This window comes from Thermobia domestica, chromosome 13, assembly GCF_964235325.1.
Source record: "Thermobia domestica chromosome 13, izTheDome1.hap1.1, whole genome shotgun sequence".
Classification (NCBI taxonomy): Eukaryota; Metazoa; Arthropoda; class Insecta; order Zygentoma; family Lepismatidae; genus Thermobia; species Thermobia domestica.
Window position 1 is genome coordinate 164,831,476 of NC_137466.1, and position 72,089 is coordinate 164,903,564.

Below are 72,089 nucleotides of genomic sequence, written 5' to 3' on the forward strand. Positions count from 1 at the left end.
TCGGATTCAATATTGAAATACCAGAATATGAATGAACCGATCAAATTTGGTTTTAATCCATTTGCTTTTACGGAAGTTACTGTATCCATTACTTACAAGAAATAGATTCTACTATTATAGAAATAAATGGATATCATGAGATCTTCCCAATAGGTATTTTAAAAATCCCACACAAGCTTAAAAATGATAAGGGGGTCACTAGCAGGAAAATTTGATAAAATGGGGGTCATGGTAGGAATTAGGTTGGGAACCGCTGCTCCAAATCGTTTGACTACAGTTCACCACCATCACTAAGCTCACTTTTTTCAAAAGTTTTAGAATATTCGGTTATTTTACAAAGGAGATTAAAGCTTTTCAGGTTGTCCTTCGAGGAGGATGGGTGGCAGATACAATTCTCCACCGATAAAAGTAGATTTTCATTTTTCTCATTAGAATTACTGTACTATTGATTAAAACACATAAATATCTTTCAACTTCATGGGGGCAATTTCCCTCATGCCCATTAAATTGCGTCCCTCAGATAAGTTGTAACATTTGATAAAAAGCATATCATTCTAAAAGTTGTAAAAAATATATAACAGAAAAGAGCAAAATAAATAAATATGTAAGATTTTTTTTTGTAATTCTACAAAAGAATGCAAGATGGCCAGATAATGAACATTTCAACATTTTTGAACGTGATTATATTAGAACTTCGAAAGTTGTTGAAAATAAACGAACATCAAGGCAAGAATCATCTCAGCCGGAATGTGTGTATGGTGCTCTCCTAATCTGAAATGTTGTGCTCTTCTAATAGTAACTTGCTGGCTACACTTCTTCCATCCCCATCTCCAAAAATGTTATTCACCACAAGTTTACAAAACCTGGGGACAAACCATGACCCCTTGCAACACGATACAACGATATTGTATATCTATGCGATAAATTACTTCCATTTTCTTGAAGTTATTTTGGGCAACGGCGCTTAAAAGTGCACAATTTGTTGATAAGAAGAAGAAGAAGAAGAAGAAGAAAGGTGGAATATGTTGTTGATTTTTATATTGATAATCAAATAATGTGAGTTGTTAAAAAGAAGATAGATATTTTGTTTGGTCGCTATGACAACAGAATAATAATTTTCTTGAAGGTTTTTGAGAATAAAAGATTTGAACGTGTTGACATATTTTAAAACTTTACACGAACTGTGGGCTGAATGTAACAAGAAGTTAATCGTTACAACGGCAGGTATTGAACTACTGAGTCTATTCTTCCTACAGTTAATACAAATGATAAAGGCCATTCTGATTAAGTATTCTATTAGGGTTTGGTACACTGGCTTTCAATCTTCTGTAATGATCTCATTCAGAGCTAGGCTTTCCTTGAAACAGTTGAAATGTAGCAAACGAAGACTCAGTCTGAGAGAGCAGGATGAGTTTATTCGTCACGTCTTCAGTGGCTGAATTCCCAATAATACATCCCTTGAGGTTTCTTCTAACAAGACGGCTTTTCCCTAACGTTCTCAAGGACAAAGCATTTGTCGAAGTTTGTCGAAATATGCCAGAAAAAAAAACTTTTACAGATTTTATCACTCAAAACTGTGGACATTATATGGAGTAAAGTTCGTGTAACTATTTTACACACTCTTCGAAATGTTAAAATCAAAGTGGAAATTCTACAGGGTGGTCCAAAATTCATTAACGAGATATACAATATTGCATATTATTCATATTTAATTATGCTAATAAAATTATTTGATGTCTCATAAGTAGAAATATGAAGATTGTTTCCAAACTTCTTTGTGAGCTTTAGACATTGTGTGAACTAAATTTCCGGGAGCTTCGAAATGGAAAAATTTGCTACTTTGCAACGAATGAAACTTGTTGAACTTTATTTTGATGACATGTCGTCGACTATTTACACAAAGACCGTATTATCACCACTTAAAAGTCAGAAATGTTCTGTCAGAATTTACAATTCGTTTTCTGATTCAACGTTACGGCTATCAGGGTGTGGTGACGCTAGTAAAGAACACAATCTGGATGCAGGAAACAAAGGTACAGATGCTAGAGAATATCGAAAGCACCAGTGGCCACAACACCTAGTTAGAATTCTGCAACTTACTAAGAACAAGTTGGTAATCTGTGGCAGTTCTATTCAACCTTTTTTCTCGAGTACCCCTAGACACAGTTCGGCATCCAGTTGTGTAAACCTGAAGTTGTTTAAAAGAAATTAAATCGAAATAAACTTATTAAAATTAATATACATGTTCTGTTATTTAAAAAAGGGGGCAAATAGAGACCCAATAAAAGGACAATCAGTATGCCAATCAAAAGACTATTTACAGGAGGATAAAGTGCACATCCGAAAAAATTAAATGGGAAATTTCAACATTTTCTTCAGCTATGATCATTCAATAAACGTTGAAAATATGCTTATTTTAGAATTACGTACGCCCAGGAACATCTTCGCTTACTCCCGGTTGAATAGCACTGATCTATGGCATGCGCAACGGCACGATCCCTACACAGCAACATCTAATAAACGATAATTTTCTCAATGCATATGCCCACAACAGTGACTCAAAATATACTCATTCCATCGTTACAAATATGACAACCATTCATCGCAACCATAGTTACTTCAACTTAGGCAACGCCTCAAGAAAAAGAGCAGATATCCATCATTTCATCTTATAATTGAAATAGACTTTTGAAGTTTTAAAGTGGGGATTGAAGAGTAAATAAAAAAATCAAAATTAAGTGTTAATGGTAATACACATAAAAGTATGTACCAGTTTTATGTTGATTTTGACAAGGTTGCCATCTTCGAAGAAAGCTTAAATCACCACACTGTGTAAGGTACACTGGTGGATTTTATAGAGGTGTTGCTTATATTACTTGGGATGAATTTATGCCAATAAACATAGCCCCATAAATCTCTCATAATTCTTCCTTAATAAATTTACCACATCATGTGGTTCGGATTCCACCTTAACCAGTATTTCCCGTCTCATATAGCCTCGTTGCTGAAAGGGACGTTAAACTCAAAATCAACTCAACTCCAAATTTACCACAAGCTGGCTGCAAATCAGACTTCAGTCAGAAATTCTATAAAAGAATGAAATCTGTTAGCTTAAAAAAACACCCTGTACATAGAACTTCTTGTTTTTGCTTATTTTCTCTCTCTGCCTTACTAAAGTTTGAAATTGAGTACATTTATTAATAATTTATTTTCCCTGAATTAAACGATTTTAAACAAATATTTCTACGAGCACAAATATCTCCTTGATCTGTTCCACGGTTGGCTTCCTCAAAGTTGAGTGCTCCGCCACTGCAATTAACCTAAATCACTTTTTACAGTGGTATGCTTAAAATGTACTCATTTCAATTTGACCTAATTAAACTTCGTGTGAAATAAAAAAAAAATGTAGGTTACCAGAAAGTAGGCAAATTAAACCTGAAAGAGAACAAGAAGAATTTCAAGGTTCTGAACATCATGTCTGCATATATTTTTTTTCAATCTGATTGAATCATAATTTGACTCTTCGTGATGATGTCAGATGCAAGAACACAGCTTTTATAACTCTTTCCCCAGTGAAGGTTCCTGTTAATCTAACACAACCAGCAACTGTGTAATTAAATTTTGAGATTAGCTGACTGCTAAAGAGAGAAGTGGAGGAGGAGATCAACCAAAGTGGTTTTTGTTTGTGTGTGTGGGAGTAGATTAATCAAAATCCTTCTTAAATCAAAAACGGTTAAATGAGACAACTTGTTCAACAAAATGTATTATAGCAAATCTCGAAGAATCTCGGAAAATATGATAATATACACAGTACAAGAACCTCAATAAGGAAAAGACCCTGTAACCGCCCGCAGAAAGCTGAAGCGAAACAAAAAAGATTTTTAATTGAAAATGTATATATGTCTTTCTCTTTGCTTCGCTTTTATAGTTGTGATGGATTGAGATAATACTTAGTGTGCGAAATCCTGGAGGGTAATTCCTCCACTTAAAATTTTTGGAGTAATCTCTCACTCCGACTAATAAGTTACTGAGAGTGAATATTGTCAGAGGTTTGAAAAGTAATTGCAGCAATTCATTAATTACAGCAATTATATTTAATTTATAATTAAGGGGTGAACCAGTGGTTAGCGGTATCTCAAATCTAATAATTGTGGATGTTCAACGAACAATTTTTTGTCCAAGCATTCCAGTGCGAACACGTTTATTTTTACACGTCTGCCTCCTCCTCCCAACCTCGACTGTTATGACTTTGCCACCCAGTTAGGATTACCAATCTTTACAGTCTCACGATATTTTGCGAATATTCTATCCAACAGGTTCCTATTGGCTGTATTGTTTAATGAATAACAATGCTTTTAACTTCACAACTTGACGTGTGGCGCGAATTTTATTTCATAGAATTGCAGTTGGAAATATGTACATCACTCTTCAGTCACAATTGTTATATTACGAGTGTGTTATTATATTTTTCAGTAACTATTTCCTACTATTAATAGAAGTTTGTGAAAAGAATAGTAAATTAATATATGCATTTGTGAAATAGGATGATACACGGAATGTCTTTAATTCTATTAAAGGTTTATGTGGATTTTTTAAAGCTTCAAATTCGGTAAATTCCGCACAGTATGGAAAAGGTTTGCATCCTAAGGCAGATGGTTACTACAAAAATAACGAACGAAGTTAGAAAAGAATAGTGCATTTCTTTAGTCCTTGAGTGAGAAGTTTGAAAAAGAGAATTAAATCTTTCGTGCGTGTTGTATTACGTGGAATAGAAACATGGAAGCAACGAGAAGTTCAAAATGTGGGGAGGTGGAAGAACAAAGAAGATTAGCTCAGTTGAGAGGTAAGGAAAAGTGTAAAGAAAGTATTGTAAAAGTGTGTGAGAGATTAAATAAAATTACAGGTAAGTTGAAAGAACAAAGAAACAGATTAATTCGACGTTCATGAAAAAAGAAGCATCAAATACGAAGGCATTAGGGATGAATGCGATACAAGAGTTAATTTTATTTTATTTTTTTATATTTGAGTTCAACGTTGTTCCACTATTATGCGCGTAGGGTGATAGCGACAATAAATGAAATGAAGGAATAGAGAAAGTGAGAGGAACCCCGAGAAAACCCTCCACATGATGTTTGGCCTCACAAAACTCATTTCTACGTAAGCTGGTATTGAACCAGGGACTCCACGAACTAGACATATTAGAAGAGTTGGGGCTGTCTCGTGCCGAAAATGTGTCGTGAAAATGATATTTCGTCTTGAAATATTTATCTTTTCTTGCTGTACTATGCTGTGAAGCTGCAACAACAGTTAATTGCTTCAATTGTCACTTCTTACTAACGAATATTGGGATAGTACTTCGCATGACAAGAGAGAAAGTATGTGGGGATCTGAGCAGTACAGCGCTTGAGTAATTAATTGGGGATGAATGAAATGAAATGCGTGTTTTCTAATAGAAAATATCACAGAGACGCAAAAGTTAGGGAAGGAAAGGATTTTACTATACTTCAGCCATTTCGATGTGATGAGTCTCTTTAAATTTCGGGTGAAGCCTTATCCTCCAATCTGTTGAGTGTTTCCGTCTGGTATCGATCCCGGACCTCACGTTCGAGTGAAGGACCTCTCGACCTCAGGGCAACAGCTCCCAAATGTCCTGGCCTCTTCGGAGTGACACCTCTGTCATGCAATGGATGGTGAGGGCCCCGGCGTGCCAACCCTCTCCCAATTGCTGTTAAGACGACTCTTCTGAATAGCGGTCCAAAGTGTGTTTCTGACCGCTTCTGTCACACTTTTCTTCGAGAGTCCCGTGTCCCCTGGTTTTGTTCTAGTTCCCTGCTCTCGCTTCTTCCTGGTGCTCTGCACGTGGGTGATTAGCTCATCAAAATTATCTTGGTCAATAGGGAAGTTTGTTAATTGCTGAAACGGCGTGGCTGAGTTTGTTTTGACGAAGTTACAGAAACTAGGAAGAGAATGGTAAGCATGAATTTGTGAGGTGAGGTGATTTTGAGTTTTACGTCCCGCTCAGCACCGAGGCTATATGAGACGTGGACCTACTGATTAACGTGGAATCCGAACCACATGAGGTTCCGCCGGGAATCGAACCCGGGTCTCCCACGCCAAAGGCGCATACGCTAACCGCTTAGCCACGAAGGAGCTCAAGCATGAATTTGTATTGGGATGAGGTGACAACATAGGGAAGTATCTTCTTTATTATTTAATAATTACAATTTCTTGTTTGAAGAATAACAACAACATACAGGGAGAATTCAAAATAAGCGCTAAGCCTGATATACTCTACGCTATATCAATTGGAAGAGCTCTGTCTCGTATCGATTCTCGACACGAAAATTGTGTCTCATCTCATTTCGTGAGCGACTCTACCTACCATGGTGGAAGGAAAACGAGGAATAAGGAGGAGAAGATTGAAATTGGCGAATAGTGGTTAAAAGCATAGGAACTTTTCCTAGAAACTATTATAGTGCCAATCCGCTGTAATGTTTGATATGGTGACTGACGTACGACTGTCCAGAACTTCTGAGCATAAGGTTGCGTAACTTGTAAATATGGCACACCTAAGTCTTCGTGAAGTTGGATAGTATATGGCACGTATGGTCACCTTAAATATGTGTCAACTTACCAACTGTAATATTTTGCATTGTGGAAGCTTTGTTTTGTTATAGACTTAAATTTGATTTAAACAACTCGCTAAGTGAAACAATATGTCTTACTTATTGTACAAATTATTAACATGTTAATATTTTTTCAATCAACGTATTATTTTGGTCAGCGAGTTTGTTAAATCAAATTTGTAAGGGTTCTGGGGAGGGGTCTCGAATCCGGTGGAGCTGTCATTTGGATGCATCCCTGAGTAAATAGTATGTAAACTCTAGTGAATAGTATAGGCACGGAAACTCTAAATTGCTGGATAACATATGGCACAGAAATTGTAAATTTGTGGATATTATCTAGGTACACCCAGCCAGAAAAGCATCCCCCCCTAACTGCTCCCAATTTACATTACTACTATTCTTCCTCATCGTAACTTCTAATTTCCAAAGAAGAAGAGCCGGCAGCATTTACGTCGATCCCAAGAGTTTCAGTATTCGCGCGCTACCCTAGCCAGCTGCTTGAAGTTGGTCATGTAAAATGTACAGAACAATTTGAGCAAGAGAACAGAACCTAACCAACCCTGCGGGGCTTCTAACCCGTTCCTCCTCCTCCTCCTACTACTATTACCATTATTATTATTATTATTATTATTATTATTATTATTATTATTATTATTATTATTATTATTATTATTATTATTATTACTTTTAATATGGATCCATATTGTAAAACTGCAAGCTTATTTTAATGAAAAAAGTTATGAAAATTTAAAAAAATCCTTGGGCAAGGTTTGAACCTACGCCAAAAACTATTTTCATTACTAAAACATTGCCCTAGAACACTCAGCCACGAGGGCCGACAGCAGTTGCCCTTAATTTCCGTTGTATGTATGTCATGACTCTTGATGTCCTATCTGTATCAGCTAATAAAATCAGAGGATATCTGAAATTCTCGAATCTTCCGCACACCAAGGTCTGCGGGTTCGTTAGTTACGCCTTTGGACCCGTTCCATACACGACAAATTAATTAAGGGGACAATATTGACAAATCTGACAATAATATACGAATATATATTATTTCTAGTGCCCCTAATAGTAGACATTTTTTTTTACTGAAATGACCCGCGACTCATTATTGTTTCATTTAACTTTACGTGCTGTTCTGTTTATGTAGTGTAGTGAGCCTGTTTGATGCTTCACTTATAATTTCATTTTCATATTGTATATAGAGTAAGACAAGTTTGTCTTAAAATGGTAACCCTTCGAACGGCGGGGAGCTTCCCTGAGGCCCCCCTGCCCTCACAAGTTACGGCCCTGCGTCGTGGCAATCATTTTTTCTTAATTGGAAGGTATTGTTTACGTAATTGATTTTGTAATTCTGTAATTCCTTTATTATTATTATTATTATTTTTATTATTATTATTATTATTATTATTATTATTATTATTATTATTATTATTATTATTATTATTATTATTATTATTATTATTGCAAAGTCGAGACCTGGCTACATATATTATATGAATTTTCTGATTGGATTTCAAGTCTTTTTGTTGAATAATCAACACACTCCACTTTAGGGGGTTTGGAGAAGGGAAATATTATCCTTTTGCTTTTCATTTGCTTACTTGCACGCTACACCAAGCCTGGATACTACATTTCACCTTTCTATATCTACGGGAAGTACTCTAAAGGTTGTGATTATCATAAGAGAATAAGTGATGAGATCAATGAACTTTGCGTATTAAACCACATTTAAAGTATCATGTTGTCAGAAAAGTCATGACGTATTTCGGTAAAATATGACAAATGATGGTTTATGGATATACTAGAGTTATTCGGATCATGCAATAGTTTGTCAAGAATAGCTAAGATGTTGAGCGCTTTGTGTAGTAATATTGCTCTTTGTTTGGTTTGGTTTTACACATTTGATCAGAGATGGTGTGGGTCAATGAAAACTTGACCCACCACCAACCGCGACCCACTCTGACCCATGATCCACCACCCACTTTGGCCCACTCTGACCCACTCCGACTAACCACCCACCATGAACCACTGACCCACCAAAACACATCGTCATCAACTCTGACACACGATCCACGTCCTCTTTTCTACCGACTAAAGAATTTATACTTGTAATAAAACCAGGTTGTCAAATTCTAACTAATCGGAGTTTGAATTTCTACGGTCAATCCCTCAAGCACCGCTCTTACAATAATGATGGATCTGACCTTCATGATATAAAATGGTAAAGTGTTTGTCATGGACAAAATTACGATGAATTTCAATTAAATTATCATGGTCTAATTATCTCCTTGTTGAATTATGGATACTTTTCAGTGAACTGATATTTGAGTATCTTGTTTATATTTTTCCATTAAATGACTTTAACTAGGTATTAGTTTGGGTGGAAATTTAAATGGCGCGGTAGGTGAGTGGTTAGCGCATTAAACTTCTATTTGGTGGATCCGGGTTCGAGTCCCGGCCAGGCTGAAACTTTCTCAGTGTTTCTGTTTCAATTTCAATGCATATTCATTGTGACAAGCAAGATCTTCTCTTCCCTAGAAATAAAAAAGATGTTGGAATGAGAAGAATTGGAGAACGTCTCTCAATGGAGGCAATCATTTACAAAGTTGTTTCCAGCAGTTTTTCTAGATTTGATATTTTCAGCTACTTTCAAGCATTTTCTGAGGCATATGTGATCAGTGTTTTTATTTCTTTGAAAATACAGTATATAATGAAAAAATACTTTACATACACAGCAATATTGAGATTAACATATGATGTTCATTGGACAACGCGCTCTGAACCAGAGAGATTGATCTCAGAATGGAGAAATGTTTAGTGCGTCATCTACTCACAATTTGACTTCCATACAGACTTGACTCAGTGCTACCAACTGCTGTCAGTGCCGAGAAAAGTTACGTGTAAGTTGGGTTGCATCTGTTTAGGCGTTCTCACAACTGCAAAAGACCTGGACTCCAAGTGTTGGAATTAGAGCACTAAGGGGGGAGATACTTTTGTGGCTGGTTGTACATGGTATAGAAATCTAAATTTGCCTTAATACTTATAATGATAACGGTACTATTAGAACATCATTTCTATCTATCTTACTCAGAAGTAAAAGTGGATCTGAAAAGGTGGGGGGACGGTAGGTAGCAGCATGACGCCACTCCGTTCCCCTCTCTATCTTTGCTGATTGTAAATTTTTAGGAAGTGGGGGGCTGCCGTACATATTTTTTCGAGGTGGGGAGACGGCGTTCCTCCTCACTTTTACCCCCCTGATCTTACTTCAAAATCGTTTTAAAAAATGTTAATGAAAATGCAGAAGATATTCAACTATTACCCTTTCGCCTTTCTTCATTGGTTAAATATACAATAATGTCTGGTTGAAGAGAACTGCAGAAGACGAAATGCTGTTTCTCAGAAATTCTCCACATTTTCCTCTTAGCTAGCCTCTATTTTGGAGTCTGAGCATGTGCCAGGGATTCCACAGAAATCAACAGCGGTGAATTCTTATGTCAATCCTTCCTCGCTGATGGACTTGACAAGACAAAGCACGAAAAGTGTTCATGTTTTTTCCATCAGAATTTCTTCTTTTATCAACGTCAAATGTCTCTTGTTTCCTTTTAATTTGAAATTCCTCGTACTTGTATTATTCTCAGCACAAGATTATTTTTTCTTTTTATTTCTTGAAAACTACTAGGAAGCTATTTTTAATAAATATTTTCAAGTCACAGATATTATTGTAATTCATTTTGAGTAACAGAGACATGGTTGCGTTCCAAATTGTGGTAATATTATCTTATACATTGAATTTTTTTTCTCACTCTGCTCTTCCGAGGTCGATCTTTTAGATCACCTAGTTATGAATCTTCTAGTTTTATGACCCGATGTGATGTAATTTTGAGTATAGCTTCTCTTTTACCAGGGAGGCTATATGAGATGTGGATATACTGATTAACGTGGAAAACGAACCACATGAGCTCCTGCCGGGAATTGAAACCGAGCCTTTCAAGCCAAACGCGCGTACTCTAACCGCTTAGCCACAAGGGAACTCTAGTTTTTATCTTTCAATTTATCCGACATTAGCAGTAGCGATGTTAAAATTTGAATAATTAATATGATTTAAATATTCAAATGTTGGATTCTTTGAATACCCGTTTTCCAAAAATTTTCAAATAACGAATAATCTTTCAAATAACTGTTGGAATTCGAATAACTGCAGAAAAAATATTCGAATTAGTCTATTACTAAAAAAAATTTTGACGGTACCAGCTTGCAGCATAATTACTGCATGTAATTGAATCAATTTGGACTTCCACGTAATCTTTAACAATATTGAAGATACATGAATTCTAATATCGTGATATTTTAGTCGCATTTTTTAAATAAATTATCCTCAAGAATTTTCAAAGTAAATAAAATAAATTAAATAAAAAAATAAAGTATAGACCAACAACAACAACAAAATGAAAATCATAAAACTATAGAGTTTCTCGCTCTTAGATTGGAACACAGAGTAAATGGAGCGCGCTATTGCCACATTTCTTCCGCCGTATGTTTTCTTCTGAAGAGAGAACAAGAAAGACAAAAAGAGTTACAGAGTCGGTAAATAAGGCTTTCCTTAAATTCATATATTTTGAACCCTTTTGTCATTTCATTCAGTCAAATTCACTTGGAACGGTTAATTGGGAGGGTATGAAACAACAGTCTAATAGTTGTGTTTTCTTTTATGACGGTTTATAAATCGATGCAATAAAATTTCGATAAAAGCAGTATGAAATCGAAAGAACATATGAAACGAATAGAAACCATATGACTGAAATAAATGACAAACTAAACAGTTTCACATAGAAATTTCCTGTAACAATTGTGTGGCAAACTAAGGTATAGCAAATGGGTAAAATACTTCTACTGAAGTTGGATAAGAGTGAAAACTGGAGTAGTGTGATAGCGATATGTGACGAGAAAATATGACGTACGAAAACGCTCATTCGTCTGTATTGCAAAAACACAAATTATCTGCAAATCCAATTCCGTTGGTCAAACAAAAGTTACATCGTAAAGTATACTGTGAAGGCGACTGCTCCCCACTTCCAATGGTTTAGATCCAATTTTATCCGTGGAACAACAGTATGATATTTTAACAAGTACCAGGATTTCTAAATGAACCATCGCACTATAATAGAAATTATAAATGCATTTGTGAATATTAACGAAAGATCTGTAAATATAAGATAAAAGGAGAAAAGACGCATCCTAAATACCTTTTAATCGCTTTTACTGCTTCCACTTAAACACTTTCGGCACAATTTGACGCTCTCTCCCACACATCCTACCAATTAAACGTCTTTTCCGCACTTCACTCTAAATGACGAATAATACATTAAATCCAATATTGTACACGATACATCATATATTTTAAATATTTCAACAGTCTACAAATGTAATGGTGAATAGGAACTGAATCGCCCTGGTTTCTATATTCACTTCTGACACCTCAGACATACAATGTCAATTTGGAAACAGAAGAAGAATGAAAAGATACTCTATTATATGTGTTGTAAACAAACGCACAAGTTGACTTTAAATCACGTTTAGTGATAGCCAACAAGGTAGTTGGGCGTAAAAACAAAACCATACAGAATAATCAAACCCTCCGAAAATATATTTTGTATCTTTCATGCTTCCTGAAGAAACATGGGGGCAAAGAACAAAGAGCCTTTTCATTCTACTTTGTGAGCTCATGAAGTTATTTGTTATGAACGCTTTTTTTCATTTTCATCTTCGTATCCACAGTAAATAAGAAAAGTGGAATTACAAACGGAACCAACTTTTATTGTCAAAATTGTCAGCATTCGAAGGGATATTAGAGACCACGTGCGAACGGTAAATGTATCCATTATAAAAGCTAATAACTTTTTATTACCAGTAAGTGAGGAGTTTTATTATTAACATATATTGGCTTGCTTTTTCCTCTTCCATATATATTGATCTTCTAAAGAAACAGTTGGTTTTCTTTTGAGAGCCAACTGCATCTTTGTGATTTATGCTATTGCTGTCTGAATTACTATTCTGATTCAAGTGACCACTGTACTTACTGTTCACTCGCAATTGACATTTGTCTTTCTTGGAAGAAAGGAAATAAGAACTATACGTCTGAATGTTAGTCTTATATATACAGATGGTGATCAGAAAAATGGAAACACCTGTAGTTGGCAACACGTCAGATGTATGGGTTGGCAGTGGAGTCGTGGCCCCCGCAGCGCCGGACCGCTGGTGGTGGTGTGTTAGGTCGGTCTCTATACTTCGTCAGGCGCAGTGGAACAGCAGTGTCCAGTGGCTGCAGCAGACGGAGGTAGTGTAAAATGGGAAACCTCTCAAATTTTCAGAGGACAAATTGTTGGTGCGCGGTTATGTGAAGTGAGTGTGACGGCAGTGGCTACTGTGTTAGGTGTGTCGCGTGGGACAGTATCGAAGGTGATGACGGCCTACAGAACACAGCGGAAAACCACATCGGGGAAGCGGAACAGTGGGCGTAAGAAAATCATGAGTAACAGGTCACGCCGGGTATTGTCACGCAGAACCGTCGTGCCACTGTGGAGCAAGTGACGGAGAAACTCAATCAGCACCTCCCCCACCCTGTTTCGACAATCACAGTCCGCCGCGAATTACATGACATGAACTTACGGGGTCGTGTTGCACGGGCCAAACCGCTCATCAGAGACCATAACGCTTTCGCACGCCGCAAATGGTGCCGCGACCATGCAACTTGGACCGTTGAGGACTGGAAACGTGTGATATGGTCGGATGAGTCATCCTTCACCCTATTCCCAACCACTGGCCGTGTTTATATGTGTAGAACGCCCAAAGAAGCTTATGATCTGCAGTGTCTCCGCCCAACTGTGAAACATGGTGGCGGCTCGGTGATGCTATGGGCCGCCATATCATGGTTTTCATTGGTTCCTGTGGTCACACTTAGCGGACGAATCACTGCCAACGATTATGTCGCAATTTTAGGAGACCACTTGCATCCTATGATCCGGATGTTGTTCCCGGACAATGACGTCATCTTCCAGGATGATAATGCACCTATTCACACAGCTGGCAGAACATCGGGATGAAGTTCAACACCTCCCTTGGCCCGCCCAATCCCCAGATCTCAACATAATTGAACATCTGTGGTCCGTCTTGGAAACACGACTCCGGCGACGATTTCCACCTCCATCCTCTCTTACAGAACTGGCCGATGCCCTGCACGAGGAATGGTGTAAAATTCCACTTGCTACCATTCACGACCTCTATGCCTCCATCCCACGTCGCATCAAGGCTGTTCTGAAGGCGAAAGGTGGCCCGGCACCATATTAATCTGGTAAGTTGCAATTTCGTTCAGGTGTTTCCATTTTTCTGATCACCATCTGTATATATCAATGAAACGAGCGAAGTAAGTAAAACGCAAGATTGAGTGGAGTTTACGAAATGTTTCCAGGTCCAGGGTTCGATTTTGCGACTATGCTTCTGCTAAGCAGTAGATTCGTGCTCGCATAGCATCAACAATGAATACTCATCGGTATAGTAAGACACTCTACATCAGTAACTTTAAAACAAACATTATAAGGAAAGTAACATTGGCAAGATTTGTCACTGCCTTTCTTCTGGTCAGATGCGTGCGCTTTGATAAGATGACTCAAGTCATAAAACCCAAATAAAGAAATAAATTCGACCTGCAATTTCTTTTAAAAAATAACTTCAATCATTTCTCAACATTTTTCTCGCTTTACATCTTCATCTAACTTGACTTTTTAGATATTGCATTGCAATAGTATACGCAGTTTCTCTTACATTTTATTTTCTATTTTAAAATTCGAAAAGTTTTTTTTGAATGCAAACTTTTACAACATTGACACCAAATATAGTGTTAATAGTTGTATAAATTTCAACTTTGTATCTCTTATAGTTCCGAACTTATGGCGTGATATATTTAACGTGTCGTTAGAATTTGCCATTAGTAAGATTTCACTTTTTGAATTTATTTCAGTACTTGAAAATTCTTCTTGATATGAGAAGAACAGATTATTTGATAGAGAATACAAAGTTCTACAATAATCTATCTATATCTAGTAAAAAAAAAAAAAAAAAAAACTATTTCTAAAATTCAGGCTAAGTTTGGCAACAATGGGCATAAGAAAAAGCATTGCCATTTACTCCTGTACTACCATCTAAGGGTGAGACGCTCTAAAGAATAGAGCTTATTTCTTAAGTTAAATACATACATGTATTAAAAGTTTTAAATATACAGTGTGTACGTAAAGTTGCGCAACTCAAAGTTTGATAGCGTATATCTTTTGATCTAAGAATGATAAAGACCTGAGACTTGAAACAAATGTAAGCATGTTCTATGTAGATATTTTCGAGATCATGACAAATGCTGGAACTTGTAAAGTTTTTGTATATCAACGAAAGAAATTACTGTAAGTGTAAAATAAAAAATGTGCAGAATGAAGACAATGTTGATTCTGTAAGGAAATCAGTTGCAGAAAACTGATTTCCTGCGAGTGAATTCCTGTGTATATGTACAGTATGGATCAACGTTTATCCATTGGTGCAAAAATGTGACAAGCTTGATGCAATGTTGCCATGCAAAAAGACAATTTAATGCAAGTCCGTAAAGTGGGTGCTTTTTATCAGAAACGCGGTCCCTGGCAACACTGTTGTCGTAAAATTACTGCAACAGGTGTGTTTTAGGTTAATTAATGACAAACAATGAGAATTTGCACATAATTGATAACTTTAGTTTTTATGTCAGCTGCCAGGTGTGTATTTTTTTTATTGCAAATGTTTAAATAAAATCTCAAGCTATCAATTATATGTAACTTTTCATTGCTTATCATTAATTATCCTAAAATACACCTGTTGCAGTAATTTTACGACAACACTGTTACCAGGGGCCGCGTGTCTGGCAAAAAAAAAAAAAAAAAAAAAAAAACATTTTACGGACTTGCATTAAATTGTCTTTTTGCATGGCAACACTGCATCAACTTTGTCGCATTTTCGCACCAATTGATGAATGTTGATCCATACTGTACATATACACAGGGATTTACCAGCAGTAAATCAGTTTTCTGCAACTGAATAATAATTTTCTTCATTTTGTACATTTTTTATTTTACACTTTCGGTACTTTCTTTCGTCGCTATATAAAAATGTTACAAATTCCAACATTGGTCATGATCTCGGAAATATTTACATAGTGCACCTTACATTTGTTTCAAGTATCATGTTTTTATCGTTCTGGATTCTAAAGATATACACAATCAAACTTTGGGATGCGCAACTTTACGGACACACTGTACAAAGTTGAATGAAATTTGGTGGCAATTCTCATGTAATTCTTACTTGACTCTTTTGGAAGAGCAAGTATCTGTTACATTGTTTCAATCAAATCGCCCCCTATGCATACAACCTTCTGTCACACCTCTTTAAGTCATCGTATATCTTCTATGGTATACCATCTTTGTCGACGTTTCGCAGGAACCTTCTGTATATTGGCTTCTCATATGTCGCGAAGTGAATCTTTTACCTTGGCAAAAATATTGTAATCATAGGACTCATATCCAGGGAGTATGAATGATATCCAAATATCATCTGTAGGGTCTAGCAACTTAACGCAGATCTTGCACAACGTAAAATAGTCGTATTTGATATTGCGATGTAAGATGATGGGCGTCAATGTCAGCAAATGCGGCCCCTTGCTCCTGAGTGCAAGACAGAGGTGACGTTACAAGAAATTAGAGTAGGCTACATCGACCTTCTGTACCCCTCACGAATACATGGTGCAGGATTTCCTCATTGATGACATTTGTCACAATGAAGATCACTGTCTTGAGCACCAACATCATTGTCTTTGGATGAGGAGATCCAGGATGCTTCCACTCATTGGATTACCTCTTCAAGCATGGCACATACGAGCAAGACCTATTTCGTCCACAATGGCGATCATTCCAAGAATGTTGTCATCTTCCCTCTAATGCAGTGCAGCCAGTCCTGTTCAATTGAAACCCATTTCAGTTACGCACTTTGATGACATTTATGGCACTGCAACTTTGTGGAATCCAAGAATATTGTGCAGAACATGCAAGGTTATTTTTGCGGCTAATTTACGCATATCCAATAGAAAATGCGAGTATCTATATGCTCGACAGTTTGAAATCAGCCTGAACGGGGACTGTTCACATCTTCGCCGTCCCGAAACGCTTCCAGATATCGCGCTACTCTTCGATGCGGGATTGGGGCTCTAAGTACCACTTCAAATCTAATCCACGTACGTTATTCCACTTTCGTAAACATCTCGTTAGGGTGGTTGAAATCCTCAAAACTTTACGTCAAAGCAGTATTTGGCTGAATAAAAAATCGGTTCCACTCAAAATACTTATTCGCCTGATCTCCAGTTCTCATCTGACCAATTTGTGGTTATCTGACTGATGCTTCTTACGTGATATCAGTGTTGCCATTTAATGTCATCCAGCGTATGTATAGGCCTATTACGATTTTACGAATTTAGTTTTCCATTTTCTTTCCCTTTTTATGTTTTTCATTTAGTAGTTTTCATTTTATTTGAATAAAAATTCCATTGACCATTCAAAATATGTATAGAAAAATACAGAGATTTCGTTTTCATTTCCATGGAGAAGGAAAAAAACTGGTAAGTTAGATGATCCAAAACAATCTCTCCACTTTACTATTATTCGGTTTACAAAGGCTATTTTGTACGCTTAACATTAAAGTATACAACAACGTTCTTTCCAGATTAATTTCATCTTTCTCTATATATTTACAAGTTTTGCTTGGCGTTAATCTCCGCAATTTTTGTGCAGGCTCGTACAGAATAAGACCACGGGTTAGAACTCTTAGGAATTAGGAACTAGATATCTGGGCCTTCAGCATCTAATGCAATGTTAACCCGTTACGTATTAGGAATGATGTGCTTCGGCGATCACACTATCAAAGGGAAGGAAGCGGCCTGGGGCCTGTACTTAGGTACCATCCCGGCATGAGCCTGGTGTGAATGATAAAATCCCAGGAAAGCCTAACTTAGAATGACTTGCCTGAAAAAGTTTTTGCACCTTTACGACCGAGTGCCCGCAACGGGAATCGAACGCGGGACCTCATGCAGCAAAGGCGAGAGCGTTAGCGACTACGCTACGCGGGGTTATACGCTAGAGTTCTGATATACTTCGGAGTGTCCAATTCCCGCAAGATACCTGTGGCCAGATGGACAAACGGACAGGGTTACTTTACAAGACTTCCATAATTATACAAGCCTAACTTGTAAGACTAACAAGATGTGAATTTAATTAATTATTCTTGCTGAAATTCGTGATTATAAGCTTAGTTAAGTTCCCATTGAGCATTGTGCTTTCCATTTCCTCGAAAAAAGAAACAATACACAGAATATTTAATTAAAAAGACTGCTTATTGATCCCATTGTGTTGCTTATTTTAATCTGTTCATAAAACTGATCGTGCCTAGCGACAAGAATTAAAATTATACATTATAATTACATTTACCATTTAATTCACATGTAACATATATTAACTGTTAGAGCTTCCGTAACAGAAACGAATATGCAGATGCATCACCGATGGAGCTACAAAATGCTAATACCATGCTTTTGATGATAGATTAACAATTTTACAACCGGATTCAAACAGAATGTTTAATGATGATTTAACATCCCTTGAGACATAACTCAACATTGTTCAGCTACACAGGCGGAAAGCTAAAGGTATGAGATCGTCACCTATATACAAACGCAGCAGCTTCCAACTGGATATATATACACACTGTATCAGTATTCGAAGTGGGAAAAAAAAGGAAAGACGGTATGTTTAATTAAGATTTTGACTCGACATACCGGCTGTCTAAATGTGGAAATGCAGTGAAGGTATATTGCCTAAAAAATTGCACTTCTATTTACATAATGACTGAAAATCATTGGAGAACTTCTCTGTAGTAACAAGGAAAGGTGGGGTGGGGGGGATATGGAGAGACTTTGGTTTTCCGCCAACAACTTTCTGAAAAAAAAAATAAAAAATATCCCCTTATGTTGCACTGAGAAAAAAAATTGTAGGTGGCATACTTAAAAACGTAGGTTACATTCGTAATTCCTGTAGTTTCTGGACTTAACGTACAACCGTATATAACATCCTGCAGCAAACGTATAGCTGAAAAAGTATGTATTATACGTACTGTCTGCATAAGTGCAATGACGTCATTCGTGTGACGTCATCTGCAGTAACAAGTATATACGGAGGTGATATCTAGCTTTGTGACGTCAGGGTCGTATGTAGCATGTGGGTTAATAATGACGACATACACTGACTATCAGGACGGAGCATGATTTCAAGAAGTATGCAATATACGTTCTGTACGTATGTTTCTTGCGTTCAACCCCGAGATAGCATCTATATTGTACTTGTGCCCCATACGTACGACTAGATACAGTATACGTATTGTACGTATGTATTATACAAATTTTCCTTATGTCGCACACAGCTTGTCCAGATACAGCATACAGAATATCCGTATGCACCATACAGAGTGTATATATGTAGCTTACAGACTGTCTGCATGCAGCATATAGATTATACGTATGTCGCGTACAGGTTGGCCATATGTAATGTATAGATTGGATGTATATAGCTAATAGGTTGTCCATATGAAATATACAGATTTTACCTGTATCGAATACGTATTGCCTTCTTGTAATGTATGGATCGGACATATGCAGGATCTAGAGTGTACGTATAGTGCACCATTATTAAAGTGCTGCAACATACTGCAAAGTGCATGATACATTCTTACTGTAATGTTGTCAAATATTGTTTTACTCTGTATGAAAACAAAAATAGCTTAAAATATGGTTGATCTCCTTTGTGCCAATAATAATAAAATTAACAATACTACACTTTTCAAATCTTAGTTTGGAGCAGTGAAACTGTCCAAAGAAATGTATTTACCTGCAGGGTGTCCTATAAGTTTGGGCTTCCTGCTAATTCGTTGGAAAGCTACTGCAAAGTCAAGTGTTGAAAAGTGACAAACGTTAATTTTAAAATTATGGGCACAAAGCAGGGGCGGATCCAGGACGGACTTCTGGGGGGGGGCGGTCGGCGGTAATACTGCTACTTTTAAGAGCTCCAAACTTGTTATGGATGGGTTTATTTATATATAAAATAAGAAAGTTTCCTCTTGTGGGGGGGGGGGCGATCGCCCCGATCGCCCCCCTCTGGATCCGCCCCTGGCACAAAGGAGGTTAACCATATATTAAACTATTTTCGTTTCCATACAGAGTAAATCAATATGTGATATATTACTGTAAGAATTTATCATATGGTTTGCAGTTAGTTAGTTGCAGCACCTCAATAATAATGCAAAATGCACAGCCTTATACAATCCTATATTCAAACTCAAACAAGATTTACGTACAATCATTTATTAAGCTGTTATCATCCATTGCTTGTACGATATAAAGATTATTTTACCTCATTCTTTTCCTTAATAGTATCTTCTACTAAAGTGCAGTTGTTACCACAAGAGGCCTGAATAGAATTTTCCAGAAATAACTTCTCTGTACATTTTAATTAACAGGTATTTTTTTTTAAATGTCGCAATAATTAAAAGTGTGGTGTCAGCCGGAAACGCATTCACTTACAATATTATTCCTACTCAGTACTCGCCATTAAAAATGAAACACCAAGAAGGAGACTGGGTAGATGCGCCAAAGTTCCCAGGCCGATACCTAATAGTAAGTGCAGAATACTCTTAAACGTTCGCTGTATTCGCTGTGTGACAACGTGGTGACAGCGGAGGCGTTGTGCAGCCATCGACTAAACATATTTATTCTTCCCTGCTATAGACATTCTGCAAATTTGGACTTTCCTGGATGCATCCTTCTTAGTGCAACATTTTAAGGAAAGAGCAATTTAACAGTCTCATACATTGCTTAAAGAAAGAGCAATGATTCTCAGAATTACTCGGAAGATATATATATACAATAATTTAAAACGGTTATTTCAAACTTTGCAATTCAAAGCACGAAAAGAACTATAGATAAAGGAACACTGATTTTAGCCAAATAGTAATTAGTAAACTCAATCACACTCAGTACCATTAGTTGCTTGGTGTTATCCGTAAGTCAGAGATCACGGTATCTCATTTCGTGTAGATTTTTGCATTTGTTTAACGCTAAAAATGTATTTTATCGCTAATTGAACCCAGTACCATATGTATACCGACAGGACGTACCTTAGTCACAAGGTGACATGAGTGAAACACTAAACTATTCGATTGACACCTGCGGCCTTGTCAACACTAGAGAAAGTTACAAAGTGATTAAGTAAATACGGAACATAGTTCATACAAAGTATAGCGATGTATGAAGTCTCCGTTTCATACGACTTGGATAAAGGATACATCTGAAATAGCAACAAAGAAATATATAATGATTTCTCTGGATAATTTGGATTAGTCCAGAATTCGAACACACACACGCTGGTAAGTCCAACATTTTTTTTTTTTTTTTAACTTCGTTCTTCGGATTCCCAATAAAGTTGACTACTGAAAAGCTGAGTTATAGATTCTGTATTAAAACAACACCTTCGCTAGACATGTTCAGTATACACATTGTCTTACATACAGAACAATACATTAGTTATTAATGCATGTCTGAAATAATAGTGCTTCGTATAGAATTTTACTTCATCCAATCGCAATAGCACAAAGATAAAAAATATTGCTAGGGATAATGTTCTTATTACAGAGGAAAATAATTAAAATGACTTAACATTAACAAATCATTTTCTTTAAACAGAGATAATATTTTATTATAATTTATGGAAGAAAGAAATAATTTGTAGTACAGTATCTTTATTAGGGTTATATATTCGTACAAAATAATGTAAGTACAACTGAGTCTGTCTTCAGAAAGGGCGTACTTTTAGCCACAACCTACACTGCTTCTTTTGACTGTCTTTCAAGCAGAATTCTGGTTTGATGCACGAAATACCTGCAACAAAAATCCGAAAATATTTAAAATGTTATATTCAGTGTGCTTAATTTGGTTGTACTTAACAATACAAAGTATCTTAACATTTTTGAGATTAAATGGACAAAATATGTTCGGTCAGGTATGGACTTTTGGGTTGCACGTAGAAAAACTATGAAGTGTTTATTGATGCTGAACAACAACTCAAAATGTATTACCATTCAAAAGTAAGTGGGTACCTCAATGGTGTTCGGGCTATCATGGGGTACCTAATGTCTGTATTTTTTAGATATATGAAAATATATGTCTCCAAAATGTAAGGAACTGACATCTGTTTACCGAAAACCTCAACTCGGTAAGCCTTATGGATATCGAGATATGGGAAAATAAAGAGCGACACTACAGAACTGTGGAGTTTGCGTACTAGATGGTGCAGTTTCGGAAACGTAATTACGAGGGCTTACAACAACCTCAAAAGTAGTTTCAATTAAATACACTACACACACGCCCTGATGGGGGTTTTCGGGTACCATGATATTCCCAGAACTCTCATTTCTAAATATTCTAAAATATGTCTTAATAACGTTTTAAAGAACGTTAGAGGTGTGTGTTTACCGAAACCGCAAGTCGGTACGCCTAACAGTTACCGAAATATGGTGAAATAAAAAGCGACACCATAGGTACGTGGAGCTTGCATATTAGACAGTACAATTTAGAAAATTAATTAAAATATGACTATCAAGATATTGTCAAATAAAGGGAGGATCCATATAGTTATGGGTTTTCGTGTTAGGTGGTAAAATTTCCGAAACCGGTCATGTAAAGTTAATAAGCATCAGTAGCAATTTCATCTTAAAATAATTAGGTATTTCCATGGAGTTTAAGAACATCATGGGGTCTACCAAGATTAAATTTTAAAAGTTTTGTAAAATATATTTTGACATTTGTAAAGAGTATTAGAAATATGTATTTACCTAAAAGTTCCAGCTAGTACATCTAGCAGCTAGAGAGACACCATACAATAAAAGCGTATTAGATCTTGAAATTTCAGAAAACAATTATTGATCCTAACAAAAGTTAAATAAGATGGTACTTATATGGGTTAAGTGAGAACCTCAGACTCGTCAGTACAATTTCGATCGAAAGATTAATTCAGCTCTAAATTTTCTTTGGACAATTCCAAGCGTTCATCGGGCTCTGAAATAAAGTGAACATTTTTTGTCAATATCTAATATAGCAAGCGAGATATAAGGAATTATGTATTTTATGACGTCGTAAAAATAGAGACCCACATGGATTTGTACTTTTGAGTATTTGCTGTAAGAAGAAGAAATTTCAGAAAACAACCGTATATACCTTAATAGACAATTAAATGGGCGGGGGCACAGTGGCTTAGTGGTAGAGTGCTTACCTCTGGTGTATTGGGTTCTTGGTTCGATCCACGGCCAAGTCAGTTTGTAGTGGACATCGTATTCGTGGGTTTTCTCGGGGTACTCTCCTCCCACCTTTGCATTCCATCAATTCTGTCAACAACATTCACTTGCTTTAATCATAATCTCCCTGAGACTAAAATGCATAATCGTGGGTCGCTACACTGAAATATTTCCTTTTATTTAATTTTAAAATTAAATAGGGAGTTAAGTATGATCGTATCTCTACGGGTTAAGTGAATACTCCAATAGTTTCTGCAAAAAAAAAAAAGATTAGTTAAACACCCTACCACTAAGCTACTGTGTCCCCGCCCATTGAATTGTCTATTAAGGTATATACAGTAGTTTTCTGATTTTTTTTTCTTATAGGAAAGACCCAAAAGTACAAATATATAAAGATCTCTATTTTTACGCCATAAAATATATAATTCCTTTTATCTTGGTTACTATCTTAGATATTGACAGCGAATTTTCATTCTTTTGTACAGCTCGATGAACCATTGGAATTGCCTGAAGAAAACCTAGGACTGAACTAATCTTTCGATCGAAATTGTACTGAGGTACTGATTTAACCCATAGAAGTACCATCTTATTTAATTTTGTTGCGACCAATAATTGTTTCCGAAATTTCAAGCTTTTATTTCACAGTGTTTCTCCAGATGTTAGATGTACTAGCTGGAAGTTTTGGGTAAATACATATTTCAAATACTGTTTACAAATGTCAGATTATATTTTCAAAAGCTTTTAAAATTTAATTTTGGTAGACTCCATGATGTTCTAACACCCCATGAAGATATCTAATTACTTTAAGATGAAATTGCTACTGGTGTTTATTAACTTTCCATGACCGATTTCGGAAATTTTAGCATCTAACACGAAAACCCCTTAACTGTGTTGGTCCTCCCTTTATTTGACAACATCTTGATAGCCGTTAGTCATATTTTAATTCAATTTCCGAATTGTAGCGTCAAGTATGCAAGCCCCACATACCTATAGTTTATTCCCCCCCCTAAAAAAAATCAGTTCTTTACATTTTAGAGACATGTATTTCCATATATCTAAAATGCAGAAATTAGGTACCGCATTGGAACCCCATTGGAGTACTCACTTACTTTTGCATAGCAAGGTAAAAACGCCAGTGGTTCTCACTTTAAGTTTGAAAACATACTATTTTGTCTCTTCTCTGAGCATCGTGACTCTGTCGGAGCTGTACCATAGTTGGAAAGACTCACTGATCCTTCCTATAGTGACCATGTAGTCAGAATTCAAAAAGGAGTAGCCCTTGAAGGAAAAACAATATTTTAAAATCCTTGCACCAGTAGTCGTCACCTTAAAATCAAAACGTTCCAGTAGTAGTCAGGATTTTCTACCAGTGTTCATCACTCAAATAACTTGACAATTTATTCAAAAACGCACTGTGTATCAGTTTAGGGTTGAGAATACAATATAAAGTAGTAAGCTTAATAACTTTGCATCACTTTTAGCACTCAAGAAAGAAAATAAAAACGTTTTTACATACTTTTTAAAGCAATTTCAGAAAGAAAAATGTTTACTGAATTCAAAAGTTAACTGTATATCACTTCCACGTTAAGAGTACAATATTAAATACTATGTTTAATAACTATACGTCACTTTAAACTCTCGAGAATGAACATAAACAATTGTACATACATTTTAAAAACAATCTGAGAAACAAAATAAGTTAACTGAATTCAAACTTTAATTATACATCACCTTAAGCTTAAGAATACACTATAAAATGCTGAGATTAATAAAAAATGAAATCTTTAAGTTTAACGTCCCACGGTTATGCCGGTTAGGATAAGGAGACGGTGATAATGAGAAATGAGTGAAATGGTGGAATGAACAAAGTGGGAGGAAACGGGAGAACCCCGAGAAAACCCACGAGCAAGGTGTTTGTCCACCACAAAGTCCACACGGCGCGAGTTGGGATCGAACCAGGGACCCCAAGCACCGGAGGTGAACGCTCTACCACTGAGCCACCGCCCCCCTGAGATTAATAACAATGCATTACTGAAGAATGAAAACAAAAATGTTTTAGCTACCTATATTGTATTTACATGTTATTTCTCATTAACATTTTTTTTTTTTTTGATAACTCATGATCAAGTCTAGGGATGCGCAAGAGAAAAGATTTGAGGTTGTCTCCTCTCGAAAAGGTGCCGCGAAAGTTGTCTCGTCTCGAAAACTGGATCCGTTTCTATTGGAAAAGCTCTATCTTGCCTCGAATTTCGTAACAAAAATTGTCTCGTCTTGTCTCGTGCGCATCCCTAATCAGGTCCATAGCCAAAAACTTCATTTCGGAGGGTGCTCGATAGGGCTTTGGGATATCCGAATTTAGATATAGATAATCGATGTCGACAAACTATCGAAACTTGTTCGAAATATCGAAAAATACAGCAATATCGAAATATAAACAATATCAAAAATCGAAAATATAGAAATATGAAAGAGATCAAAAATATGGATATATCGAACAAAAATGGATATATGATCTTGGAATACGATTTGGTGGAATAATGAGGGAGAAAAATAATCATTGATTAAATATTAAATTGAAAAGAAATAAGAGCCTGACGCTCAAATACTTATCTATCCGGCACCCATCTTGATCCCCATAAAATATCATGAAGTGCTTCATTGATTCTAAACCCAATAATAGTAATTTAACAATAAACACAATATATAATTTACTACGCACCTTGAAATGTAGAAATTAATGATTGTAATCCCCAGCTTTCCAATAGACCTTTGATTTCTCCAAATGAAGATTCGGATATCTTGTTTCTTCTCAAGCAATAATGGGTTACAATAATCAGTTGCAGTCCAAAGCCAAGTCACTAAGTTAAGCATAAAAATAAAAGAATTCATTAGTTAGATGCATACAAAATCCTACGCATGTAAATCCGAATCTACTTGTATTAAATTGTAAATTTAAACAAACTAAATTATACTACAGTTATAGTGACATCAAACATACATTAAATAAGGTATACAGGGTGTCTCAAAAGTCCCCTGACATAGGGTAACTCTGTTATTATCAGAGTTACAACAGAATGTAGGAGGGAAAAGCATATCCAATTATGATGTTTTCAATCTAAAGTGAAGGAATTTTTAAAATCGGATGACCCGTTTGCGCTGTACACTCTCTATGCGCCCAATGTGAAATGAAAATGCAACGTTGCCATTTACCTGGACCCACAACAGAAGTGAGTGAAGTTACTGTCTTTTACGCTAACATGTCGATGGCCAGCCCCCGTTTCAAACAGTAACTTCATTCACTTATGTCGTGGGTCCAGGTAAATGACAACGTTGCATTTTCATTTAAAATTGGGTGCATAAAGAGTATACAGCACATTCATCTTGTCCGATTTTTTGAAAAAGTGTTCACTTTAGATTGAAAACGTCATATTTCGAGATGTTTTTCCTCTTACATTTTGTCGTAACTCTGATAATAACAGAGTTACCCTATGTCAGGGAACGTTTGAGACATCCTGTATACATCATAAGAGGTTCCTTTCTTAATTCTACACGGATGTGGTTTCATTGAATGTGAGGTGGGTGATACACATTAGGCCTTTTGGGAGTACGTCACACGGACGACCGTAATTTTGTGTTCAAAATTTTTATGAACTGGTGGGATATGTGATACATATGGCCACGGGCTAGAATTTTCTCAGTATGTCAAATATGCAATCAGATTTCATGCAGCTTAATTTGGTGAAAAGCTATTGCCAATTGAACGTTACATTTACCTCTTTCTTGCAGATGTTGAACCATGCCGTTAGCACGTGAGGAATGGATCGAAATAATCAAACTGTGGGGCGGGAGGAGTATATGTGCAGTGGTTGCCGATTGCAGAGTCATCCACAATGTGACTCTGTGTCACATGTTTCAGTGTCACAGTAATTAACTAAATTTGAGAAGACGGGCACATTCGTAAACATACATCGTAGCGGTTCAAACTCGCGGGACCTTGTTCCTTCCCCATTTTGAACCGGTACATGAAAATGCCATTTACTCCATGTTTGCCTGCGCCGATTTTGAAAATTCCTTCACTAATCGATTTCTCCCGTTGAGTACTACAAGAATCAGTTAAAATCTCGCGGGCCCTTTATTCTTCCCCATTTTGAACCGGTACATGAAAGTGCGATTTTTTTTCATGTTTGCCTGCGCCGATTTTGAAAATTCCTTCACTAGTCGATTTCTCTCGACGAGTACTACAAGAATCAGTTAAAATCTCGCGGTCCTTTTTTCTTCCCATTTTGAACCGGTACATGAAAATGCAATTTTCTTCATGTTTGCCTGTGCCGATTTTGAAAATTCTTTCAGTAATCTATTTCTGTCTTCGAGTACTACAAGAATCAGTTAAAATCTCGCGGGCCCTTTTTTCTTCCCATTTTGAACCGGTACATGAAAATGCGATTTTCTTCATGCTTGCCTGCGCCGATTTTGAACATTCCTTCACTAATCGATTTCTCTCGACGAGTACTACAAGAATCAGTTAAAATCTCGCGGTCCTTTTTTCTTCCCATTTTGAACCGGTACATGAAAATGCAATTTTCTTCATGCTTGCCTGCGCCGATTTTGAAAATTCCTTCACTAGTCGATTTCTCTCGACGAGTACTACAAGAATCAGTTAAAATCTCGCGGGCCCTTTTTTCTTCCCATTTTGAACCGGTACCTGAAAATGCGATTTTCTTCATGTTTGCCTGTGCCGATTTTGAAAATTCTTTCAGTAATCTATTTCTGTCGTCGAGTACTACAAGAATCAGTTAAAATCTCGCGGGCCCTTTTTTCTTCCCCATTTTGAACCGGTACATGAAAGTGCGATTTTTTTTCATGCTTGCCTGCGCCGATTTTGAACATTCCTTCACTAATCGATTTCTCTCGTCGAGTACTACAAGAATCAGTTAAAATCTCGCGGTCCTTTTTTCTTCTCATTTTGAACCGGTACCTGAAAATGCGATTTTCTTCATGTTTGCCTGTGCCGATTTTGAAAATTCTTTCAGTAATCTATTTCTGTCGTCGAGTACTACAAGAATCAGTTAAAATCTCGCGGGCCCTTTTTTCTTCCCCAAGCCAATATTTTTTTGTATATTTTGAATGTATTCAAGTATGGAACAAAAGTATTATATAATTCCCTTAGTAGGCTTCTCAACTTAATATTTTTCAACTTAAATTTTATTTATTTTAATTATTTATTTTCTTGTGACTCAATATTTAATTGCAATCGTTCATTGGGGAGAAGGGTGGCCATTCTCAAATATATAAATATAGTATTCTTAAAATTTATGTGTTCTCGTACTATTAGTTTCTTCCACTAGACCTGGAAATTGCAAAATTAATACCTGGAAAACCTGCAAAATTCAGGGAAATTGAGTTCCATATTTATGTATGAACACTGCTATTTACAATTTTTTTTTTTTTTCGAATAGGGAGAACTGTACGAAAGGGTGGTTTGAGAATAGTATAACAGTAGGTTTCTGGGAGTGTTGTTCGAAATGAAATCTTTAAGTTTTACGTCCCACTATTATGCTGGCTAGGCTCAAGATGACGGGGTGTTGTTCGGTGGGGGTCAATGTTGCCAATTTTGGGTAAAGTCGCTAAATAAGGGGAATTCGACCTCAACGATAGCGCAGGGTGACCATAAAATTTTCAGTTAAAAACGGGACAGGTTCTTGCAACACTAGACTTTTAGATCTACCTTTGTTCTTATCAGTGCCTTGATATCAGAGTTCCCCCTCTCTCTCTTCGTTACAGAGCGGGTACTTATGAAAAAGGAAAGACACGTTGAAGTTTGTTTAACACACAACCAACTGCTAAAACCTCTGCTGCCTTTCGAGCAGTACTGCGAACTATAGAGTATTTTTAATATAGGGATTTTCAGTTCAATTTTTGCCGCTTTGTTATTATTAATACTTTTAAAAGGAGTAAAGGTACTGGGTTTGTTATTTACTTCTTTCATTTACATAAAACGGGACGAATACTACTTTTTTCCATCTACTGACGGGACGGCCGCGACACGCCCCTAAAACGGGACTGTCCCGGTCAAAACGGGACGTATGGTCGCCCTACGATAACGACAAAAAAAAAAAAAATTCCGATTGGAGACTTTTTTGGGTGATTTTTAAATAACGATTTACCTACTTACACATTTAGCGACTTTTTGCTGCAAACAAAATGTTCATCTGTAGAGAAGCATTATTAGTTCAAAACAGTTTTTACGTTATTTTTTTCTGTTTGTTTGTTTTAATCAGCGCAAGTGATGAAGAGTTTGGAAATACAGCGTACTCACTACTCCACAATCCTGCATTGTTATGTTACCCTTGCCCTCTAACGAAGAATAACTACAAACTTGATGTCCTTTAGTTCGCAGAGTTTCCGTTGAGAGACACACGTAATACATCATTACCGATAGCAACAAGATTAGCTATAGATGCGTGAAAAAAGGCGAAGAAGGTGTTTGTTATATTTGTCCTCTGGGGTCTTTTAATTATTCTGCACTTTTTCTTTTACAAAAAATTGCTTAACGTAAGTACTGTAGTGTTAATTATTTCGGAACTATTTTGACCACAACATGAACAAAAGTACCCGAAACAACCTGAAATGATCCCTGAATTAAAGGATTGGTTGCGCCCTGTTTACAAAGATGTGAATAGAACCAGCGGCGCAAATCTGTCTTCAACATTGGGGGGGGGGAGGGTAAGACCGTTACCATACTTTTTTTGGCGATGTCCAAAATACTTATGAAGTTGAAAAACAATGTTGTGGAGGATCAGAGTTGTCCTTAGCGTTAGGAGGCTGCAGATTTGAGGCTTATTCTGGGGGACATCTCACGTTCCTTTGTAGCAATCGGACAAAAATCATCAAATTTCTCCCAAAAAACACATTTCAAATCGGATTATTTGGGAGAAGTCCCCCTCAGTTCCAAGATTGGAGGGGACATGTATCCGTCATCCCCCCCCCGGGATTTGCGCCAGTGAGTAGAACATATTGTTTAGTTTACATCTACAACTTTTACAATGCTTATAGACAATGAATTTCTCGATTATTTCTTATAGCGACTTTTCACCCAAAATTGGAGTCGTCACCTCTCGTTTCGCAAACTTATTGCCAACATTTTAGAAACTGGTTGCGGGGAGAGCTACAATGGATGATTCAAGTTATTTCGTCGCTTCCGCTGTGAACCTAAGTACAAGATTCCAAAAGTCACATTTTTTTGGTTCCAAACAATATGTCTGCTGGGTGAAAGCATAGACTGGAATGTGTTGCCTTTCCTACCTTAACTTTAATCCCATAGTAGCTCCTTTCCCAAAGTTAAAAAAATGCAATTCTTCCTTTCTTAATAGTACTTATGACCATGGGCGGCGATTAGGGGTGGCAAAGGGGGGCAGTTGCCCCCCCACTTTTCTCAAATGACCTATTAATGTATATAGTTTCAACCAGGGAAGTTTGTATATTAACATTGATATACAAATATTCAGATCATGTCTTGCCCCCCCACTTTTAACGTCCAATCGCCGCCACTGCTTATGACCCAAAGTATTACGTAAGCATTGTATGTTACTTATGTAGCTCACAGAGCCGCAGCTATGGGCAAGCAAGCAAAGCACGTGTCCCGGGCGCGTGGTTGGAGGGGCGCCTAAAAGAGAGGTTATATATTAGTACTTTTCCTGGCGGTATTTAATACTTTTCATCAGAGTGCGAAATCATGAAATCAAAGTGAGAGGAAAAAATGAAATGAAATCTTTGAGTTTTACGTCCCACGGTTATGCCGGTTAGGCTAAAGGAGACGGTGATTATGAGAAATGAATGAAATGGTGGAATGAAGTAAGTGGGAGGAAATGGGAGAACTCCGAGAAAACCCACGCACACGGTGTTTGTCCACCACAAGGTTCACTTGGCGGGGCTAGGATCGAATCCGTGACCCCAAGCACCAGAGGTGAACGCTCTACCACTGAGCCACCGCGGCCCTAAAAGTGAGAGGAGACTGGAGGAGTGAAGAGAGAGAGAGAGAGACAGAGAGAGAGAGAGAGAGAAGAAAACGCTCGCACTTTTACACTTCAAAGTAAATTAAGTCATTTATTTTTTCTGTCCCCCTCCTCCTCCTCCCCTAAGTTCTACTGTCAAAGTAAATAGCTAAAAACACTCCCAGGCCAGAAGCGCATCTACGTTGGAAATTTGATCGAGATCGGTCGGTCGGTGCAAGAGATTAAGAAAAAATGAAATGAAACCTTTGAGTTTTACGTCCCACAGTTATGCCAGTTAGGCTAAGGGAGACGCTGATGATGAGCAATGAATTAAATGGTGGAATGAAGTAAGTGGGAGGAAATGGGAGAACCCCGAGAAAACCCACGCACACGGTGTTTGTCCACCACAAGGTTCACTTGGCGGGGCTAGGATCGAATCCGGGACCCCAAGCACCAGAGGTGAACGCTCTACCACTGAGCCACCGCGGCCCCCGGCCGGGAATCGAACCCGGGTGTCCCACGCCAAAGGCGTGTTCATTAACCACTTAGCCACGAAAGAGCTCATCTGTGAGGCAGTGTAAACCCCCCAAAAAAGAAAGAAAATAAACGCACACTGGATGTTTGCGCAACTGAGGATCAAAACATTCTCAATGGAGTATGAGAAATAGTAAACGTCAATCAATGTGTTCTTTTGCTTATTCATTACTTCGTTAATACTTAATTCCTTCTAGAAATAGTGAAACAATACTATGAAGAAACACTAATTAAACTAATAACAATTACGTTGTATTTCTTACCATACCGTTTTTACCACCCATAGAATTTCAATCTAGCACTATACTGCATTATCACGCCGTAACGAAAGCTGAAATTCAAAGACATGGCACTCGTTAACTGTTGAAGCTGTGTTGTAGCTACCTGTATATCACGCGGCCTTCGTTGGTACTCCTCAACATAAATACGTCACAGCCCAAAGCCAGGAAACATCACAAACAGAAGACAGGGGCACAAGCAGTGCCTGACACTTCACGAACTCAAACCCACCAAGACTCAACTCAACATGACCTTCAATTACGTTCTAGAAACCAAACCAGTGCTAAGGCACAAACTCACCAACTTCCTATATGAAAACACAAGAAAAAAATCTAACGTTTTGGTTCCAAAGTGATGACATAACAATAATACTAAAAAGGTTTTAATTTTCAGTAACCCAAACATTAATTAACTAGGGAACATAACAAAGCAAAAATAAATAAATAAAAATAAATTAAATTAAAAAATAAAAACCTGACAAGTAAGCTCTCCCTGACTACTTTTTTTTTTTAAATTTCAGTGAGGCTGTAAAATATGTCAATATCTTCGTTATATATATATATATATATATATATATATATATATATATATATATATATATATATATATATATATATATATATATATATATATCATTGTAAACAAGTTCTTTAAACAAAAGAAAGCTCTGAGAGCGCTTACCTCTGACGCGGTAGGTCCCTGGTTCGATTCCTGCTCCCGACAAATAGGCTTTTGGTGAACACTGTAGTTGTGGTTATTCTTAAGACTTTCCAGTTTCCTTACATTTTCTTGATTCCACCATTATCATGTATCTCATCGTCACCTTCTCTCTTACATTGATGTACAATCATGGGGCGTTAAACTAAAAGAAAAAAAATCTTGCAAATATCCTAGTAAAAATGAGTTTTCTAAACTACACTAGTGGCCCCGCGTAGCGTATTCGCTAACGCTCTCGCCTTCGGTGCGAACGGTCCCGGGTTCGATCCCGGTGGGGGAACTCGGTCGAAAAAGTATCAAAAGATTTTAAGTCCAGCCATCCTGAATGAGGTTTCCTTGGCTTTTCCTCATTCACAGCAGGCAAATGCCGGAGTGGTACCTAACATATAGGTCCCAAGCCGTTTTCTCCCTTCCGAAATCCAAAAATGAAAATGAAATCTTTGAGTTTTACGTCCCACGGTTATGCTAAAGGAGACGGTGATGATGAGTAATGTATGAAATGGTGGAATGAAGAAAGTGGGAGGAAACGGGAGAACCCCGAGAAAACCCACGCACACGGTGTTTGTCCACCACAAAGTTCACTTGGCGGGAGCTGGGATCGAACCCGGGACCCCAAGCACCAGAGGTGAACGCTCTACCACTGAGCCACCGCGGCCCCATTTTTCCCCAATCCATTCTTCCCTTCCTTTCCCCGGATAGTGTGATCACCGAGGGAAGTCATCCCTCATATGCGACGGGCTAACAAGGCCATTGATGCCGAAAGCCCAGAAATCTAAATCCTAAATCTTCACTACACAAGGGAATTTTCGCGCTGAAAACGGTTTATTAGCAATTATGTTAAGCAGCCCTGTAGTAAATCTGCACCAAGTAATAAATCGTCACATATAAAACGGAATGAATAAACACATAACATTCATTTTGCTACCTTGAAATGTAAAATGTTTCAAAACATTAATATTCAAAGATTTCTCAAAATTCAGATTCACCCATTCCATTGTCCTCAATCATTAACGAGTTTTACAATAGTAAGAATTGTATTCGTAAACTACATTACTTACTTAGTACTATATTAAAGCAAGTTACACTAAAAGAATATATAATTAATGGAATATTTAACTAAAGTAATAGTTAACTAGTGTACTTACCCAAGCATTTTTCCTTCCTCTCTTCTTTTCCGTTTGTAAACAACCTCGTTTCGCAAGCAAAAGACGGTAGTTCAATGACGTCAGCCATGGCGAAAGAAAGAGGTGTCTATAGGCGGCCTGGATCTCACACACAGATGGACGTATATAACATATAGCTGAAGTATTTAACATACGTATATGTATGTAAAATACAGAAGATTGTTAGAAGTCAGACATCCTGCAGCGACATGATGTAATATCTAAGCGGGTAAAAGGCAGTACCTGTGTAGCATATGGATAAAGTACGCTCCGTACAGATTTCCTTAGTAAACATAACGAATCCTTGTATTTGTACAATATACCGCTGTCCGGATAATGGATTTTTCTTAGTGTGTATTGACGAATTATACACGAAAATACTCAATAATTAAATGAGGGTAGTAACAATTTTCTGCGAGAAAACTCCCGGTCCCCTACTCGACTGTGGGGTATCCCAAAGCCCCAGAAGGTCCGTTCCCAACAGCAGACAACCCTTAAATCCGCCCATTCTCAAAACACGACATAGAACATTAATGGAAGGGAACACATACACATTAGAGACCTGCATGGGCCTACTCTGTTATTTCTTTTGGTCGGGCCAACACTGATTTCTCTTCAGGTCGGGTCGGGCTGGAGCCGATTAATTCCAATTGTTTAATAACTATTGACTTTCGTTAAACGATAATTGGAATAAAGCCAAACGTTGAAGAAGTGTGCTCGTGAAAAATGTTACAAAGAATGCAATAGCTATTTACAGTTTGTGATGCTTAGCGGCTCCACTTTCACTGTAGAGGATTGCAGGTATTGCGCGGTAAATTGAGCTCTGATCTTGACCTTCACTGAACCCAAAATATGATAAGAAGGGGTGGGAAAGTTTTGCCTGTCGCTAAACAATATTGCCATCTTCACTTTATGCTTAAAAAAAAATTGTTAGATTTTTGTTACAGGAAATGGAGGTTCTGTTCTCTCGATGGCAGGCAAAGTTATAGGAGGCAATCGTACCATTCGCGAGGCAAGTGTTAAGTTGTGAACTAGATTTTTGAAAATGTTTCTGAGGGTTAGGTCAAGTTAAGTACTAAATTTTGAGAAAGATTGGGGCTCGAGCTAAATTTTTAAAAATATTATCGGGCCGGGGTTGGGCCAAAAACTTTTAAAAATTTATCGGGCCCGGGCCGGGCCGGGCTTGGGCCAAGATTAAAAAAAAACTTATCGGACCGGGCGGGGTTCGGGCCGAAAATCTCCGAAATTTTTCGGGCCCGGGCTGGGGCGGGCGTAGGTACATTCGGGCTGGATTGGGCTCGGGTCGAAAAATTCGGCCCGTACATGTCTCTAATGCACATACATAAAAAGAAACAATTCAATATGGCACATCAAAATATAAACTAGGTAACTTCTTTGAAGACACTTCATTTTAAAAACAAAGGTAGGAAAAACATAACAAAAATGTCGGTGTTGTCAACTTAGAAATTATCTATATGTATAAAAGAGAACGCACAAATCCTTTGTTACCTCATCACGCTAATACGGCTGAACCAATTTCTTTTATTTTTGGGGGGTTATTAGGATTTGGACCCTAGATGGTTTTTATCATATCACTTTAATTTTTAATTACCAGTGTCTTGAGATAATTGACCATTCAAGTGTCCATAACGTACAAATCCTTTGTTAGCTCATCATAGCTAAATCTAACCGTATTTATATGCAACCCACATGACCGTGTCACTCGGCGGGTTAACATAAATGACAGGCGATATAATGTTAACATTCTTCTATGGTTTTTATCATATCACTTGAAAGCGAAAAAGTAAAAATTATCTAAGTAACAAAGTTTATTGCGTTCCAGGGTGACCGCAGCGAAGCGGGGTGAACGCTGCTAGTTTCTACATAAGAAATAAAATCTTTTTACGTGAAAAGCTATTCGTCAATTACTATGTATAGAAATAGATTCCCAGTGACGGTATGTTTTAATTATTGAAAAAACAGAGACTGTATGCCTTCGTCACTGAAAAAGCAGAGGCGGTATGACATACCACCGCATACCGATTCACTTCGACCATTGCACTGTATATTAGCGTAGCATCATTCTAAATACCAGAGAAGGATTAGACTTTCAGTTTTGAAATTCTGCAGTTATACACATGTGTTGTAGAACGTGCATTATTTATATCGCCGCGTATTGCATTGAGCTGGTTAACAATCGAAATAGTGTTAATTACAGGGGTTTTCTTATTTTTCCGAGACTGACTTCCGCGTGGCTCTTTTTGATGGTCTTTGCAACGTCATGAATTCTTAATTTTTCAGTTTTTCTACACTTTGCCGTTATTCTGCTTATCTCTTTTCAAGTCCGAAAGTTATGATGCATTAGTTTTTGAGTAAATAATCTAAAATGTAATTGTTAAAACTACAATTCTTTGCTCTCTATATCTTGTCACTTTCATTTTCTTTTTATTGTGTGCGTCTGCGTATGTGTCAAAGTATTGCACTGAAAGATAACTGCAATTAAGTGTCCAGTCCATAGTTTTGGGGTCGCTCCAGATATCATTAAAGTCCAAAATGATCCCTTATCGGCATGGGGTTTAGTAAAGTTCAGCCCCCGTCAGCATGGGATGAGAAAAAGTGAAAGATATGGGTAGGAAGGGGTGACATTACGAATTTTATTATTACACTTCCATTGAAACGCGTGTCCTAAGGGGGTAAGTGGTTCGTATAGTTTCCATAAACCTATTCTCCCGTGCAAAGGACGGACAATTTCATAGTCTAACTTAAAATGTAAACTACAAAAATTTTCACGACGGTAACGTTGTCTAACAGTTACGTCACAGGTCATCTGGGTTACAATTTTCGTCCTGGTTGCTAAGGTCAGGGTCTCAGTTCCCAGACAGACACTCTTATACTGTGTGAGCTGGAAACATCCAAAACATTTGCTCTACAGTACGAATTTTATTGTGGAACAGCGCTATCTACTACTCAAGCTTCACGTGTTAAGTTCCCAAGAAGAACATTTCTAAATCAAGATATATATATATATATATATATATATATATATATATATATATATATATATATATATATATATATATATATATATATATATATATCTTATATATTTTAAATATAATTTCTTGCTTCTTTGTCACTCTAAGCTGAAAGAAAAACACAATAGGATCCACTACATAAATAGATTTAATAAAACATAGACTCGGCATCATTTTTCATATTCTACAGAACAAGTTTTACAGGATTGCTCAATTAAATTTAGCCATCCTTCATAAGAAAAAATAACGTTTTATTTTCATACGAGTATCACGCGCTTATATTTTGATACGACTTGCATTTATCTTTCAGTGCAATGCTTTGACACACACACACACACACACACACACACACACACTGAGGTTTCTAACAGTCATTCTACTAAAATAATGAATAACGATTTGAGAATAGACAAAGCGAACTCTGCATCCGTTCTTTAATTTTAATTATGTTTATGAAGACGTGAAACCAGTGGCGTATTTACGATTTTGTTTCGGAGGGGGCTTTGTTAACTTTCGGGAGGGGCGGCTTTGCCTGAAAATATGAAAATTCTGCAAGATATTTCATATACTTTACTATAGTAAGTAAGATTTCGGGGGAGGCTTAAGCCCGGAAATCCCCCCTAAATACGCCACTGCGTAAAACTATTGTTGTTGTTCAAGGTGTTAATAATGATAAAAATTGAGAGAAGAGTGGCGCCGATTTGAATTTCAAAACTGAAGATTATTATAAATAAGTTCATTGCTATTATTAGCAGTGTTATACATGTTTCTACAATTATAATGCATATCGAATATACGATATTTTTTGTATTATACGATAATTTTAAAGACAGAAATTGATAATTTTGTTCTCTGAAATTGGCAACTCTGGTTAAATTTATTATTAAAGAAATTTGAGTTGTTTCATACTTTATTGACTCCACAATTGAAGGACCGGCTTTTGTTTCTAATTTCTGGTATATTCAAGTTTCAAAACGTAGACTTGTATAATAACTGCACTTAAAAAATATATGGAAAACACAAACTTTGTTTCGGATAGGCTCAGCGTATTGCCTTTCTGAGGATTTGATGTAAGATTTTTTTAATTTTTGGCTTCAGACATTCATAACAATCCTAATCACTTTGTTATCAACATTGTATTGATTATTAAAATATTTTTGGCATATATTCCGAAGTTGGGCGTCCGCTTTCGTCAAGTTTTTTCACTGTTATCTCGTTTCCACACTTTCTGCAATTTGTTATTAGGTTCATTAATCCGTGCTCTTCACAAACTTTTACTCGTTATCAATGTATTCCTTCACAAATGTTAAAACTGCTAGTTCATTGCCCTTGTACATTCGCCATGTTGGTAACATAAATGCTCGTTTCTTTCCCACAATGCAACTGTTCGGTTACCTTGCGCCAAGTAGTTCCCTTCGCTCGCCATATAGTCCCATGTTTATAACGGCTTATATATAACAAATAAACAGATTTTTCGAGAGACTTATATATTATCAAGCACACAAACGATCAAATTATCCATATATTTCCTGTAAATTTTAAAAATTTCGCTGGAAACGGACGCCCAACTTTGGAATTTAACCCATATTTTTGAACAATGAAAACATTACTAGTGTTTTATAGATCTTACTATTACAAATCGTTTAACATGCAGCATTTTCAGGTGTATAAACTCAATACAAAGAACAATTTGTAGCACTATCTTAGTTTTTAAAATTATTCTTCAAATTGAACAAGTAAGCCTCGTTAAACAATAAAACAGTTAATCTATTTTCACTTCCGAAAACTAGTGGTACACAACTAGGTACTACCCAGTTTCACTCCAAAAGAAGAAAGCGACTAAATAAAATTACTTACCGTCAAAATAATCCTTGGTGCAGTTTTACTATACGGATCCATAGAGTTATAAAATTTAGAGAAGAAATTTCTAATAATATTTTAATAGAGTAGTGTATAAGTGACGGAAACATGGTGTGCACTTAATTATGAGATGTGTATTTACGTGGAAATACAGAAATTAAAGTCGAACCTCAAATGCACGTAATCTTCCATAAGCTAATTACAAATGAATTTTTAGTTTGAGAAATGTTTATCATAGGAAACCCTGATACGAGGGGAGGAATTTCTCAAGTTCTTGGAAATCGTCAGCAGAAAGAAATGCTAACGTCCAGATGTCGGCAACAATATGAGGTAAGTTTTCTTAACGGATCCATAGATTGTAAAATGTACAGAAAAATTTTGGCAAGTCTGTAATATCCACATTTTATGTCGAGAACAGAACCGATCCAACCCCTGCGGGGTTTCTAACCCGTTCTTACTACTACTACTACTACTACCCGTTCCTATCTCTATTCCCCTCCTACTCTTACTACTCCTACTTCTTGTTCTTCTACTACTACTACTTAGTCCTACTCCTACTACCCGTTCCTACTCCTATCCTACTCCTACTCTTACTACTACTATTCCTACTCCTACTCCTACTTACTTCTACTCCTACTTACTCCTACTCCTAATACTACTACCCGTTCCTACTCTTACTCTTACTATTACTACTATTCCTTCTCCTCTAACTACTACTCCTATTCCTACTGCTACTAATACTACTCTTACTTCTACTACTTATACTGTGGGTCCGTAATAGTAACACTACACGTTGTTTACTATGGCATTAGTGCTTTCTAGTGGCCACCGAACACAGGTTGGTTGATGTTTCGAGAAGACCTGTTAAAGTGTACCTGCACCAGAGAATGCAAGCGTACACCTCGAAAATGATTGCTGAAGGTAAAGAATGTGAAAGCAGTGAGAAAGAAGTATGTTTTTATGAATTTCTCTGTGGATCCGTAAAGTAAAACTGGATGCAATCCTTATGCAGTATGTATAATGCTATTTATTGTCTGCAAGCAGATGTTGATGAAAACTTTGAAATCTAAGGTTCAAAATTCAAAATGCTAATGCATGAAACACAAACGGCATCACTGACTCAACAACACTTATCGCAGACCGTACTCTATAACGGCCACTATATCTTCTTCAGTAGTAGTACCTGTTTCAATCACTTAGGTGGGGAGAGGAGCGGATGAGGGTATAGGGCTTGGAACCGACTATTCTTTTCTATCCGAACTAAACGACCTGATATAACACATCAGTTGCGGAAAGCTGAATGTTCTATGTTTGCACTGGCATAATAATAATAATAATAATAATAATAATAATAATAATAATAATAATAATAATAATAATAATAATAATAATAATAATAATAATAATAATAATAACGTTGGTTCAGTCCCTTTCCTTGAAATGGTTCAAGTGATCAGTCTTCTTCTTGATACGACTGTTCCCAGTTTGGAAGTCATCTGTGTACTAAATTTGAGAAATTGCTCCAGGCGTTTCAGATTTAAGCTGGAACATACCCACATCCATTTATAAACAATATTGAATGTCCCACGTAGTATTATGTACAAACAACTCTTCACACTTATGTTTATAAACATCACCACATGGTTTTACGAGAGGATACTTCACACCACGAGAATCTACTACGACCTGCAGACGACGGACTTCTGGCTTCTTCCACGAAGGAGATGACGACAACGGAGCAGCAGCGCCACCGCCGTCTGGGTACCCTATAAATTTGATGGCCGACAGTGGACCTGTATTAGTTCTCTGGTGTCCCTCTTACTGTTTGCTTCGGAACATTAGGAGTAACCTAACTCCAGGCCTCTAGTCTGCTTCGCAACTCTTGGCTTTTCCTTTCTCCTGACTTAGCCTGCTTCGGGGCTCTGTCGTGGATCCTAACCTCAGCCGCTTAGCCTGCTGCGGGGCTTTGTGGTCACCTAACCAACCCAGTGCTTGCCACGGACCATTGGGATCCCTAACTCCACTCTGCCTAGCCTGCTTCGCCGTTTCGTGGAAATCCTGTCTGCGACCTTACGGTCAAAGACTACCTATATCAAACTTTACAAACTTAGAGAAATTATCTTTATCTTTGTAGTATTTTTGTAAAATACTGTTATAGTGGAATTTTATAATAAAAGCCGGTAGTGGGAATCGATTCCGGATGCTGCTTTTATTAACACGCTCTACCTATAACCTAAACAGAGTTTTACAATATAGAAATAAAATTCCCCTCTTTAAAACCATAACTTCTAGGAACGCTAGTACACGTGTCATTTATTTTCAATGAGGAATTTATATACCGAGTTGTGTGTTCCTAGCCCGAAAGGTTTCTGAAATATTCAGTTTTGAGAGTAAATTATAAGATTATGCTCTCCAATTAGGACAGCATTTTAATTAAAGTAATATGATAAAAACCCAATTGGAGAACTATATCCAAAATCTCACTTCAATCGCTTCAGCCATTTTCCCGTGATCCGAAAACCCACATGATCACTTTCATTTTTATACAATAGGTTATCACTGCATGACGCTTACAAATCGGTTAGCGAAAAGATAAGCTGTAACATTTGTAATATCCTACACATGGTCTGTATTTATAAACACCACCACGTACTTTTATTTATGGTCAGCACCACGTGATTTTATTTGGTAAACAACAAAGATGTTTGCTCTTCTACTACAAATTACTGCACGAACCAGATGACAGGAATCCTCGTCACCACTTGGTCATGTGATAGAATAGGAACTCAAAAGAAGCTATAAAACTCAATATATTGCTTCAACCAACATCAGTTTCGAGTGATAAACTCCCCTCTCCTAGATTACCTGGAGTTCTGAGAAATTCGAACGTAACTCAATCTCCTAGCTTGCCTGCACCTCTGAGAAATTCTAATCTAACTCAAGTCTCCTAGCTTGCCTGGACCTCTGAGAAATTGTAACCTAACTCAAGTTTCCTAGCTTGCCTGGACCTCTGAGAGATTCTAACCTAACTCAAGTTTCCTAGCTTGCATGAACCTCTGAGATATTCTAACCTAACTCAAGTCTCCTAGCTTGCCTGGACCTCTGAGAAATTCTAATCTAACTCAAGTCTCCTAGCTTGCCTGGACCTCTGAGAGATTCTAACCTAACTCAAGTCTCCTAGCTTGCCTGAACCTCTGAGAAATTCTAACCTAACTCAAGTCTACTAGCTTGCCTGGACCTCTGAGAAATTCTAACCTAACTCAAGTCTCCTAGTTTCCCTGTAGCTCTAAGGCCACCTGCCTACTTAGCTTGCCTGGAATTTTTGTTAACTCAACCCTTTTCTTAGCTTGCATGAAACTTTGAGGGATTCCTAACCACAACCACCTACCTTGCCTGGAATTGAGTTGATTTTGAGTTTAACGTTCCTTTCAGGAGCGAGGCTATATGACACATGAACCTACTGATTAACGTGGAATCCGAACCACATGAGCTCCCACCGGGAATCGAGCACGGGTCTCCCACGCCAAAGGCGCGTACGCTAACCGCTTAGCCACGAAGGAGCTCCTAGCTTACCTGGAACTTTGCGAGATGCCAACCAATTTTTGCTTGCGTGGAGCGTTGAGATTCCTTGCCCACCTCCACTAAGCTTGACTGGAGCTTGTAGAGATCCATCCCTTGGCTGCATAGATCTTGGAACACCTCGAGAAAGAACAAATGTAACATTAGAGGTCTTAATAAGAATCTTTTTCATAAACCTATATCGTATGCCACACCGAACACTTAGTAGGTCAAGTAGTATAGTGCTGAATATACGCGACGAGTACTGCATGATAATACATTCAGTGTTTCCATGATATGATACTTTCAGTGCGTGAGTTTCTTGTATGAAACGTGTAGCAACTATTGACTATTTTATAATGAAACTAGATCATACCCATTCTATATTTTTGTCATTGAGTTTCTATTGTTTGATATATTTCGTATCTTTTCTTATCTATTAAATAGTCAGGTTTGTGTGCTTAATTTGAGAATAAAAAAGAATTTTGCTGAAGTCCTTGAACTTTATGATGGAAATTTGCTATTCTTTGTTGATTTACAGACTTTAGGGAGACCTGTTACAATGTTAGTTCCTTGTCTATAAAAGAGTGTAAGTCATTCGTGACATATATAACATTATATGATTGTAATCGTTCTATATGCCAGGAATTGTCGATGTTTGTTTTGTGTTTCTACCCACAAACAGAGAAATAAACATCAGAACAAAGACACATTTGTTTGCCTGATATAGATAGTTGGAATATTTGATGAAATTCTATTGTTCGATTCGTTTTAATCTAGTTTTATTTTCCCTTAAGAGATCATATCTCAATGTACTCTGTAGAAAGCAAACAATTTCATAATACTCAGTTGGTTTGAAGTTTTAAAGAGCTACATATGTATGGTGTTGTGTTTGTCTATATTTAGCCGGGGACTATGCTCGAATGAACACTTCGAAACGATAAGACTTTTCGTTTCGGGAAATCCCTGCAACCCAGAGATCAAGGAAGATACAATTTTTGTTTTGCAGTTATACAAACTTGATTTTATTGTGAGAGGTAAATATGCTTGTAAAGGTTTTGCGGCTGATGAATTGTGATGTCGTAATAAGAAAAACCGGAGGGAGTAGGTAGAAATTAGACTTGATAACTAAGTTCCCTTAAAAGTGACAGATTTAAAGTTTCTAATATAGTACAGTATTATTTACAAAATGTGAACTAATTTGACATCAGGACAAACAATAAATATTTATACTTAAGAATGAAAGGTGACATCCGGCATGTCCCTCCCCCCACTACTTATTCTTCGAATTTCACTCTCTCGATTAAATAATAAGTACTTTTGCACATACTTGTTCATTAATGAAATTGGTAAGACATTCAACTTCCTTTTTGTTCTCGCATTGTTCATAAATTGTTTGCAAAGATCTTTGAGAGTTTAAAAGTTCCAATCTGAAGTAGTATTAAGGAGTGAAATTACATGAACTACATTATAAGGGAGGACAAATGGTGCAATTTTATATATAAAAAAAAAACTGCTTATTTGTCCCTTTATTAGTGTGTAATCCAGATTACATGAAGTTAATCTTCGTAAAACAAAGGACTTGTAAAATTGTTAATTTCTCAGTACTCATGAGCTCCTTCGTGGCTAAACGGTTAGCGTAAGCGCCCTTGTCGTGGGTGACCCGGTTCGATTCCCGGTGGGAACTCATGTGGTTCAGATTCCACGTTAATCGGTAAATCCCATCTCATATAGTCTCGCTGCTGAAAGGGACGTTAAGCTCACTACCAACTCAACCCTCACTACTCAAAATGACTCGACAACATAGCTCAAAAAAAAAAACCACTCCGTTTATCTATCTTCTCCTACAGGGCCGGATGGATGATGCCACAGTGAACAAATGATTTGGAAAGAGCAATTTATTATACTACAATTTCTTCTTAGCGGACGGTAATAACTCGTTACCCATTTCTCCATATGAAGAGAGCTCATCTGGATAAACTGAACAGGTTTTAGGCAACTACTTGATAATTTATCTTTATTGTGGGGTTGTACCCTCACATACACTGGTCGTCATAAACTGTTATTGAAGTTAAAGAAGCACTTATTTTACGCCATACAGCAATGGATACTACCAAATGAAAGTACACTCTTGGGGAAAAGATGATGCTGGACGTAGGTGGCACTGAAATTGGTCAACACTGTAACAGCAAAGAGATGGTTGCTGACACTAATATGGGATATGATCACCGTGCATAGCAATACAGGATTCACAACGTCGTCTCATGCTGGTAATAGGTGTTTGTACCAACTCATTTGACATCTGAATCCATTAACAAAGAGCCCGTTGAAGAACATCGAGAGTTCATGGAAAGGGTACAAGGTTTCCAATGCGTCGCCCTAGAGCATCCCACTTGTGTTCGATCGGGATAGAGTCCGGGAACGTCTATGGCCACTCCATTCGTTGAATATGGTGTTGCTCAAGTACTGATCGACTAGTTGTGCTCTACGGCGACGAGCATTATCGTCCTGTAGAATGAATACCTGACCTCTAGCACGTCCTAAGGACACAACGTGACGATCCAGAACATCATCCCTACAGCTCTGAGCTTTAATTATGCCACGCTGGAGATAATACAAACCAGTACGCCCTCCAAGCGATATACCACCCCACACAAGCGCACCTGCACCACCATATCTATCCCTTGAAAGAATATTATATGGATGGTAACGGGTTCCTGTTTCTCGCCAGACTAATATGCGTCGAGAATCACTGTCCAGAGAAAATCTACATTCATGAGTAAAGAGAACTGACTGCCATTGCTCCTGGGCCCAATTCACATGCGCTCTTGTCAAATTTAATCGCTATCTCTTGTGACATCGGGGTAGGTGGTACACACGCAACCGGTCTTCTGGCATACAAACCCATCTTCGTGAAGTCACCTGCGTACTCTACTTGTTGATAGCGGACGTCCAGTTGCAGCAACAGCCTTCACACGCACTTGAGTTGCTGTTACAGGCCTGATTCTTCGACTTGTTAAACGGATATATCGATCATCCGTGGCCGAAGTACACGCGGTCGACCATCACTGTAACTTCTCTCAGCATTTTGCGTTCTTTGGAACTTGCTCCATAACCTGGTTTTTGTTATGGCTAATGTCTCTTATTTGAATATGTTGGAAAGCTCTGGTTTCAATAAATGGCATTTTACCGCACATGATTTGCAAGAGTTTGCTTAATGAATCCTATTGAAGTTTGGTTAGTAAATCCTCGTTAAATTAGATTTTACTGAAATTTATGCTACTGATAACTTGTGAAAAAAGCAGGTGACTTCAGGATTTAACCTTCCAGAAATCCCGTCATGCATTTGCAGGCTATCTAAATGTTATATTTCTTTAGCAGAAAAAAGGTTAAAGAATTTGATCTTAAACTTCAACTAAACTCTATTTTTTCTTATGAAACACAGTATACGTCTATGTTTTAGGTGTCAGTACTTAAAAATTACTTACAGTTCTTTCGGGTGGAGAATAACATCGGTTTAATATTACATGGACGTAATGTTTTGTAGCATTGTTGCTACCACAAATATTGGCTCTCTATCAATTAAAATATCTGTGTGACGTATTCAGTAATTTCATACTTTTCTTACAACAAGTGATAAATCTACCACACATTATTCTGTAATGTTGTCGAACGGTATGTTAAGTTCGAAACTTGGCCATTCATCGAAGACATAAATTGTGGTGAAGTGTGTAGAGTGATATAGAGCAGGAGTCTACAAAAACAATCCGTGGCCAGACTCATTGTAGAGAAATTATAAAAAGTCAAGGTGAACCCTTTGTATGCCCTTGAAAATTGCGGTGATCAATCATGGAAGCTGGGCTTTGAAGAGCAACATTACAACAGCATTTTGTGATAGGTCAAACACGCATGGAATATGAAGGTAGAGGAACGGAGAAATTGTTTGAATACTTCAATTTCTACAATCACTGTAGGTGATGACAAAATTGATTGTGATTGTACTGAAAAGTGTTGACATAAAATTATATATGTAAAGGTACGCATGCACATCTTAAAAGTACAGTTCGAATAAAACATAAATAAAACTTCTTTTCATCGCTGAGGAAGTTTTCAATATAGGTAGTGAATTCATTGTAGCAAATTAGGTCTATCAATTTAAGAAGATGCAGTAATGAAGAAATCATTAGTTATCAAGCCTACAAAATTGTTCCGTATCTAAGAACAGCATTTAATTTTTTTTTACATGAGTTAATCTTGTTATTACAGACTTGCCTCTGTGTTGAAACAACATATACTTGAAGTAGGATTCGTGATTTCTTATAACGTGACAGTGGTTCGTGTATAAATAGAAATTAAACCAGGAGTCGGGAAAAGGATAATAAGGCGGGCCAAAATGTAAACAAAAATGTAATCGAAAAATCCAGGACCACCCCAATAAATTGGAAACGGTGGGAGAAATGTGAAAACAGGAAAAGACGTGTGGCATTATTTTCAAAGTATAACGACTTAAGTTAAAGCGTCTTGTCCCAGAGCCCCGGCAAGGTTCCAAGGGGGTCAAACTCAAACTTTCGAAGGCGAATAGGATTAAGTGGCACATCGTTTGAAAACTCTTGTGAAATGAAAGAAGATGGAGCAAGTTTCGACGCTTTACGATATTTCTGTGCAAAATGTGAGCGGGTCAATGTGTAAACACAGACTTCATTAAAAAGTCTATGGCCACCTTGAATCCAAGATGGCCGATTACAACTTATGTCATTCATAACATTATAAACCTAAATATATATTTTTCTCTATTATGTATTTAGAAATAATAGGAAGAATAAAGAGCAATTGAAGTTTGATTCACTTCAACTATTATATCATTCCGTTCTTCCTAATGCACGATCGTCACGGTTCTCTCGATACCCTGTACGTGAATATAACGAATATGCGATGAACACACTACTAACCCAAAAGTTGGATACATTCGGGAATTTTGTAATTTTGTCATACGTAGTACATACATAAAGAATTTGCTGCACCAGCCAGTTTGGGGACCCTATTGTAACGTATTCGTGATGGTTACATTTGTATGCCATTCATTGTTTGATCACAATATTTCAAGCAATACAAAATATACATAAATTGTTCATTTACAAGATTGGCGAGCAGTACAAAAGTACGTTAAATATTTTTAGTGCATCGAGCTAAGTCAAACTTTCTTGGTTTGGTTACAATATTCCAAGAAATAACATATTTATATACAAACTCACTTTTCACGCTGGTAGCTATATTGGATTAGAGATGTTATTTCTTTGATATTTCGTGGATATCTATTATTGGCCATAAACGTTAATACATCATTTTGCTTCTTCAACTTCAGTGGTTTGAGCTGGACATGCGTTCGATACATAGTGCGCCATTTTGAACTTGAGATGTCGCATTTTTAATATTTCGTGTGTTTTCATCACCCACTGATCAACATTCATGCCAAATTTGGTTTTCCTAGCTTCAGCAGTTTGGTATGCCTATCCTTTCGACATAGGTTTTACGCGACCATCTTGGATTCAAGGTGGCTATAGATTTTTCACTTAAGCCTTTGTTTACATTTTGACCCGCCGCCATTTTGCACAGGTTTGTCGTAGAGAGTCGACATTTGCTCCATCTTCTTTCATTTAACAACAGCTTACAAACGATGAAACGTTTGAGTTAGATCCCGTCTGGGACCCTGAGGGACACTGGGGCAAACATTTTTTTACTAGGGATGGTATCGAGACGAGACTTTGTACAGTGTCGGTCTCGTCTCGGTTGATAAATAACGGTCTCGGTCTCGGTCTCGTCTCGAGTAAAAAATCACCGTCTCGGTCTCGGTCTCGTCTCGGTCAACAGATGCTTGTCTCGATCTCTGTCTCGGTCTCGAGTACCAAGTCTCGGTCTCGTCTCGAAAGTCTCGAAATAAATAGTGTGAAATTAAAATAGTGAAAGTATTATTTTCGTGCAGTCTGTCGTTTCCGCTTATTTTTTCCTTTCATTTTGACTTAGAATTATGGTATGGTGTACCTCTTCATAGCTAATTTGCTAGTACTAATGCTTTCCATGCGCGTATTCCAGGTTCAATGATCAGTGGGTATATCACCCTAAAAGCCTAATAGAACCCATATTTCACTTTCAGCAATAGACTTTGTCTCATATAGCCTCAGAACTGCCTATACAATTAAACTCTATTAAATTAAGTCCAGTACTATACAGTAGTATATTTCCTTCTTTTGAATCAGAATTGTTCAATACCTCCTAACGGATAACGCAACACATAGCAGCACGAATGTATTTAATCGTGTCGAAATTGAAACTTTTTACAATTTCTCATTTATTATTCAATACATTCTGCTTGGACTGTCATTTTAAAAACAGAATATAACGTTCATTATCTTAACAAGTAGGGTAAATTATTACTACAATATACGTATTTTGTTTGAAATTGATGAAATGCTTTATTACCATTTCACATCTCCGTGTTTAATTGACACTTTATAACACGAACGTCCTGAACCTTGTGGTGGGAGCTACTACACTCATCTTTGCTATGTGAGGTCTTGAGTTGGATCACAAAACAAGTTAGATTCAAAGTCCGATGTTTCGTATAATTCGCGTCTCATTTTAAGTGCATTCTGTTTCTTATACAAGTTCATAAGGTCGTAATGCATTACGTAAGCACATATCCAGTGCCGTAACATAGATTAATCTTATTCCTGAACTCTCAACGGTGCATGCAATATCTATTCGAGAAAACTAATCTTGCATTCATTACGTTGAAATTTTATATTGATTAAAAATTACTTGCGAAACATGGACATAATTATTATATAAGTATATAGGTAATTCGAGTTATCTGTATCTATTTTTTTCTCACTCGCCAAAACAAGTGATTCTTAACTTTCTAGTTTTCTTTTGTAATAATTTTCGTAGTTTGCTGCAACATGATGGATTGAATAGTCAAAAATACTTTTTTCGCTCTATGACTTTCATTAAATTTTGGATCCAGTTTTACCCTACCTTACCTAGTAAAAGTTATATATATAGTCTTAGTTGAGGAACCAGTATTTCGCTTCTATAAAATTACGAAATTATGACTTGGTTTAGTTTACCACCGATGTTTAGATATAATAAAATCATCACCATCATCATAATCAACCATTATCAATCCATTGCTGGTTGAAAGTCTTTCCAAGTCTTCACAACTATCTAACTTGGGCAATTCTTTTCCAGGTTACTCCTCAGTGGCTCTTGATTTCATCACACCTTCTTGTATGCGGAGGTTTCCTAGGCTGTTTTTGTCTTGTGGTGTCCAGTATAGAATTGTTTTCGTCCGTCAATCATAATTTCTTCTTGCAATACGTCCAGCACATTTTCCAGCTCATATTAAATTATTTCATTAGCATAATCAGTATTCAATTCTATATATTTGGGCTACAAATAGTTGAATTCGCTACTTTCCGAGTACAGACACGCTACTTTTTAATCTTCGGATCTGGCAACACTGACTGAATGATTTAAATCAACATAATATGAGAACCCCCATTTGGTCTAGCGGATAGCACTCTTGATTTTGGTTCACATGGTCTCGAGTTCGATTTCCGGTAAGGGTAAAGTTGAACGACCGAAGTGGTTCGGATTCCACTATAATCATTAGCTCCACGTCTCTTTTAGCCGCCCGAGCATAACTGTGGGACGTTAAACTAAAACAAAACAAAACAAAAATGAACACTGTGTATTACTAACTGTAAGTCCTTGAATAATTGCATATAGCTATATGGTGTGGATCGAGTTTGATGTGATCGGTGGTCAAACTAAAGCAAGTGAAATGTAATTAGTGTGTAATTAGAACTTTTAATTAAGCACGGTCTTAATCTAAAGTGTACACCAGGCCTAAGGCTTAGGGGAAACAACTAGTGTTACTGAAAATGTATCAGTTACATTTAATTTCAGTTACAATTTGCATTTACATGTATTGCTGGAACGAAGACAAACATTAACATTATAAGTAGCCCAAAGACTATGTAAAACGTCTTCTCTTGAAAGCATTCTTGCACCATAAAACAAACTACGAGTAATTTTAAAATATCTTGCAGTTCATCTACGTTATTTGCATATATTTAGAATAATATTCAGCAATTTATTTAAGTGGGCAACGCTGCTTAAAATAATGTAACTGAATTTGTTGTAATTAAAACCACCAAAAACTATTATTGTAATGTTATAGAAGCAAAGGAAAGCAATAATCATTATAAAAATTTAATACAAATACGTCATTTTAAGCAGCTTAACAATCACTACCAATGTGTTTGGTATCTCTGAAATGACTTGTAATAACAATTGTTGTAAATGGCGTTATAAGCATTTAAGTCTTTTGGAAGCATCTGCATGATGAGACGTGATATGTCAGCGCGTTTTCGAAGTAAAGTGTTTAGAAACATTTAAATTTTTCGTTTCTTGTAACTTTGTTCCCTCATTCATTCGAAATATATTATACCATGATCACAGTATTTGACGCTAAGATACAGTTGACGCGCATTGCACCGTCCATGCCGTTTGTGTTATTAGAGATTTCCAAAATGTTGATGTTAATGATACTGTGTTGTCCTTTGTTACACTAAATAATGTATGGGCTATTGTGGTTTTGTTAAATAACTAAATTAGAAATATGTAATACTTTACGTAGCGCAATTTGAGAAAATACAACTTTATTTTGCTTTTAGGAACATTGTTTATCTAGTGATATTGCAGAGTATCTAAAAGAATTTCCCAACTTGGTACAAAATTTCAGCATTATTAATATATATATATATATATTTACAGGATGGCCCATTTTAATCTTTCCACGGAGATATCTCGAAAACGGTTGAACATAAATGAACCGAACAAAACCTCAAATAGGAAATGCCATGGGGCACACCGAATGGTGTTGTCGCGGCGCCTCCCGGGGCCGCCCTTCATGGGGTACCAGGATCAAACTTTAAAATTTTAAATGGAAACATGGGGCGAGTAATATCTCGTTCCATAGATCTTTAAAAAGTAAAAAGCGTCATGGAAAAAGATTTTTCATATTGGTCACCGTATTCAAGATGGCCGCCATGACATGGTGCCTGTATCTGATAAAACGTCCAGTACCACTAATATGAAAACAGTTGGAGATAAACGAACAGTCAGAAAGTGAAACAGGAAAGGCATGGGACGCGACGAGTGACGTTCTCGCAGTGATCCACGGCTGCCTTTCAAGGGGGCCAAACTTAGAAATTTTGAACCGAAATATGGGTCAAGTGGCACGTTGTTGGATAAATTTTGAAACACTAAACAGTATTGTACCAAAAGATTTTTCATATGGGTCACCTTTTTCAAAATGGCCGCCAAGACATGGTGCGTGTATCAGATAAAACGTCCAGTACCACTAGACCCCTAATATGAAAATAGTTGGAGATAAATAAACAGAATAAAACTCGTATAGGAAAGCAAAGAGGGTATTTAATCATTCCACGGCTCGAGTATAATGCAACGGAGAAAAAGATTATTAAAATATAATTGACATGATGCAAAAGAGGAAATGATAGAAAATTATCTTTCCGATCTCTGTCCATAAGTGGGTGAAGCGGGAATGAATGGTAAAATCTCAAATGAGACCCTCACTTTTATTTGCAATAGATATGGTTTGTCTGAAACATTTGTGTACAAACGACTGGTACTATAATGAATAAAAATAAAGTGAAATAAGGTGAATAAAAATAAGGTGAAATTCAAGTTTAACAACATTTTGCCCGCCCCTTCGTCCCTGATAATTTAACGCAATGCGTGCAAGATTTTTGGGACACATCTGCATCAGTATGTACCGTTTCGTTACTAAGGATCACAGCTGAAATTACCGTTGAAAGTTATTCGGAATGTAACTGATAACATCTCAGTGAAACTCATATTCTATCACATGCAAGAAGACATAGAAAGAAAAGAAGCGAACCAATATCATGCAGACGACTGTTGAACAAACCCAACGTTTGTAAACATTGTTCTAAAATTGCATTGTTCGACAAATTGGTTTCGCATTTCAGTTGATTCATTTTTGCATAAAACCATTGCCTGCAATCAAAATGGAAGGTACCATTTAACAAGAATTCTACATACTTTATCCCATTACAGAGACATTTATATCTCATAAAAACACATTTCAAATAACTTTGTTTCGTAGATACAATTTGCAAAAACTAAGGCTTTCATTTGCAATTTCACCGATCCTTCCCGCTTCACTCACTTACGGAGTGAGGTTAGGATAAATTTCTAGGAGTTAGATTTCTTCCTTTCCATTATGGCACTTTCACTCTAATCATCTTTTCGACTGTTGCAACATTCCCGAGCTATAGAATGATAAATACCCTCTGTGATCTCCTATTCGAATATTTGTTCTGGTGCTTTCATATTAGTGATACTGGACGTTTTACCTGATGTAGGTACCATGTCTTGGTGGTCATTTTGAAAACGGTGACCCATATGAACAATCTTTTGAAACAGCACTATTTAGTTTTTAAAGATATGTTGAACGAGGTATCACTCACTCCATGTTTCCATTTATAATTTTGAGGATGCGCCCTGGGCCCCCATGAAGGGTAGCCCTGGGAACCTCCGCGACAATATCAATCGATGTGCCACATGACATTTTCTATTTGAGGTTTTGTTCGGTTAATTTATGTTCAATTGTTTTCATATTAGTGGTACTGCACGTTTTACTGTATCTGATAGAGGCAACATGTCTTGTCGGCCATTTTGAATACAGTGCCCGATATGAAACATCTTTTGCCACAACGCTTTTTAGTATTTCAAGGTCTATCGAACGAGGTACCACTCACCCCTTGCTTCCATTTAAAATTAAAGTTGGGCCCCGGGATCCCATGCAGGGCGGACCTGGGTGGCACCGCGACCATATATATATATATATATATATATATATATATATATATATATAGAGAGAGAGAGAGAGAGAGAGAGAGAGAGAGAGAGAGAGAAGAGAGAGAGAGAGAGAGAGAGAGAGAGAGAAGGAAAGATAGAGAATTCTATTCGCATCAGCAGTGGTTTTTGTTTCTGGAGAGGCTTGAGGAACGATTAAGAAACATTTGCGTTGTACGTGCAATGCAAAAAATTATCACAAATTTATTTCGGGAGGGGTTTGAGCCCGATAACCACCCCCTAAATACGCCAATGTCCATCAGTCAACCGTTCTCATATTATCAAACACAGCAACGAAACAAGTTTTGAATGATAGCAATTTTAGTATCTATCAATATCAATATTCGAGACGAGACCGAGACTTTCGAGACTGACCTAAGTCTCGTCTCGATTTATAGAGGTCTGTCTCGGTCTCGGTCTCGTCTCGGTATTTAAAAGTCCGTCTCGGTCTCGGTCTCGTCTCGGTATATAACAGTCCGTCTCGGTCTCGGTACCATCCCTATTTTTTACCTCCAAATGTGTGCCCTTGAAAATGATGGGAGGAGTTCGCCGACTTTTCCATTTACCCAACCGTTTCCAAACAGATGCCACGGTTCAAACTATTCTGCCAGGATTTTTTTTTTCTTTTAGCTTTTACATTACAAAATGTGTTGTAACTCACGATATTCCGCCCAGTGGCACGTATAACTAAGGGATTCGTCTGGTTATAACCTATCAAATGCAAGCATATTTGTCTCGTTTGGATCTCAGCGAAGCCACTTTCGTGACCCTCCCTTGTTAGTGTGGTTCCCTTCCCCTACTTCCAGAGCCTCAAAGCATAGGTTGGTATGAGAGTAATGGTATTCTTAAAGCGATTCTAATGACATGGGATTCACTCTCAGAAAGTTGTTTTGAACATATTTATTGTACATGTAAGAAAGGGTGTTTAACAAAAAGATGTAATTGTAAAATAACAACAATGTGTGTACTAGTAACTATAAATGTGGACGTGCTACTACAGTGAAACCTGTCTATGTTGGCCACCATCGGTTCCATCAAAAAGTGGCCAACTTAGACAGGTGGCCAACTTACAGAAAATAAGTGTGATTTCTGTATTTTTAGAATAGGATTTCTAGTATTAGTTGATTGTAAAAATGTAATAAGCAGTGGCACGACAGCTACTTATAAATAGTGTATATAGAGTAATTATAAAAATATACAGTTGTAGAAAATATTACTATAGTATGCAAGAGCGCCGATTTCTCTGTAAATTTGGGGGGGCCCATTCCGATGCAGAAGGTACTCCCATGCGCAAAAAATATTGCGCGTATACTGTAACTCACAATTTTTCGCAATTATTCCATTTTCCATATGTTTATTGGTAAAATTCAGTTATTAGTATGTGGAGATAATAGAAAGCAATCCATCTAAGGAGATATTTCCAAAAAATATAATAAAATAATAAAAATATAAGCAAAAAACAAAATTATGTTCGGTTTTGTGTATACTGGCAATAATGTTTTCGAGGGAATTTTTGGAGTAGCACAGCACGATTGCAGAGGGAATAACAAGATTAGTAGGAGAACAGCTGAATCAAGGAATTGGAAATTGGAGCAAAATATTGCATTTATTGGCTTAAATCTAGGGTGTAAATTGTCTGCCAAATATAAATTAGCTTCCGTAAGCAAGCTGTTATACGGAAAATATAAACAAAGAGAAAAACTGTTGTCTTAAGTTTGGAAGTGACATGCTCTATAGCCATGAGCATTTATTTCTTAAGAAAAAGATAGGCAACAAAAGAAAATCTGTGTGGGCAAGTGGGTAGAGTGACGGACTAGTAATTCTTATACTGTTTTGACACCAGATCGAATCCCATCCGGTCCGGTTCATTTTTTTTTTCTTTACAAAACATTGTAGAAAGTATATAATTTTTATGTTAATAAGAAACGAAATAATATAATAATGAAATAACTTTTTGTTTTTCTGATGACGTATTTATTCAGAATTAGCTTACTATTTATTACTAATAGCGATTGTTTTTAGTTTATGGTATGGTATGCTTAACCGTTCCCTCTCCGTTTTTACACAGCTTCAACTCACTGCGAGTGTCTGTGAGTCAGGAATAGGAAAAAACAAAACAAGAGCAACCTGCAGCTTTACACACAGTGTGAGGAACACAGTCACAGCGATAGCTCGTTGTCATGAAGAAAAAAACTGTTCTAGTGTTTGTGTGTGTGTGTGTTTATTTTTAAAGTATTGACTCTCTCTCTCTCTCCTTTTGTTTCATATCCACAAGTGCAACAAATGCAAGTCTGTGTGAAAAAAAAAATAAAGAGTGCTTTCTTTAAACAAATGCCATGAATATTAACTATAATCGTACCGAATTATACAGTAGCGTGAAAAACTGATAATAAAATGATGTAACATGCATAAGCTTTTTTTTTTTTTTTTTTTTTTTAGAGTAACCACACATTAAATATAACAAATTAAATTTTTGGGATTACAAATTATCACATTACGTGTCGGTGTAGGCCTATTCGTTTTCACATTCGAGCGACGTAAAAAGAATGTGTGGTGATAGTTATAAAAACCGAATACCAGATTTCAATAAATTCAAGTTACATGGCTCCTACATAGCGAAAAAAATGATTTTTCGATGTCTGTCCATCTATTTGTCTCTCGGTTCGTCACGCTTTTACACGCACTCAAATAGAGGCCATACTGTTCAATGTATCTGCACCGAATTCTAGACATAACGTTTTAGTAACATAATATCTTTCGAATTTTATGTCCTTCGACACCTAAAACCAAGGTTAATTTACTGAAGGATTAAAATTTAAAATAATTCAATTTTCTCAAATAAAAAAAAGCTGTGACTATTTTATTTACTTTTGATAAATATATATTTTATTAACAAATCTCCACCACATATGAATAATTTTTCTGAAAAAATATATATGGTGTAATTTACTGTATGGTATGCGTTCTTTTTGCACAATTTTCTCAACCACATTTCATAAATAAACGTATCATTAATTACCTAACAATATGTCAACTCGTTGGAAGGAGTAGCTTAATCTTAGGGTGAGCTTTCCCCCGATGGCTTTCCCATTAACGCCTCAGGCAATTTTGTTCATATTTCGTAAAGGAATATTTCATTAATAAACTAACATAGAGCATAAATAGTTTATTCCGATAACATACAGAAGAAGTGGTTTTCTCAAGGGTTGATTTTTTTTGGATAATTGTCTCAGTTATTACTGAAATTTCTATTTTTACTGAAATTTGTTCTAATTTCAGTAAAAATATTTTCTGTAATAATCTTACAATATGGTATAACTCGCTTGTTCCGAAAAGAAAAATCCAAAAGAAATAGTTTACTTTGACAGTGAAATTTTTCCCGACGATTTGCTTAAAAATTACTCGATATACTGTCAAAATTACAGATAGAAGAGTTTACCTTTGGGGGTAAGCTTTTGCCGATGACCTTCCTAAAAACAACTCAGGAGATGTTTGTTGTTCATATTTTATAAATACGTATTACATAAATAACCTAGCTATATGGTATAATTCCCTCATCCGGAAAATCTAGAAATGGTATATTACTTTTGACAGTAAGTTTTACCCTGCGATTTTCTCAAGAACGATTCAGGCGATTGTGTTCGTATTTCATAAATAAATGTTTTATGAAAACACTAACAATATAGCATAGCTCGTTTATACTGAAAAGATCCACAATCGATAATTTATTCTTGGGGGTGACTTTTTGCATAATTTTCTCAGAAATTACTCAGACGCTTTTGCTTATAGTTCACATACAATTATATCCTTTATAATTCTAATATATGGATCAAGTTATTTCTAACGGAAATATGACCAATGGGTACTTTACTTTTGGGCCTGAAGTTTCTTCTAGCAAAGTTTTCCAAAACATTATTTTATTCGCAATTTCCCAAATAAATGTATCAATAACAGTTGCAGCCTAACATAAGTCAGTGTAAAATATTCGAGCGAGAAAGTACAGTGCGTTTACTCCGTACCCTTTCTTAAATATATTTTTAAATGTTACACCTAATAACAATTTTCCGAACAAAATCGAAACTTCTTTTTAAATGTGCCTTGTTGTGATCAAATGGTTCAAGTGCATTGGTTCTGGATTAGATTTCCAGTGAGAGCTAGTGTATCTTCATCCAAGAGATGTGACACGTCGGTGCAAAGAAGAAAGTGTTTAAATAAGCCTAACCAAGCTAATCAACAAAAGAAATAATACAATGTTACGAAATTATCGTAGAAACGTTGTTAATATTAGGTAGGTTCGACTGGAATGTCCAAACAATTGTCAATTCCAAAGGTCTTTGTTTTCGTCCGGCGGGAGCTCATGTGGTTCGCATTTCACGTTAATCAGTAGGTCCACGTCTCATATAGCCTCGCTGCTGAAAGGGACGATAAACTCAAAATCACATCACACATCTTTGTTTTCGCCTTTGTTTTAGCTCATAAATGTCTCTATTCATAAGCTCCTTAGTGGTTAGCGTACGCGCCTTTGGCGTGGAAGACCCGGCTTCGATTCCCGGCGAGAGCTCACGTGGTTCGGAGTCCACGTTAATCAGTAGGCCGACGTATCATATAGCTTCGTTGCTGAACGAGACGTTAAACTCAAACTCAATGTCTTTATTCATAAATGTCTTTGTGTATGGTTTTTCATATACGTGGCATGGACATTAAATTTTGATTTCTACGCCATATGTATCTAATTATTATACATACACACCTATAGAACGAACACAACAAACTTGGAATATCTACATTGTTTGCGTATGGAAAATAATCACGCTCTACTGTACAGGACAGAAGAAATGTATAATAATAAGAATTATTATTATTATTATTATTATTATTATTATTATTATTATTATTAATAATAATAATAATAATAATAATAATAATAAACAGAAAACGATACGATCACTTACATAATTTATAAATATAAGTTAACATTTAATAAGCATATAACTGCAATGGAATTAAGTTGTTTCTCTCTCTCCCTGAACGCTACAGCCCTTATTGTTCTAAGGCGTAGAAGAGAACTTGTGGCACCCACGATTTGGGGAGGTGTGTGATCACAACTTGGTATCCCTTTGTTGTTAGTCCTAGCTTTCTAGACGGATGCAGTTATTACCGGTAGAATATACAAGCAAATTGACTTTTGTATTACTATTAAAGTAAATAATTACACTCATTCCTTCAATGTGATACTTGTGGTTGCTTAACCGTATACAGACAGCTGATCCATGGAAAAATCGTTAATAATAATAATAATAATAATAATAATAATAATAATAATAATAATAATAATAATAATAATAATAATAATAATAATAATAATAATAATAAATAACAGGAACTCGACAAATATTCTTGCAAATAATAGGAAAAAGTTTGCGTCACACTGTTCACTTTGCTGGACACACCAGTGTGGCGCGTTATACCGATTGTGGCACACTGGAATATAGGGTATGTTTTTATTTTTTTAAATTTTTTTTCCAACTATTTCAACTGCTTCAATTGAAATGGATCTATAATAATAAGAGAAAGAATTTAGTCTTCTTACCCTTCAATTTAGAAATAAGGTTCGCGAGAATTTCATAAAAGAATAATATACTCAGAATTGTATATAGTAGTTTGTTTTATTCGAAATTACATACTTCCTGCAACTGTTTTTTGATTGAAATGATTTGAAATGAAATTTTTAAGTTTTACGTCCCACGATTATGCCGGATAGGCTAAAGGAGACAGTGATGATAAGAAATGAATGAAATGGTGGAATGAAAAAAGTGGGATAAAACGGGAGAACCTCGAGAAAACCCACACACACAGTGTTTGTCCAGCACAAGGTTCACTTGGCGCGAGCATAGATCGAACCAAGGACTCCATGCACCAAAGGTGAACGCTCTAGTACTGAAACACCGTGGTCTCTGAAATTACTTATGGAACTACCGAGAACTATGCTGTAATATTTGAATGTGCTTCAAGTTTACAATAATTAGTTTAGTTAAATTCATTATTAACAATTAAATAATTGCATTCATTATTAACAGGTAAATGCTGCTGATGCAAAGACTTAAATCTAGCGATACCGCGAGCGTAAGTATTAAACAGAGGGATTTTAAAGGGCCCCCTGAGCTGGGGGCCCTAGGCTCCATTGGCTCCGCCCTTAATCCGCTAATGCCTATAGATTATAAATTAAAGGGGACGGGCCGGGTCCGTTCTAAAAATTCCGGCCCGTGCAGACCTCTAGCTCCTGTGTATATGCTATCTGAAAATACAGTAGAGTTTCGCTTATCCGACATAAAACAGGCAGGCAGAACGCCGGATAATATGGATGTGTTAAGGAAAGACCTATAAAATGTCAAACTATGATATAATTTTACACATTACGCATCTAATTATCATCATTGCAAGAAACAAATATAATGCATTGACTCAGTGACGTATCCAGCGTGAGGTCCTGGAAGCTGTCCCTTACCAAACCTCAAGCACTTTTTAATAAACCTACTTTTTCCCTTTTGAGTTTTTTTTTTTATTTATGTCAGATTACTTTGAGTCAGTGTCCAAACTGTGGACAATGCGTTGTTGTTATAATTCTAACAAGTAACACTTCCCAAGTGTAACACTCCGATTTTGATAAAATTTGGCAGTTAGATACTATACATAAAATAAACAAATAAGTGCTTTTTTATTTATTTATTTTTTTTTTTGCTGAAAAACGGTTTTAGGGGGCAAAAGCCCTCACCCAAAATTTGAAAGTTGACGCTCGAAAGGCAAAAACAAGTGGACCAAAGTGAACGAAATTGTGAACAGATATTGCGGACATAAAATTAGAGAATACGTGTTTTGTATTTTCCTGGAAAAAACGGTTAGGTGGGGCACAGATCCCTCCAAACCTTTGATCATGAAATATCAAAAGTGCTAATAACAGTATGTCAGAAGTGCCTAAATTTACATGAAGAATTGGAACAAAACTTTCTGTTAGGACAATAAGCAAAAAATAAACAAATTCGGCTTTTTTATTTCCTGCGGAAAAACGGTTTTAGAGGACAAAAGGTCCCCCGCATGAATTTTGAATTTTGACGCAAGAAAGGCAAGAAAAAATGTACCGAACTGAATGAAATTATTCACAAATGTTGTAGAGGTAAGATGAGGAAATACGTGCTTCGTATTTTCCTGAAAAGAGAAAAAATCTTTTGAGTGGACCGAGGCGTTGAGTGTCGGAAGGATTGGACCGAAGCGAATGAAATTGTCTGTAGATATTGGATATGAAAAATAAAGCCTCTCGTGTTTCACAAGTGTCTCCATCAGATTTCTTCAAATTTGGCAGATCAACATCAAGCACAAACAGTATAGCGTATTTTGTAGTATTTCACGAGGCAACTTTAACCCTTACAATGTTTTTCCGCATAAACAAAAACACGTGCCGATTAATTTCCTGTTTGCTGTTGATGTGCCAAAATTGATAGGGACATCTTTAAAACACGAAAGTCCTTATTTTACATACAGTCTATACAATATCTACACACAATTTCATTTGCTTCGGTCCACTCCTTCCTGCACTTTTACGGTAATATTAATTTTTTTTTGGAGGGGCTCTAGGCCCCAACACTGTTTTTTCATACAAATTAAAATGCATTTCATTTATTGTTTTGCAAATTGTCCCTATACGAAGTTTCGTTGCAATTCTCCATACTCTTTAGGAACTTCTGACGTATACATACTTATTTGCACTTTTGATATTTCCTAATCAACAGCTTAGAAGGTCCGTGCCCCACTCAATCGCTTTTTTTTTTTCAGGAAAATACGAAACACAATTACCTCAATTTACGTCTAGAATATCTGTGCACGATTTCAAAATTTTGGGTGGGGAATTCTGCCCCCTAAAACCAATTTTTCGCAGAAAATAAACCCGTTTTTTTTTTTTTTTTTTTTTTTTTGCGTATTGTCCCTACACAATGTGTCGTTCCAATTCTTCATGTCCTTTAAGCACTTCTGACATACTGTTATTAGCACTTTTGATATTTCACGATCAAAGTTTTGGAGGGGTCTATGTCCCACCGAAACGTTTTTTTTTTTTTTTTCAGGAAAATACGGAACCCATATTCCCTCATTTTTCGTCTACAATATCTGTGTACAATTTCATTCATTTAGGTTCACTTCTTCTTGCCTTTCGGGCGTCAACTTTCATCATTTTGGATGGGGGATTTTGTCCCCTAAAACAGGCATTCGTTTAGTTTTTGCGTATTGTCCATACACAAAGTGTCATCGGAATTCTTCGTCCTTTACACACATCAGACATATTGTTACTAGCACTTTTGATATTTCATAATCAAAGGTTTGGAGGGGTCTGCGTCCCACCTAACCTTTTTTTCCAGGAAAATACAAAACACGTATTCCTTCATTTTACGTCTGCCATATCTGTGCACAATTTCGTACACTTTGGTCCACTTGTTTTTGTCTCTCGGGCGTCAACTTTCAAAATTTTGGGTGAGTGCTTTTGCCCCCGTAAAACAGTTTTCCCGCAGAAAATAAAAAACATGTATTCGTTTATTTTATGTGTAGTATCTGCCTGTCAAATTTTATCAAAATCGGAGTGTTACACTTGGGAAGTGTTACTTGTAAGAATAAACCGTAATGCCATTGATACCAGGTGGAATTAAAGAACACTTTTAAATGGGATTACAATTTCGTTTCCGGTCTGTTTATAACATTACTGTATTAGAACGATACACTCATTGCCATTTGCTATTTTTGTTATGTGATATACGTAGCAGACAGTTTTCCATACATGTCTCTAGAAAATATTTTTTGATTTCGTGTGAGTTAGAATTAAGTTTGACCGGTTCATAAATGACAAGTAAGAAACGTTTAAGAGAAATACAGAACTGTTGCATTATTATTATTATTATTATTATTATTATTATTATTATTATTATTATTATTATTATTATTATTATTATTATTATTATTATTATTATTATTGATATTTTTGAAACATTAGAATTACGTGCTTACGAGGATTCGTGTCGGGTCCCCTCCGAAAAGAAAAGCTGGATATGTGCGTGCACTGAATGATAGACGTATGAGTCAAGGTATAGACGAGCGTGCTAGGCGATCGAGTCCGGAGCATCAGAAACAGACTAAGACTACAACTTGCAGTTCTTCTTGCCGATTGATGCTGCTTTTTACCTGCTATGATATGTCGGATAATAATGTGAAATAAACGAAGGTCAAGACCATGGCGTATTGGTGTTTCATGCACCTAAACCTGTAAACTATTTGTGCCGAAAACATCTTTCACTCACTAGCTAAATTTGAGGGTATGATCGCTCATCTTGCCTTATAAAGTATAGTCTTATAAAGAATATATATAGCATAATAAAAACCTTAAGACCAAATTCAATGATTTTCTATAGTTTTATTTTTTAATAACGGGAAACTTGTTTATTTCATCACGATAAATCATGTTTGATACTAAGATGTCTGTTTCTGACTATATATATATTTCATACTTTATTGGAGACATTTTTTTTTTCAAGAAAAGAGGATGATAAAGGAAGCTATACAACACCATAAACTGAAAGCAATCGGTATTACTAATAGTACACTAATTCTAAATAAATACGTCATCAGAGGAAACAAAAAGTTATTTCCTAATTGTATTGTTTCAGTTTTATTAACATAAAAATTATACACTTTCTACAATGTTTTGTAAAGAAAAAAAAAATTGAACAGGACCGGATGGGATTCGATCTGGTGTCAAAACAGTATAAGAATTACTAGCCCGTCACTCTACCCACTTGCCCACACAGATTTTCTTTTGTTATCTGTCTTTTTCTTAAGAAATAAATGCTCATGGCTATAGAGCATGTCACTTCCAAACTTAAGACAACAGTTTTTCTCCTTGTTTATATTTTCCGTATAACATCTTGCTTACAGAAGCTAATTTATATTTGGCAGACAATTTACACCCTAGATTTAAGCCAATAAATGCAATATTTTGCTCCAATTTCCAATTCCTTGATTCAGCTGTTCTCCTACTAATCTTGTTATTCCCTCTGCAATCGTGCTGTGCTACTCCAAAAATTCCCTCGAAAACATTATTGCCAGTATACACAAAACCGAACATAATTTTGTTTTTTGCTTATATTTTTATTATTTTATTATATTTTTTGGAAATATCTCCTTAGATGGATTGCTTTCTATTATCTCCACGTACTAATAACTGAATTTTACCAATAAACATATGGAAAATGGAATAATTGCGAAAAATTGTGAGTTACAGTATACGCGCAATATTTTTTGCGCATGGGAGTACATATATGAAGATTTTTAAGACAAATTGCACTCAAATTATACCAAATATTGTATACTCATAAATAAAATAGGGTCCACATGAGCTTTGGTTGAAAACAAGAAAAGCTAAGTTATAAATTGAGAAATTCATATGCAATTTATATGACTTCTTTTCAGTTGTTACTGAATGGTCGTTCATTCTAGACATATTTGCTTTATTCTTTTCGGCAGATATGCACATTCTAATATTGTAGTTAACTACCCCTTGTTAATGAGCTAGAAGTATTTCCCTCGGAGCAAAAGATGTTTTGAGAAAATCTTGAGGGAATTCATATCTCAAAACCTCCGCTACCTTTTGACATGTAGTCAGGTGCCAATAAATGACAATTGAGCTTTAACCTTGAGAATTTTCCGGAATTACTAACGCTTTCCACTGATGAAAAGAGCCGATATAGCTAATGGTTTTACCAAAACATACAGGGTAAACAAATACGTACAACCATTTTCTGAATTAATGTACGTGCTTTTTCTTATTCACATCTTCCTTCACCACCCTTTTATGAGGGTAGTGTTCTGGCCATTGACCTTCAAGAACAAATCGTGCGAATTTATGCTTCTTTGTGCCTAGTCACAAATACAGAACATCTGCCTCTCATATGGAAATTCGAAAGAGTTAAGAAAAATAACAAAACTGTATTTTTCGTGGCCAAGATACGCAGGTAAATTTATCACTATCATCATAGGGTAAACATTGCGTCAGTATGGCCAACTTCCAAGATAGACAGGTGGCCAACTTATAGAGTAGTAAGTAACGAATGTCTTATAGGAAAATGAAGGTTCAAGACGAACTAGGCCAAGATAAGAAGGTGGCCAACTTAGAGAGGTGGCCAAGTTGACAGGTTTCACTGTATTACCTGTAACATCGAATTTGATAGATAAGTGTGAGCTGTGTGGTTTGAATCCTTCTATTAGGTTATATTTTCAGTTTCATTATTTCATATATCTAAACCTGTAATCTTTTAATCTTTTTACGATTTTCGATGTATGACAAAAAACTTATTAGTAGAGATATAGAAATTGTAAGCTTATCTAATTATGTAATCAATTCACTATATGTTCCGTGTTTTAAAACGATTTTTAAATATAGTTCAATTGTGCATCCACCATTGCAAAACTTCACATAAATCATACGTACTCCTATTTAAAGCTAAAAGGAGTTCAACAACGTTTAGTGTATATATTGGTATAGTACAACCCATTATTACGTTACACGTAATTACTTAAATTTCGTGTGCACTAAGAAAAATCCTGTACCAAATCAATGGATGATACTCAATTTTATTTCAAAATATTGAGGACAAATATAGGAAAAGTGGTTCTTATTCTAATTCGCAACACTGCAAAGGAAAGTTCTTGTATCACTTGCACATAATTCTTCTATATAATAAAATGTTGTTTTAATATATTTACAGTAACGTTTATATAATTTCATAATACCGATTTTCATGTTCAAGAGTTGGTAATATAGTAGTAGTTGGCAACACTGATATTTTCAAGACCATGCATTAGAAAATTTGACAACCATAATTTTCTTGTTCACAACACTCAATTCCTTTAAGTTGCATAGGTTGCTTGAAATTCCTCTTAAACGCTATAGGGTGTCTCTGTTTGAAATTTTGACTAGTTCAATACAAACCTATGGAACAGTCAAATAATGAAACACGTAGCGATGTCCAATTCTGGTGATGTATTACGTACTTGTTTAATATTGCGGAGATATTGTTGATTTTTCGGAAAATGCATGGTACTGGTTTTTCATGGTGATAATTTCGGAATGTATAAACTCTACATTAGCGCATTAGTCTTCCTTGGCCAATTTGGTTGTCTTTGCAGTAAAGAATGCACTTTAATATGTGTTTATAACGCGTTCTTCCAATTGATATTGGCATAGTATCCATCCATAACATGTAGTAGAACACTTATTATTATTAACGAAGGCGGAGAACTTCTGACAATTCACAACACGTTAAATAGCTGAAATATATTCTGTAATATATAGCGCCGCTTTGATTAAATTATCTTACTTTTTATTGGAAATTTCATTAGGGAGATAGAAAATTGAAAATTGAAATCTTCAAGACACTTAGGTTAATAGGTAAATAGGTAGAATTATTAGTTTAATATAAGTAAGTATCCGTAAACCTTTAATTGAACTAAATGTGAAATTGGTGACTGTAAGCAGGTGACCTTAAAGCAAATGGGTTTCTGAAAGTATAGTAAAGTCAAGAAAACAAATTGATGTTACCTCTGCGGGAAAAAGATACAATAAGAAATGACATATTGTAGTTTCAATATTGTAGGTTGCACCTGGCGAGCCTAAGAAATGCAAATTGAAAGACGTACGTATAAATACTGTAGAATAGACGGGTGTGTAAGTGCCGTGTCGTGTGAATTCAGTAATGCAACTTACATGCGAAGAGATACATTATGTTATTTAACTGAAAATGATACAAACTTTAAGAGATATGAAATATTTTCAGTAGATTTTGATTTATAGTTAGTGTATTCAAGAAATTTAATGTTTATGGAAAGAAAAATTAGTTTCAATAACATTTTAGATATTTTAAAATTATAAAACTGTTAAATACTTCAAACATTGTTGTTACAGTATTGTATATACAACAAAATACCAATATTAGTGCTAATCCATTACTTTGTATTCTAAAATATAATTTCGTATAAGATTTCATATAAATTTATGTTCTCAAGTTTAATTTTAATATTCAATTAATTAGCAGAATATAACTTCTCCATAATATAGGGTCTATGTAAAGTTTGGATACGTATCTGGAAAACGACGTTATTGTTATTTTAAGCTGAAATGTAAGTAATTCCATATTCTGGTTTGTTTACCTAAATGAATAGAGAGAAGAATTGGTTTATCATTTGCAACATTATTATTACAGTACGACGTGACTAAGACAGAAATTGCAGGCCTAGCTTAAATCGGAACCCCATTTAATGGTCCAAATTGCCAGATCGTTTTAATTTTATTTTATTCTAATTTATTCTGTTGCTGACTGGAGAAGGTTTCCTTTTGTATATTTCTTTTCAGGTTGTACTTGTGCATTTTAGGTTCTTTTCAGGTTGAATTATGTACGGGATGCCTCAGACATGGTTTTGGGGTCAGAACTGATGGGGGGGATTTGTCCGAAAAACTTCTGTTTGGATAAAATTTGGATGAAACGAAATGAAATTTTGAGTTCTACGTCCCACAGTTATGCCGGCTAGGCTAAAGGAAACGGTAATGATGAGAAATGAATGAAATGGTGGAATGCAAAAAGTGGAAGAAAACCGGAGAATCCCGAGGAAACCCACGCACATGGTGTTTGTACACTACAAGGTTCACTTTGCGGTGGCTGGGATTGAACCTGGGACCCCTAGCACCAGAGGCGAGCGCTCTACCAATGAGCCACCGCGGCCCCCCTGGACAAAATTTGAGTTTTCTTTTCCGAATAATAGTCGGAAAATGAAAAATGAAATGAAATCTTTAAGTTTTACGTCCCTCAGTTATGCCGGTTAGGCTAAAGGAGACGGTGATAATGAGAAATAAGTGAAATGGTAGAATGAAGAAAGTGGGAGGAAACGGGAGAAACCCCGAGAAAACCCACGAGTACGGTGTTTGTCCACCACAAAGTCCACACGGCGCGAGCTGGGATCGAACCAGGGACCCCAAGCACCGGAGGTGAACGCTCTACTACTGAGCCACCGCGCTCCCTAAATAGTAGTCGGAGTGGGGAGTGCAGTATACATTATACGTACACAGGAGATAGCCCATCCATTCAATTTTCGTGTAGTGTCACACAATCATAGTCAATGCCTTGCGAATAAAATCAGAAAAATAAACACACTGCTGAACAAGACTGCACTTATTTAATATATATAATAAATGTGTTTTTATATTAAATAAGTGCAGTCTTGTTCAGCAGTGTGTTTATTTTTCGTGTAGTGTGTACAGTGCGTTCAGTCATTTTTCTCGATCCAATGACTGGAAAGAACTGAACACTGTTTAATATTTAAGTTCAGACCTTACAACTTCATTTATACATTTATTTCCTTTGTGTACAAATTTTTTGGCTCACTATGCATCCCATTTCTGTTTTCTTCTCATTTACTGATTTGTTCTGGTACTCACTTGGAAGTAAGCAACTTTTAAACTTAAACTATCTTTTCACAGAGCGTCAGAGCACAACCTCATTTTCTAAATATATTTTTTGGTGGTTATGACATGACTATTAGTTTACTTTCCGATATTTATGATCTTCATACAGTAAACACAGGATAAATAAAACTAATGATTTTGTTACAGGCTATTGATTTCCAATTCATTTTTCCTGCAATATACACGGGTCTATTTGGTTGCATGTTTCAGAAGAAGTCGGAGGTACTAAAGCGTTTCCTGGATGTCCACTTACAGATGGGGTGTTGAAGTGTTGTTATATTTAATTACTGGAAAAAAGAGAATAATTTCAGTCTTCTCAAGTGTTTCTTATTTATATTTTCTTAATATTTCGTATAGCACTAGTAATATATATTATCCGTCTTACCTTAGGTTGCGAAATGTAAAGGTTCATACATCCAATACTATACGACCTACTGCAGTCTAGTCAAGACTTCATTAAGGAACTAATATGTGCAGTATACAAATATGCATTTTTCGGACTCGAAAGGTACTCACTAGGGTGGGCCGAAAAAACTCATTTTTTTTATTTCGAATTTGTAATAGCGCAGAAAAGTTGCGAATTATATAGACAAAGAAAAATAAAAAAAAATATCAAAATCGATTGACATCTTCCGGTCGCGCATAGACCCTAAAGTTTGACAAAATATGAAAAAAAATCATTTTTGCGATTATTTTTTTAAATTTTTGAATTAAATGTTTTCGTAATGTAATAGTTTTTAACGTATTCAAATAAAGCCTAAAAACATTGTATTTTAATTTGGTTTAGATCAGTTGATATCTTTCGGTCGCGTATAGGGCCTAAAATTGGTCAAAATATTGAAAATGTTACATTTTTACGAGTTTTTAAAAATATCTTTAATAAACTGTTTTTAAACATAATACTTACAGTATTTTTATTTTTGAACATAAGAACATTGTGTTTTATTAAGATGCGAATAAATTAACAACTTCCCATTGCGCAGTGATCCCAATGCTATAGAAAAACAGTACCTAAAAAAGATAGTCCTGTGACATGATGGGTGATAACAGTAACAATGTGCATGGTACTTTTTGACTTGCTCTATATTTAAAAAGCTTAAATATTTATTTAAGTTACAATGTAGTTTTTACCAATAAACTTACTTTTATAAAAAAGGAAGAAACAGAGTTCTGAAGAAATAGTCCATGTTAGTTGAACCTGTCCAGTGTCCATTAGTACTCTTCTCTATTTTGTAGCCGAAGGTACTTTAAAGACTGATTTGCTGGTGAATTTAGGCATAGATGATCTGGACAGCAGAGTGGGTCTTATAAATGCATCTCGTGTTTCAGCTCCACAAACTTTTCCTGAGGTTTCCGTGACGAGTTTTACATAGCGTTCAACAGCCTGCGTGTGAACTGGGAATTGCTTGAAAGTAATATTTCAGTCAGGGATTGAATCACTGCCGATGTGCAATTTGATCTCGTCGTCACTGATTTCTGCCAACAATGGGGGAGAAAATAATCACAGTCCATCCAGTTGATAATTTCTGAGTATTCTTGCGCATTAAAGTTGATTTTTGGTGGCATGAATGTTCTCCTTCTTGCATCTCTCTGCCTTGCCTTCAGAATTCTTCGCAGTCCGAGCTCTTTTATGTGTTTCCTGTCATCTTGAGTCATGGCTAACAGTAAGTGTTCTGGGTGGGCGAAAAAAACATTCCGTTCGATCGCAGGGTCGACAACATCAAGCAAAGGTTTTGGCAAATACCTGGTAGACGGTACTGCTTGGTAAACAAGTTTCGGGCCGTCTGTAAAGTGTTTACTTGTTTTGATAGTAAATCACATTGGCATGTATGATTTTAATATAAACAAAACTAGTTCTTGAAGTTCAGGTGAGGGGATTTCTTCACTAATGTACAATCTGAGAGTTCTGTTTGCTTTTGTCAACACCTCGAATGTGATAAGTGCCCAGGATCTTGTACAGCCAAATCTTCATTACAGGTTCCTGATTTTATTGCCTTTGATATATGAAGTAGGTATTGCTGATCTTTGCGAAGCACGTTTCTGTCTATCTCTGGGATCTGACAATCAATACTCTGGAAGTTAACCACCGGAAGTTTTTGGCAGCCTACGAACTTTTCACTGATTAGCCCTTTAGAACAACTAGGCCCATCCAGGTGCTCAAACATGTGGCGGAATGGTAACTCATTAAAATGAAGTAGGCAAATTGCCCATTGTACAGGTTTCCTCAAATGAAGTTCAACTCGGAGAACCAGATCATTTTCCAACCTGTATTCACAGCTGTACCATCACATCCGATGACAATTAGATTTTCAAGAAAAATACCACGCTCAGACAGGTAAGAAATTACAGACTTGACAATATCTTCAGAGCTTCCAGAATTTGGAGTAACGTGGCCAACGTACAGTGAGCCGGGTTCTTGAATCAGCGAGTAATGCTCTTCCTTAATAATTCTACGAAACCTTTTGGAATGAGCTTAATAAATATTTAAGCTTTTTAAATATAGAGCAAGTCAAAAAGTACCATGCACATTGTTACTGTTATCACCCATCATGTCACAGGACTATCTTTTTTAGGTACTGTTTTTCTATAGCATTGGGATCATTGCGCAATGGGAAGTTGTTAATTTATTCGCATCTTAATAAATCACAATGTTCTTATGTTCAAAAATAAAAATACTGTAAGTATTATGTTTAAAAACAGTTTATTAAAGATATTTTTTAAAAACTCGTAAAAATGTAACATTTTCAATATTTTGACAAATTTTAGGCCCAATGCGCGACCGAAAGATATCAACTGATCTAAACCAAATTAAAATACAATGTTTTTAGGCTTTATTTGAATACGTTAAAAACTATTACATTACGAAAACATTTAATTCAAAAATTTAAAAAAATAATCGCAAAAATGATTTTTTTTTTCATATTTTGTCAAACTTTAGGGTCTATGCGCGACCGGAAGATGTCAACCGATTTTGATATTTTTTAAAATTTTTCTTTGTTTATATAATTCGCAACTTTTCCGCGCTATTACAACTTCGAAATAAAAAAAATGAGTTTTTTCGGCCCACCCTAGTAGTCACGGAACAATTTTTATAGAGAGAGTTGGCTACGGGCATATAATTTGAAGTATTCACCAGCTACTTCTATAAAAATTGTTGCAGAAATAACGCATCATTCTTAATCATGGATGATTAGATAAGGAACATACTAGTTCCTAATTAAAGTCTTGAAACGACTACGGTAGACCCTCTAGTTTAGGACCTGTGGACCGTTCAAGTTCATTTTTCCATGTTTTCGGCAGTCTATAACTCCGAAAGGAAGCATTTGTGCACCCAGGTTAGTTTGCACTTCTGGTCTTATTTTGGTGTCAGGAAGCATCTCCCAGACCATGTCGGTGCTGTTTTAAAACACCCAGTATACGTTGCGTTTAGCTCACAAGGAAATCAAGTCTGGCTTTTGGACAGTTTTGCCTTATTTCTATCTCATATCTCTTTGAAAGTTTAAACGATTTATATGCTGATATAGTAAATAACCTACAATTAAGAAAATAATAATAAGTTTTCCATATACTTAAGCGTACCTTAAAATTTCGATTAATGGTCATCTGATCAAAACTTTCTTTTCAGCTTCTGGTGTTAAAACATGACTGTATTCATCGTTCTGTTATATTTTATACAAACGTTTCCTGATATATCTACACAACATGTAAACAAGACATTGCCAATCCAACATCAGAATCAAAATGATCAAACAATCCTGGTTGAATGCATCATAGATGTCGCACAGAAACATTTCAGCCTAACAAGAACTCTTGTCATGTTACAAGAAGGGAACTCAGAATTAGCTGACGGATTAACAAGATCATACAGGAATCCACTTCAAATCGTTCAGATTAGTAATAATATTAACTATCTCCAAGATAGTGACAATTGGATTGCATCTAAGTGGCTCTCCTCAAGACGAACTTTAAATTACGTTATTGTTTTGAGAAACATGAGGTCTTTCAGTTATGTGATCAACATAGTGAAAGAACTGCCATTTTGGTATTCAAACTCAAAGTTTATTGTAGTTCTCCCGAACACAAATTACACAACAGCAGAGATAAGAGATGTGTTTGAAAATTCCTTTGAGAACGATTTGGTGAATATCATCCTTGTGACATGTATGAAGAATAGTAATTTCTTAGAAATTAGTTCCAAAAATAATAAGGAATCCATTATTGTATACACATATTTTCCTTTCGTAGAAAACTGGGCAGATAGATTTCGGGAAACGGTATTGGATATCTGGGAAAACAATAAATTTTACTTCGGAAGTAATTTATTTCCAAACAAAATGGTGAAACTGTACAAACAT

General features: G+C 36.3%; 1 protein-coding gene and 1 long non-coding RNA gene across 2 annotated transcripts in view; one reads left to right on the plus strand and one right to left on the minus strand.

The window, feature by feature from the left end:
* Positions 1-21,537: 21,537 nt before the first annotated feature.
* On the minus strand, positions 21,538-32,206 carry LOC145669324 (uncharacterized). The gene is made up of 3 exons (XR_014128191.1): positions 31,994-32,206; positions 25,804-25,942; positions 21,538-21,672 (listed from the first exon to the last, which is right to left on the minus strand). It is a non-coding gene; the product is annotated as an uncharacterized LOC145669324 (long non-coding RNA).
* Positions 32,207-71,375: 39,169 nt separating this feature from the next.
* Positions 71,376-72,089, plus strand: part of LOC145667836 (uncharacterized) — a 1,932-nt gene continuing 1,218 nt past the window's right edge. The window contains exon 1 of the mRNA XM_081735268.1: positions 71,376-72,089. This exon is cut by the window's right edge and continues 1,218 nt beyond it. Within this exon, the coding sequence (XP_081591394.1) occupies positions 71,376-72,089 (714 nt within the window).